This window comes from Gossypium raimondii, chromosome 11, assembly GCF_025698545.1.
Source record: "Gossypium raimondii isolate GPD5lz chromosome 11, ASM2569854v1, whole genome shotgun sequence".
NCBI classification, from domain to species: Eukaryota; Viridiplantae; Streptophyta; class Magnoliopsida; order Malvales; family Malvaceae; genus Gossypium; species Gossypium raimondii.
Genome location: NC_068575.1, coordinates 48,455,415 through 48,527,503, shown reverse-complemented (window position 1 = coordinate 48,527,503; position 72,089 = coordinate 48,455,415). Strand labels below are relative to the sequence as shown.

Here is a 72,089-nt window from a genome sequence, read left to right as displayed (position 1 = left end):
CCTAACCTGATAACGAACGACTAATGCATTCCACTTATTGAACAAGGTTCTATGGTCAGCTTGTGACCTCTGGATACGAAAGGCGTCCTTGGGTGATCTCGTAGTTCCTATGGGGTGCAAAACAATGGGATTGGTCCATGAATTTTCCTTCCTTTTGTCACATTTCACTCAAAGGATTGAAGGGAGATAATGCATCAAGTTGTTCACACGTCACATCCAAAAAATAGGGTTAGAAGAATTGGTTTTGTGGTTGATTGGATTTAAGCTTGAATACGCATGGTTGTTAGGTTTTGGGCATGTTTTGTTATCTTTGCAATTAAATCTTGATTTTTATGCTATACAATTGGAGTCCTTAAATGCTATGAAATTACTTGAAAGTTTGCATGATTAAGTCTTATATGAATAATTCCATAATTTTACTCTCGATTTTACAAAAGGGTTTTACTAAATATATTACTAAATTTACGATTTAGTCCTTAAACTTTGCTTTAAAAAATAAAATGAGTTTTACTTATTAGTTCTGGTTTTTTTTGAACTATTGTCCTTATTAAATTGTTTTCTATTGTACATATGATTTAATTACTGAATTACGAATGTTACTTATATTATATGTTAAATGACGATTTCACCCCTGATGTTGGTTTGATCAAGAGTAGTGCTGCAAAAGCATGTAATGTATGTTTAACTTGAACTATATGATTGATGAATATACATGCATATAAATTTGTGTGATGTGATTGGTGGTTGTACGGAGGCCACATAAGTAACTAATGTAACATTTTGTATTTGGGTCAGTCCATCCCAACCAGATTTGGGGGTCACATTTGGTCAAGTTTGTGAAATCGAGAGTGGTCAAGTACCGATTTATAAAGTTATCATTGTGCATTTGTTAAATAAGAAAGTTACTGGCCTAATGGTTAAGTGTTAGTGAAGCATTTGTTAAATAAGAAAATTACTAGCCTAATGGTTAAATGTTACTGAATTTGTCCTTGAAACCCAAGTTTGAATCCCTTTCCTTGCATTGGTTTTATTTTGTGCAATTTTGCTTCAAATCCTAGTAAGTGTTATACCTTGTTTTAAGAATAAATGTTGTAAAAGTTTAAAAAATTTTGGGTGTTTGGCCTAGAGATTAAGTACTGTAACTATCTTTATAAATCCAAGGTTTGAGCTCCCTTCCTCTCATTTTATTATTTTCGACAAACTAGGATAAAGCCACACCCCGAAATATATATTTACAGTTAAGAGATTGAATAAGAAAGGAGTTATGGGCTTGATGGTTAAGAGTTGGAGGATCTACCCTGGAAACCCAAGTTCAAGCCTTTCCTCCCTCTCATATTTTATTATTTTCAGCAATTTAGTTGCCACACACCAATATATATATACACACAGTTGGTTGTTTAAAATAAATAAGAAATAAGGCATAGGTTGAATGGTTAGATGTTAGTGCATCCTCCTTTCCCTTTCTAGATCCAGGAAATATGTGTAAAGGGATTTATGCTTGCTTTTGGCTGGATTTTTCTAACTATGGGGCTACTTATTATTTTTCATCTAATTTAGGGTATTGGTTACTTTCTCTTACTTTTTTAGGGTCAATTGTATTATGCTTTTCAAGATAAAAAAAATTAGTTTGTAACACCCCTAACCCATATACGTTGCCAGAATAAGGTTATGGAGCATCACAAGAATTTACAGATCAAATACAGTTATTTCATATCATTTAATATCCATATCAGAAATCAATCATTTTCAATCATTTTGTCCCTTACATGAGCCCTCGAGGCCCAAAATATGCATTGGAAACAAGCCGGGACTAAACCGGGTACTCGGAAATTTTTTTGCAAAATGTCAAAATTTTTCCTAGGTGTAGGGGACACACACCCGTGTGGCCAGACCATGTGGGCATTCAAAATAGGGGCATACGGTCGTGTCCGTACCCGTGTAACTCACTAACTTGGGTCACAAGGTCAAGCCACACGCTTGTGGGCTAAGCCGTGTGAGCAATTTGACTTGCATTAATTAGGGAAATTACATATAAAAGCCCTTTTTTAAAAAAATTTACCGAAATGGGCCCGGTATATAATTATTTACCAGAATGGCCCAATTCCCCGAAAGCGCGTCTACGTCAGCGCAATGTCAGGGGACGTGGCAGAAAAACGCGTCCCTGAGGAAGCGTTTTACCTACATAGACAGAAATCGCTCCTTCAATGGCGCGTTTTCCTGCCACGTAAGTGCTCCCTTGGGGACGTGTTTTGCCCGCGCATGAACAGTAGCAACAGCTACTATTTTTACCGTTGGTGACCCCTCGAACGGTTAAAAAAAACTATAAAAACCCCCTTCATTTTTTTTTCACAACTAAATCCTTTCTCTCAATTTCTCTCAATTTCTCTCCAATATTCTCTCAAATTCCTCTCAAATTCCTTTGAAATTTCGATTTAAAAGAGCTTTAATTTTTTAATTATTTTTAAAAAAAGTTTTAAATTTTATTTTTTTGAATTTTTTTTAAATCGTAAAAATTTGTACCAATTTAGCAATGGCCAGAGAATTGATTCGTCTTGAAGACAAGCATATATCCGTCAAACAAATGAAAATGGTAAGTGTTGAATTTAATTTTTAAATATTATTTAAGATTTTTTTTATTTATGCAATTTTAAATAATTATAATTTTATTATTTGTTATAAAAATCTGTAGATCGGATATTGCAATACTATATCCGTAATATGTATGGTCCTCCATCACCGTTGGTAGAGAATTACCTGTGGGAGGCGGGTTTTTGGCACATGGTGACGGTAGGCCGGGGATGCAAGTTGGACCCAAAACTTAATAGTGCGTTGATTGAGAGGTGGAGACCCGAGACGCACACATTCCATCTTCCATGTGGAGAGTGCACTATCACTTTGGAAGATGTCAATTTGCAATTGAGATTGCTGGTGGATGGGTATGCAGTCACCGGCTCTGTGCAATCTGGTGATTGGAGAGCAGTATGCTACGAGCTTTTGGGCGCTATTCCGGAGAATATTAACGGAGGTCAGATCGAGATGGACTGGTTACGAGACACATTCTCGGATCCGGATGATGATTCAACCGAACTTGTCACGGAACCTCGTACATCTGATATGGTTAGAGGTTATCTGATGTCGGACTTGTCACGGAACCTCGTACATCTAATATGGTTGTTGAAACTCGTTGATTTTTGAGTAGCTGGTGAATTTAGTTAGGGGTCTGCCGTGTTGGCAACATTGTACCAGGATATGTGCGGGGCAACGCGACCGAATAAAGCAAAAATCGGAGGTTGCTTGTCAGTACTGCAGTCATGGGCACAGTTTTGCTTTCCGTTTTTACGTCCTCAAGTGGACTACCCGTATACATTCTCACTCATAACGAGGTAAATTTTATATTAGATTTTACAATTATTACGTAGATTTAAAATATAATCGAATACTAAAAAAATATTTAATTAGGTGGAACCATCCGGCAAGTTATGCTCGATTACCTACCTCTCTTGAAGATATACGACTTCTATTGGACCAACGGTCGAAAGCACAAGTAAATATTAAATAAAATAGATATTTCCATCATGAGATAGTCGATTGGTATAACCTGTATTTAGTATATAACTAATATTTCCACCATGGTAATATAGTTTCAATGGACACCATATGAGGATCAGGTAATTCGGGCAGTAATTTCGGATGAGTACTTCCAAAATCCAAACGCTTGGCATGTGAAAGTCCGATTGGTCAACTTTGAGACTGTGGAGATGCACCAGTCGGACAGAGTATTACCGCAATTTGGATTCCGACAACCGATTCCCGTGGCACCTGAGGTGTTGGATGACAATCACAAAATCGACCTACGTCAATTGCATACGGATTGGACGAGATTCTGGTCATACTACATCCAAATGTGGGAAGATCGGTATGATTATATACCAACTCGGGAATCGATCATCGTTCTAGAGTTAGCGTGTGTACCGAAATACATGCCATGGTTTAGGATCCATGGCAAGCCGTATTTACTGTCAGCAGAGGAGAGGCAACGACAATTGCGTGTTCAAAGGCAACGACGTGGCCCTTTAAATCCAAGAAGAATGAACGACGACGCAAGCCCATCAACGATGCCTAGATATTCACCCGACCCATTATCAACGCCCATACAATCACCAAGCCCAGCAACAGCACCGACACAGTCACCCAACCCAATAGTTCAACTGACGATACCCACGACACAGCCTTCTTATATGATGCTAGGTGCGTATCCTAGCCCTTTTATGTATCCTAACCCTTATATGTTTCATTTTTCTAGTCCTATAGCAGGTTAGAGTCAATAGCCCAGTTCATCTTCATTTTTGATTACGCCGAGTGGACCGCCGATGTACAAGCTAGCGTTGCACGACGGATCGCACGAGGGGCCTTCGGGGAGCTCTTCTTTTTACCAAACCCGATCACCGCATGGGTTTCAAACAGCTTCGCCGCTGGTGATGCAAACACCTTCACATTCACTATTCTATCAATGTGGCTCATCGTCCCAACACCGACAACCAGATCCTCTATCAGAGGAACCAGAATCCCCGCCGGAGCAACCACAACCCCCGCTGGAAGCTAGACAAAGGAGGAATCCAACGCGTAACCGTCGACGACCTCCATGTGGCACTAAATCCGGCGGGCACGGAGATTGATTTTTATTTGTACAAATATTTTAAATATTTTGATATTATTTGATATAATAAAATAGAAATTCCTCTATATTATTTCATGTACTAAAATAGAAATTTACTTATACTTATACATTTTTAATATAACATAAAATTTTTTACGTATTGCAATATGTTGAATATTTCTATATTATTTCATTTAATAAAATAAAATGTTATTTTGAATAAAGTAATTACAATTTACTTTAATATTTTTAATAAAATAGATTTTCTTTTAAATAAGTCAATATTCTGAATATTTGTATCAATTTTCGATTTAAAAAAATATAAATAATACAAAGTTTTTTAAAATAACGTTCAACTATTGCGATTTGGGCATGATCAGCTTGTATGGCCTGGGTTCCTGCACCATCCGCACAACTTCTGTTGACTGGCTATTTCTTAGATATTCATATTGTTACGTATTCTAGTCGAGCAAGGTCGACCCTTTGGTTTGCGACGTAATTCTCTATCCGGTAACAGCTTAAAGGGAGCAAGCGATATAGACGGCCACTTACGTTCATCTAGGACCGGTGGGAATACATGTCTCCAGACGTTGTACATGTTTTCTAATTTGTACACTTCGTCGACATAGCTCATTGGATCCAGACGGAGATTCTGACAAGCTGCAATTACATGAGCGCATGGATAACGAAGTGCGTCAAACATCCCACAGTCGCAAGTCTTATTTCGCAAATGTACACGAATTGCATCCACGTTTGAACACTTAAAGGTCCAAAATAGGCGTTTGAACACTTGGCATCCACGTAGCAATTGATCGCTGTAGTACGCATGTTCCGTTTGAAGGTCTGTTATGCAACCTGGGACGTATCTCTCTAGCACTTGAAACACTACCATATTTCATTATATGAAGCGTCCCACCCACTATGCATTTTCTCCAACGCCTTCTGCTTAACAATCCAAGCCTTGCGGTAAGAGGGCGTGTACCCCATTTGGCTACGAATATTGGCAATTAATACCGATACTGAAGTCCTGGGATCTGCCTTCACCGTGGGTAGTATCAAGCTAGCTAACATAGCTGAATCCATCTTGGGATGATCTTGTGAAATACCTATAAACGGAGTACATTAAATAATGCAACATTACATAAAAATAATATTATTCAGAAACCCTAAATACTGCACTTGCAGTACATGTATGTGGACCTTTGTACTTTTTAATCTCTCACAACCCTGTCATTTTCCTCAACGAGACGTAGATTTTCCATGAACATGTACCGTCTTGCACTGCACAATTCGCCTCAAACTTATTAGCTTTGGACTTAACGACGTGGTAGTTAACGCCGTTATTGAAGCTATGTTGTTTCAAAGCACCAATAAAACTATAATTGTTGGAAAACTGATTACCAACGTCAAATTCACCAAAATCCAATACCGAACTTGTACGATCACGCAACCGGTATGGTTGATCTGGAAACTCCAACGTATCATCTGCAGATAGATCACATTATGCATGTGGGCAGGAAGTGAGTATGCCCTGAATCGTGGATCTTCTTCTTCATCTGAACCTCCTTCAACATCTTCAGGTTCTGTTGGAATAGGCTCCGGTTTAAAGAATAATGCAACTTCTGCACCATCGGTCCCGGCCTCTCGAGGTGGATCCATATCGGAGTCATCTTCTAACCAACCATCATTTGTAACGTACGAGGTCCCCTCACCGGTGCACGTCGTAGTGAGTACATCATCCCTTCTTCTGGGCATTTCATAACGTCCCCAATTGGATGTAGATTGCCAACCACTAGAAGTTGATGTCGTTCCCCAGTATGTATTTCCAGCATCAAACATCGACCTACCGAGGTGCATGTCTCATCCACCGACAGAGTGTCGTGCAGGGGTTATGTATTCCACACCGCTACCAAACGTGGGTTGTTCCGTGTTTTGTAGCCCACTAACCGAGTGTCGGGCAGGGGTCGCGTATACCTCTTGAACACCAGTCGCAAGTGCATCATTCGACCATGTAAATTGTACATATAACTCAATATAGGGTGCTCTACTAGCGAGATGAGTCTGCACCATTGCCTCCAAGCTACGAGCACCTTTTATGTCGAACGAGTCATATGTCACCGGATCAACAGAAGAACAAAATTGATACGTAATAGACAGAACTTTCATTGGCGTCGTTTCGAATATTTTACGAATAATTCTTTTACGAAGTTTTGTCAAATCTATGTTCTAGTTAAAAACCAGTCGCACTGTATTCTCTGATAAAAAAACACCATTCTCGGCTTGGCAAACCTCACCATAATAGTAAATAACAGCACTAATACGTTCACTCATTTTTAATTTCTATCCTTCTTAGCCTCTCTAAATTTTTTTTTTGCTGTAAGTTATGCAATCTGAGAAAAAATTTTGCATCATTTATAGCCTCAGCCAAACATGCGCTACTGTAGCAAAAGTGCGTCCATGTGGGAGCTTATTTCAATACTTTTGCTGACAAAGCATCCTGCTTAAAGCGTTTTTGACACTTTTTGCTCAAAAACGTCTACTCGAAATTATTTTTTCAGGAGCTACTGTAGCAAAAGCGCGTCCACATAGGAGCTTCTTTCAGTACTTCTGCTGACAAAGCATCTTGCTTAAAGTGTTTTTGACACTATTTGCTTAGAAACGTCTACTCGAAATTATTTTTTCAGGAGCTACTGTAGCAAAAGTGCGTCCACGTGGGAGCTTCTTTAATTTAACAAATAATTTAATTAAGTAACACTAAACTTCAAACCCTAATTTATTTAAGTTTTTACTTAAAAACCCTAATGCTAAACCCTAATCAAATTTTATAAAAATTTATAATTAATTTACTCAAGTAACCCTGAACCCTAATTTATTTGATTTTCCCTTAAAAACCCTTAACTCTAAACCCTTGTCTTTAAACCCTTATCGATTTTTAAATAATTTTAATTAAATTACTTAAGTAATCCTAAACCCTAATTTAATTGATTTTTTTATTAAAAACAATAAACATGAAAACTAATCCAATTTTGAAAAATTTATAATTAATTTAATTGACAAACCCTAAACCCTAATCCCTTATTTATTTAAATTTTTCTCTAAAACCCTAAACTTAAAACACCAAAACTCTAACCCTAACCCTAAACCAATAACCCAAAACCCTAATCATAGGATACACTGGAAAAACGCGTCCCTAAAGAAGTATTTTGCCTACTTGGACATAAAGCGCGCCCTTAAGGGAGCGATTTCTTTCCACGTAGGCCAAACGCTTCCTTAGGGACGCGTTTTTCTGCCTCGTCCCTTGATATCGCGCTGACGTGGACGAGCTTTTGGGGAAATAGGGTCATTTCGGTAAATAATTATTTACCGGGCCCATTTCGGTAAATTTAAAAAAAAAGGTCTTTTATATGTAATTTGCCCCATTAATTAGGTGCAGGGGTCACACGGCCAAGTCATACACCCGTGTGCTAGGCCGTGTGGATTATTTTGAGCATTATATTTCTCAATTTTTAAGATGCAGGACACACGGCGGATCACAAGCCCATGTGCTAGGTCATGTGACACACACTACCGAGACACATACCTATGTCTCTACCGTGTGGACGAAAATAGGCCATTTCCAAGGCTAGTTTTCTCACCCAAATTGTCTTCCACCTACATCAACACTTTAACACATTCACAAGGCAATACTAATCATTCAAATCAAGTTAAAACCAAGTTTAGTACATGTTATAACATCCCATTTGTCTAAGTATTCAATTTCCTAATTAACCCAATTCTCACACATGCATATCTTATCAATTATACTAACTCAATTCAATTAATTATGAACTTATATAATCTCCATCATTTAACCAATTCAAAGGCTCATCAAACATATTAAGACCATTTATAAACACATCAAAATATGTCATTCACAAGTCATTCCAATGGCTAATTACAACCAAACATTTACATTGCCATCATTGGTCATATTTAACCTATACATGCCATTATAACCTAAAATTAGTTTGCTATATATACCGATGAGTTTGAGGGATAGTGTGATGTAGCTCCGACCAGCTTCCAACCTTTACGAGCCTCTGAATACTATAAAACAAAGGAAATAAAACAGAGTAACCATTTAATGCTTAGTAAGTTTGTATAATGAAAAATTAACTTACCATTCATTTTTATTAAAATAAACATACAAAATGCATTTAAGTAATTTGACTAATAGCCTAAACATACAATTTCATCAAACATGTTAGTCATTTATTTCACATGAATATCAAAAATTATGTTTGAGCTCATCAGTATCAAATTTCCATATATTTCGTGTATATACAAGTAACGATTCATTTTGAATTCATTGATTTTCTTATATCAGGATATTACCCGTTGAATCATTTAAAATATCGATGGATACCCGACTAGTACACACGAAGTGTACAAATATGTAATTTATCAATTCATCTTTGGGAATGCTCATACGAGCACATAAACAGGAAGCTTTTGTGAGCCATGTAATGGGAAGCTCCGGGAAGCCATTAACGAGAAGCTCATACGAGCCAATATCAGGAAGGTTCAAGCGAGCTAATATTGGGAAGCTCCGGAGAGCCATTAATCGAGAAGCTCATGAAAGAGCCTTTAATTGGGAAGCTCCGAAGAGCCATATATCGAGATGCTCATAAGACTTGTGGTGTGTCCACAACACATGTAGGATCACAACCAAATCGGGATGCTCAGAAGAGCTATTAACGGGAAGCTCGCAAGAACCATATAACGAGAAGCTCATGAGAGCTAATAACGAGACGGTCTTTCGAGCTATGGTGTGTCCGCAACACATGCAGGATCACAACCAATTCGGGAACCCTGTATCCATCAAATTTCATTTATCCAAACGGGGTTTAATACTTGTCGGACATAATCAAATATATGATTAATTTCATATATATGATAATTACTCAATTCACATATATAATATTCAATTCAAACATATAAATATACACAATTTAGTTATGCGAACTTACCTCAACAAGTGTTCGTGTATTTGTAATCTATTAATCTGATACTTTCTCTTTTCCTCGTTCTAACTTCGTATTTGGTCTAACGGGATCTATATGAATGAATTTAGCATCAATTTAATACGATTCATACTCAATTCAATCCAATTCACATCTTAGGTAAAATTACCATTTTGCCCCTTATACTTTTAATTAATTACAATTTCGTTTCTAGGCTCAAAAAATAAAATTCATACAATTTAATTCTTATTCCAAGCCTAGCCAATTTTTACATATAACATTTGCAGCCCATGTATTTCATAAAATTCATAATTTTTCCATAAATTTTACATCTTTACAATTTAGTCCCTAAGTCACAATTTCGTCAAAATTCACTTTACAAAAGTTGTTTATCTATCAAAAAATTTTCATTTTCTACCATAAAACTTCATAATTCATGCATATTCATCCATGGAAAAGCCCAAATACTTTGATAACTTTACAAATTAATCCCCGAGATAGCTAGATTAAGATATTACAATCTCGGAAACATAAAAATTATCAAAAATGGGACAAGGATACATACCTAATTGAGCAAAATAAAATTGCTAGAACTCAAAACCCATAGCTAGGGTTTCCATGGATTTTTATTTGGGAAAGATGATAATATATGATATTTTTCTTTATTTTAATCATTTATCATCATTTATTATTTCTCTTTCCAATTTAGTTCTTTTCTTTATTTAATTTTCCATGGATGAATCATCATACTTATCTACTAACTCCTCATGATGTTCTATTTTCCATATAAGGACCTCAAATTTTGAATTCTATAGCTATTTGATACCTATAGCTACTAGAATTCAACTTTTGTATTTTATGCAATTTGGTCATTTTATCAATTAAACATGTAAGCGGTAAAATTTTCTTAACGAAATTTTTGTACAATATTCCTATCATACGGTAGACCATAAAATAATATTAAAATAAATTTTCTTCCGGACTCGGATTTGTAGTTCCGAAACCACTGCTCCGACTTCATTGAAAACTGGTTGTTACATAGTTCTTGATTTTTCTTGTAGTGCAATATATCTTAAAAGACCACAAACGGAGCCACCTAGCAACCATTAAAATTACAACTCTTTCATCATTAGTGACTAGAGAAGACTACCAAAGATGTATTGGCGCTGGCGGTAGTTAGGGTTATAAAAAAGAAGTGAGAAAAGTAAAAAGAAGAAAGAGGAGAGAAAAAGTAATATAACAAGAAGGAAAATTAAAAGAATTTTTAAAAAATTAAGTTTGCTCGATAGAAAAAAAATACAGGAATTAAACCAAATTTTTTTATCTAAATTCATGACATTAACATGCCATATCATCTTGTTGCCTGCCGCCTTACAAGACTTAGCAGCCAAGTGGCTATAATATATAAATTGATAATATTAGTCATCATATAATATTTTTATAGTTTAGTTACTAAAACATAAATTTAATCTAAAAAATTTTATCATACCTCCTTGAAGGATATGAGCCACGTTTCTTAAACCTATTTACAAAATTAAAATCTTTCTGAATTTTTCAAATAATTCTTTTACTAACAAAAAATGGCTCAAAGGAACCTAAGACTCACTAGAACTAACAATAGACATGCTATTTAATTAGGTGCGGGGTCACACGGCCAAGTCATACACCCGTGTGCTAGGCCGTGTGGATTATTTTGAGCATTATATTTCTCAATTTTTAAGATGCAGGGACACACGGCCAGATCACAAGCCCATGTGCTAGGCTGTGTGACACACACGGCTGAGACACATACCTATGTCTCTACCCGTGTGGACGAAAATAGGCCATTTCCAAGGCTAGTTTTCTCACCCAAATTGTCTTCCACCTACATCAACACTTTAACACATTCACAAGGCAATACTAATCATTCAAATCAAGTTAAAACCAAGTTTAGTACATGTTATAACATCCCATTTGTCTAAGTATTCAATTTCCCTAATTAACCCAATTCTCACACATGCATATCTTATCAATTATACTAACTCAATTCAATTAATTATGAACTTATATAATCTCCATCATTTAACCAATTCAAAGGCTCATCAAACATATTAAGACCATTTATAAACACATCAAAATATGTCATTCACAAGTCATTCCAATGGCTAATTACAACCAAACATTTACATTGCCATCATTGGTCATATTTAACCTATACATGCCATTATAACCTAAAATTAGTTTGCTATATATACCGATGAGTTTGAGGATAGTGTGATGTAGCTCAACCCCACTTCCAACCTTTACGAGCCTCTGAATACTATAAAACAAAGGAAATAAAACAGAGTAACCATTTAATGCTTAGTAAGTTTGTATAATGAAAAATTAACTTACCATTCATTTTTATTAAAATAAACATACAAAATGCATTTAAGTAATTTGACTAATAGCCTAAACATACAATTTCATCAAACATGTTAGTCATTTATTTCACATGAATATCAAAAATTATGTTTGAGCTCATCAAGATCAAATTTCCATATATTTCGTGTATATACAAGTAACGATTCATTTTGAATTCATTGATTTTCTTATATCGGGATATTACCGTTGAATCATTTAAAATATCGATGGATACCCGACTAGTACACACGAAGTGTACAAATATGTAATTTATCAATTCATCTTTGGGAATGCTCATACGAGCACATAAGCAGAAGCTTTGTGAGCCATGTAATGGGAAGCTCAGGAAGCCATTAACGAGAAGCTCATACGAGCCAATATCAGGAAGGTTCAAGCGAGCTAATATTGGGAAGCTCCGGAGAGCCATTAATCGAGAAGCTCATGAAAGAGCCTTTAATTGGGAAGCTCCGAAGAGCCATATATCGAGATGCTCATAAGACTTGTGGTGTGTCCACAACACATGTAGGATCACAACCAAATCGGGATGCTCAGAAGAGCTATTAACGGGAAGCTCGCAAGAACCATATAACGAGAAGCTCATGAGAGCTAATAACGAGACGGTCTTTCGAGCTATGGTGTGTCCGCAACACATGCGAGATCACAACCAATTCGGAACCCTCAGATCCATCAAATTTCATTTATCCAAGCGGGTTTAATACTTGTCGGACATAATCAAATATATGATTAATTTCATATATATGATAATTACTCAATTCACATATATAATATTCAATTCAAACATATAAATATACACAATTTAGTTATGCGAACTTACCTCAACAAGTGTTCGTGTATTTGTAATCTATTAATCGATACTTTCTCTTTTCCTCGTTCTAACCCATTATTTGGTCTAACGGGATCTATATGAATGAATTTAGCATCAATTTAATACGATTCATACTCAATTCAATCCAATTCACATCTTAGGTAAAATTACCATTTTGCCCTTATACTTTTAATTAATTACAATTTCGTTTCTAGGCTCAAAAATAAAATTCATACAATTTAATTCTTATTCCAAGCCTAGCCAATTTTTACATATAACATTTGCAGCCCATGTATTTCATAAAATTCATAATTTTTCCATAAATTTTACATCTTTACAATTTAGTCCCTAAGTCACAATTTAGTCAAAATTCACTTTACAAAAGTTGTTTATCTATCAAAAATTTTCATTTTCTACCATAAAACTTCATAATTCATGCATATTCATCCATGGAAAAGCCCAAATACTTTGATAACTTTACAAATTAATCCCAGAGATAGCTAGATTAAGATATTACAATCTCTAAACATAAAAATTATCAAAATGGGACAAGGATACATACCTAATTGAGCAAAATAAAATTGCTAGAACTCAAAACCCATAGCTAGGGTTTCCATGGATTTTATTTGGGAAAGATGATAATATATGATATTTTCTTTATTTTAATCATTTATCATCATTTATTATTTCTCTTTCCAATTTAGTTCTTTTCTTTATTTAATTTTCCATGGATGAATCATCATACTTATCTACTAACTCCTCATGATGTTCTATTTTCCATATAAGGACCTCAAATTTTGAATTCTATAGCTATTTGATACCTATAGCTACTAGAATTCAACTTTTATATTTTATGCAATTTGGTCATTTTATCAATTAAACATGTAAGCGGTAAAATTTTCTTAACGAAATTTTTGTACAATATTCCTATCATACGGTAGACCATAAAATAATATTAAAATAAATTTTCTTCGGACTCGGATTTGTAGTTCAAACCACTGCTCCGACTTCATTGAAAACCGGTTGTTACATAGTTCTTGATTTTTCTTGTAGTGCAATATATCTTAAAAGACCACAAACGGAGCCACCTAGCAACCATTAAAATTACAACTCTTTCATCATTAGTGACTAGAGAAGACTACCAAAGATGTATTGGCGCTGGCGGTAGTTAGGGTTATAAAAAGAAGTGAGAAAAGTAAAAAGAAGAAAGAGGAGAGAAAAGTAATATAACAAGAAGGAAAATTAAAAGAATTTTTAAAAATTAAGTTTGCTCGATAGAAAAAAATACGTGAATTAAACCAAATTTTTTATCTAAATTCATGACATTAACATGCCATATCATCTTGTTGCTGCTTACCTTACAAGACTTAGCGACCAAGTGGCTATAATATATAAATTGATAATATTAGTCATCATATAATATTTTTATAGTTTAGTTACTAAAACATAAATTTAATCTAAAAAATTTTATCATACCTCCTTGAAGGATATGAGCCACGTTTCTTAAACCTATTTACAAAATTAAAATCTTTCTGAATTTTTCAAATAATTCTTTTACTAACAAAAAAATGGCTCAAAGGAACCTAAGACTCACTAGAACTAACAATAGACATGCTATGCAAAACAAGACTGTCCATTGCATACCCGGTGATCCATTGAGCTTTGGAATCTCCAAGAACTCCTCCTATAGCTGTAATTTTCAATGACAGATCCATTGAAGAATCATAATTAGGGCTAGTTTTTCATTGTTTTTGAAAAGTGCTTTTGAAAAGTTTGGTTTAAAATTTGAGTGTTTAGCATTGCTGTCAAAAAGTACTTTTGAGAAATAAAATATCAATTTTAGACATGTTATTATCAAATAACAAATATGCATTTAAATAATATTTAAATTAGTTAATATTATTATATTTTAGTAAGAATATAAAAAATTATTATAACTTGTTAATATTTTAATATATGAAATATAAATTTTAAATATTTTAAGTAATAAATATTAATTATTTATAAAATTTAATTAGAATATATAAATTATATTTTAAATATTTAAATATAACCATTAAATATTTATAATTAATATTTTAAAAATATTTTTTATTTTTAATTAATAATTTTAACAAATTTGTAATTAAACACCAAGAAAAAAAAAGAAAATACTATGTTATTGGAATGGTAAAAAAGTAATTAAGCACCAAAAGTGCTTTTGGGAGAGGAAAAGCTAAAACTTTTAGCTTCTCCTTTTCAGCTCCTTTTTAGAAGTGCTTTTCAAAAAAACTTATAAAAAGTTAAAAATTTCAGCCAAAAGCAGCTTGTTCTTCACAACTTTTCTTTCAAAAGTGCTTTTGGAGTCAAAAATGTTTTTTTTTAAGTAATGAAGAACTGACCCTTAATTTTGATCCAATTCTCCTTGGGCGGCTGCCAAGCACCGCGGAGATCTTAATACAAACTCAAAGAACGACAACCGTTACTTGATGCCATGGACTTCGCCCAAGACAGACTCCTTGCTATTGATATGGTTGCCCTAAAAACTGAAGCCATTCTTGTTTTTCCATAGGAACTAAATAATTATAGAAAATAAAGACAGCCACTTGGTTCCCTCATAATCGATATTCCCTTTATTTTTCAAATTCCAAACAAGCCATTGTCGCAAATTCATACTGAAAAAAAAAAATACATGAAACAGTTGTGGGTATAACTGCACTCCAAATACACTTCACAATGTAACATGCACGCAACACATGAATACTCGACTCCGAATCAACACCACAACGTGTACAGTGTCCATCGTCGGATATATGTCTCCTAACTCGTTTCTCTTTAGTCAATAAGCAACCCTGGCTAACAATCCAGAGAAAGTGTTTAACTCTCTAAGGAGCATAACTTTTCCAAACCAAGTCCCAAGTTGAACTCGCTTCTCCCCAATGATCACCAGCTGTGGCATCATAGGTATCGGCTATAGAAAAAGCCCCATGTCGCACCATATCATCATTTTCCACTCCATCCGAAGGTGGGATTATTTCCGTAATTCTCTTGTTAATAATTTCAGGTAGTATCATACAAAGTCGTTGAACTGACCAACCTCCTGAGGCGTCAACCATGTGTCTCACACGCAAGTCCTCCCTCAAAGAATCATCACTAATAAGCTAGTTTCGTAACGGACCAATACATCTAGCCCGATGATCATTCCAGAAATTCACTAGTTTACCATTACCAATAGACCATCTGATACCTTGTAGAACGTCAAGCCACACCTTAGATAAGGCTCGTCAAATTTAAGAGCAGGAGCTATGACTAATTGACATCGAACACGAACCATGCACATTATATTTATTTCGAAGCACTTGAACCCAAAATGCATCATGTTGGAGATCAGAGAAAACCCAACTTTAAGAAGCAAGATTCTATTTTGATGGTGAAGATTTCTCAGACCCAACCCACTAGAGTTAGTCTACAACACTTCTCCCAACTAACTGACGCTGGCCTCCTAGATTTAACAATAATTGGCTGAAATAATTACAAGTTTATATTTAAAATTTCTGTATAATCAGAAGAAATATGGAATGACCAAAGGTACAATTTTGTTGTTATGAACAACCAATTTATCATTCGTTAATCAAGCTATTCCATTATGGTCAAATGTTGAGCGGCCAAAGCCCAACTTCAAAGTACTCAAATTCCAATTGAAACCTAGGATTCTAAGGCCTCGATAAAAGTATAACAGCTCATTGTCCAGCAAGCCCACTTTAGTGGGTGAAGTTTGAGTAATGTCTAAATGTATGGATCTTTAGTTCTTAGTTCGTACCCAGAATTTCTTTACAGTTATATTCTATTACTGTCTTAATCCATTTCAGGGAATCAAACTTGCTGTTATGATTCTCAATTAAAGCGTTGCACACACACATATATATATATTTCGTTTTTCATCAAACCATCAGGCTAAATTACCAAAAAACGCTGTTTTTTTCAAAATTTATCGAAATGGGCCGATTTCTTGATTATTTACCGGAATAGGCCATTTTCTGGGAAATCGCGTCCACGTCGGTAGCGATGTCGAGTGCGATGTCGGGACATCTCGTCCACGTCGCCAGGTCGCTACCGACGTGGGCGTGATGTCTCTCTCAAGCGTGAACAAGATATTAACAGTCAAAAAATAAAAAACTATAAAACCCCCCTACCCCCATTTTTTTCACAAACAAATCCTATCTAAATTTCCTTCCAAAATTCTCTCAATTTCCTTCCAAAATTCTCTCAAACTCTCAAATTCCTTCCAAAATCCTCTCAATTTCCTTCCAAAAATCTCTAAAATCCATATTAAATTTCTTTTTCTATTCAATTTCATTTTTTAAGATAATTTTAAATAATTTTATATTTTTTTAAAATAATTTTTAATTTTTTAATATTTTTAACAATGACCGGATCATTGATTCGTCTTAATAGGAATCACATATCGGTGGAGCAAATGAAAATGGTAAGTATTAAATTTAAATTTTAAATATTATTTAAGATATTTTTATTTATGTATTTTTAGATAATTATTAATTTATTATTTGTTATAAAGTCTAAAGATCGGGTATTGGAATGCAATATCCGGAATATGCATGCTCCTCCATCACCGTTAGTAGAGGACTACCTGCGGGAAGCGGGTTTTTGGCACATGGCGACGGTAGGTAGGGATGCAAGTTGGGCCGAACGATCAGTCGTTGATCGAGAGGTGAAAACCGAGACACACATTTCATCTTCCATGTGGAGAGTGCACTATCACTCTAGAAGATGTCCATCTGCAATTGGGATTGCCGGTGGGCGGGCACCCGATCACGGGTGCGCCCAATCTAGCAATTGGGAGGCGGTGTGCTCTGAGCTTTTGGCTGTTAGGATAAAATGGATGGAGGTAAGGTGGAGATGGGCTGGTTACGTGCCACCTTCCCCGATCCGAATGCAAATTCAACCGAAATTGAAAGAATTCGATATGCTCGATCATAAATTCTTCAAATAATTTGAGGTTATCTGATGCCCGACACCTCACGGAGCTGTGTACATCTAAGGTGGCTGCTAAAACTCGTTGATTTTAGAGGAGCCAGTGAATTTAGTTGGGGGTCTGCCGTCTTGGCAACATTATATCGGGAGATGTGCGGGGCGACGCGACCGAGGAAAGCAAACATCGGAGGTTGCCTGTCACTACTGCAATCGTGGGCACGGTTTCGCTTTCCATTTCTACGTTCTCGAGTGAACCACCCATATACATTCCCACTCGTAACGAGGGAAATTTTATATTACATTTTGAAATTGTTATGTAGATTTTGTAAGAATAAAAGTATGCTAAAAATTTATTTAATTAGTAGGAACCATCCGGCAAGTTATCGTGGATTACCGTCTGAACTTGAAGATATACGGCTTCTATTGGAGCAACGGTCTGAAGCAAAAGTAAGTATTATTGCAAATAGATATTTCCATACATTCGCTAGTGGATTGATATTTAGTATTTAGTATTATGTATATAAGTTATATTTCTATCATGTTTATGTAGTTTCAATGGACACCATACGAGGATCCGACAATCCGGGCAGTAATCCCGGAAGAGTTTTTACAAAATCCGAATGCTTGGCATGCGAAAGTGGTGTTCATCAACTATGCAACCGTAGAGCCCCACCAGACAGACAGAGTCCTACGACAGTTTGGATGTAGACAACCGATTCCTGCGGGCCCTGAGGTGTTTGACGATCACCACAAAATCGACATTCGGCTATTAGGTACGGATTGGCCTAGATACTGGTCAGAGTACACGGAAATGTGGGAAAATCGGCATGAACATCTACCTACTCGGGAACAAATTATCGTTCCAGAGTTAGCGTGCGTTCCAGAATACATGCCATGGTTTAGGATCCATAGGAAGCCGTATTTACTTACGCCAGAGGAGAGGCAGCGGCAAATACGTGTCGGAAGGGAAATGCGCGGGCCTCTAAATCCAAGGCTACAAGACTACGAAGGCAGCCCCTCAACGAGGCCCAGACATTCACCCGGCTCATCATCAGCGGCCATGCAATCACCGTCCCCAACGAGAGCACCGACGCAGTCACCTGACGCAGCAATTCAATAGATGATACCCACGCAATCGCCTTTCCCTATGATGCCAGGTGTGTTTCCTAGCCCTTATATGTACCATAACCCGTACATGTATCCTTTTCCGAATCCTATGGCAGGTTAGAGCCAAATGCCCGGATCAGCTCAATTTCCTGTAATGCCAAGCGGACTACCGATAACTAGGCCAGCGGCGCAGAAGGGGTCGCAAGGAGGGCCGTTGGAGAGCTCTCCTTTTTACCAATCGCCAGCAACGCATGGCTTTCAAACTCCGTCGCCGTTCATGATGCAAACACCTCCACATACACTATTCTTTGAAGGTGGATCATCGTCCCAAGTCCGACAACCAGATGCCGAACCGGAAGAACAATAATCAATACCGGAGGAAGAACAACCGCCGTCGGAAGCTAGAGAAAGGAGAAATCAAGCGCGTAACCGTCGACGGCCGCCATGTAGAATTGAATCCCCCGGTCATAGACATTGATTACCGTATTAAAATTTATTATTTGATATAATGAAATAGAAGTTTATTCGATGTAATACACATAGAAATTTTTCCGAGTTATTTTGATATTATTTGATACCCTAACCTAATTTATTTAAAAACCCTAACCCTAACCTAATTTAATTAAAAACCCTAACCCCTAACCGTAATAAAAAACCCTAAACCCTAATTTAATTTAATTAAAAACCCTAACCCAATTTAATTTATTTAAAACCCTAACCTAACCTAATTTAATTAAAACTCTAATCCTAACCTAATTTAATTAAAACCCTAACCTAACCTAATTTAATTAAAAACCCTAACCTAACCTAATTTAATTTAATTAAAACCCTAACCCTAACCTAATTTAATTAAAAACCTAACCTAACCTAATTTAATTTAATTAAAAATCCTAACCTAACCTATTTTAATTAAAAACCCTAACCCTAATTAAAAACCCTAACCCAATTTAATTTATTTAAAACCCTAACCTAACCTAATTTAATTAAAACCCTAACCCTACCTAATTTAATTAAAAACCCTAACCTAACCTAATTTCATTTAATTAAAACCCTAACCCTAACTCATTTTAATTAAAAACCTAACCTAACCTAATTTAATTTAATTAAAAACCTAACCTAATTTAATTTAATTAAAAACCTAACCTAACCTATTTTAATTAAAAACCTAACCCTAACCTAATTTAATTTAATTAAAACCTAACCTAACCTATTTAAATTAAAACCCTAACCTAACCTAATTTAATTTAATTAAAAGCCCTAACCTAACCTAATTTAATTAAAAACCCTAACCTTAACCTAATTTAATTAAAACCCTAAACCCTAACCTATTTTAAGTAAAACCCTAAACCCTAACCTAATTTAATTAAAACCCTAACCTAATTTAATTTAATTAAAACCCCAACCCAATTTAATTTATTTAAAACCCTAACCTAACCTAATTTAATTAAAACCCTAACCTAACCTAATTTAATTTAATTAAAACCCTAACCTAACCTAATTTAATTAAATTAAAAACCTAACCTAACCTATTTTAATTAAAAACCCTAACCTAACCTAATTTAATTTAATTTAAAACCCTAACCTAACCTAATTTAATTTAATTAAAAACCCTAACCTAACCTATTTTAATTAAAAACCCTAACCTAACCTAATTTAATTTAATTAAAACCCTAACCTAACCTAATTTAATTTAATTAAAACCCTAACCCTAACCTAATTTAATTAAAAACCCTAAACCTAACCTATTTTAATTAAAACCCTAACCCTAACCTAATTTAATTTAATTAAAACCCTAATAACCCTAACCTATTTTAATTAAAAACCCTAACCCTAACTAATTTAATTAAAACCCTAAACCCTAACCTATTTTAATTAAAACCCTAACCTAATTTATGTAAAAACCATAACATAATTTTACCTAATTTGATAATCTTACTAACCATTAACACATTTTTGGGGCTTAATAATTTTACATAATTTGATAATTTTACTAACCATTAACAAAAGTTTTTGGGCTTAATAATTTTACATAGTTTTACATAATGTTAGATTTGGTAAAATGTTTTGACTGGTACTAACAATTAAGAAATTAAAGTAATTTGATAATTTTACTAACAATTAATACAATTATCAATTAATAATTGAATAAAATATAATTTTTTGTAAAATTACATTCAACTATTGCGATTAGGGCATGATCGACTTGTATGGCCTTGGTTCCTACACCATTCGCACAACTTCTGTTGACTGGCTGTTTCTCGGATATCCATATTGTTCCGTATTCTAGTGGAGCAAGGTCGACCCTTCGGCTTGTGACGCAACTCTCTATCCGGTAACAGCTTAAAAGGAGTAAGAGATACGGACGGCCACTTACGTTCATCTGGGACCGGTGGGAAAACGTGTCTCCATACGTTGTACATGTTTTCTAATTTGTACACTTTGTCCACATAACTCAATGAATCGAGCGAAGTTTCGACAAGTCGTAATAACATGAGCGCATGGATAACGAAGTGCATCAAACTTCCCACAGTCACAAGTCCTGTTTCGCAAGTGTACACGATATTGCCCGCCAACAACACCTTGGTGCAGTCTGTCAAACTCCGTCACGCGAAACCATAAATTGTCTCGATCGTGACACACTGCGTTCATGATGTTTGCCCTCGCCTTTGCCTTGTTAATTTCTTGAACTACCTTACTGCACCATACATGACCACCCTGCATCTGGCCTGCATAAGTTGCTGCTCGCTTTGGAAATAGTACCGCTAAACGAAAATATGTCTCTCGCACAACCGATGTTATCGGTAGATGGCGCATTCCTTTAAGAACAGAATTTATGCATTCTGCCAGGTTCGATGTCATATGACCATATCGTAGGCCTCCGTCGTATGCTTGTGCCCATTGTTCGAAACGTATGTTGCAAAGGTAATCCGCCTCTTCTCCGTTTTGGGATCGTAAAATTGCCAACATCTCGTGAAAACGATCTTTATTCATTTCATACCCTACCAATATAAGAACATAGCGAACATTTTATTCCACTTCTACCAATAAAACTAATTCAAATTGACAAACGAAATAACACAATTATAGAGTAAATACCCATGTTGGTCACTTGTCATCGTTCGCTCTTAGATAGATATTGCCTGTAGTAGTTCGAAGCAATGTGTCTTAGGTAATATCTATGGTGTGTGCTCTGCCACAAGCTTCCCTCTCGATCAAATGCAGCTAGTATATCGGCGCCCCGATCTGAAATAACACAGATATCAGGTTGGGGGCACACATGCCTCCTTAACCTAGAGAGAAAGAAATCCCAATCATCAGATGACTCCCCCAGTGTTATTGCAGATGCAATTGGAAGAATTCTCCCACCGCCGTCTTGTGCCACTACAACCAATAGTCGATGAGTATACCTACCGAACATGAAGGTACCATCAATTTGTACCAACGGCTTGCAGTATGGAAATGCGTCTCGGTATTGATTAAAGGTCCAAAATAGGCGTTTGAAGACTTGGCATCCACGTAGCAATCAGCCGTTGTAGTACGCATGTTCCTTTTCAAGGTCTGTGATGGCACCTGGGACGTATCTCTCTAGCACCTAACACCACTGCCATATTTCATTATATGAGGCGTCCCACCCACTATGCATCTTCTCCAATGCCTTTTGCTTAGCTATCCAAGCCTTGCGGTAAGAGAGCGTGTACCCCATTTGGCTACGGATATTGGCAATTATCACCGGCACTGAAGTCCTAGGATCTGCTTTTATCGTGGGCATTATCAAGCTAGCCAACATAGCTGAATCCATTTTGGGATGATCTTGTGAAACACCTACAGAGGGAGTACATTAAATAATGTAACATTGGAAAATAAAATTATTATTCAGACACATTCAACACTGTACCTGCAGCACATGTATGTGGACCTTTGTACTTTTTTATCTCCAACAACCCTGTCCTTTTCCTTAACGAGGTGACGATTTTCCATGAACATGTGCCGTCTTGCACCGCACACTTCGCCTCAAACTTATCAAATTTTGATTTAACGACGTGGTAATTAACGCCGTTTTTGATGCTATACTGTTTCAAAGCACCAATAAAACTATCCTTATTGGTAAACTGATTACCAACTTCAAGTTCACCGAAATCTACCCCCGAACTTGTACGATCGCGCAACCGGTGTGGTAGATCTGGAAACTCTTACGCATCATCTGCTGACAGATCGACATTATGCATGTGGGCTGGAGGTGAGTATGCTCTGAATCGTGAATTTTCTTCATCATCTGAACTCCTTTCACCATCTTCACCTTCTGTTGGAATAGGCTCCGGTTCAGAAAATAATCTCACCTCTGCACCATTCGGCCCGGGCTCTCGAGGTGGCTCCACATCGAAGTCATCTTTAAACCCACAATCATCTACAGCGTACGACGTCCCCTCACCGGTTGATGTCATTGGTAGTACGTCATCCCTGCTTCTGGGCATTTGATAACGACCCCAACTGGATGTAGATTGCCATCCACTAGAACTTGATGCAGTTCCCCAGTACGTATTCCCAGCGTCAAATGTCGAGCCACCGACGTACATGTCCCATCTACCGACAGAGTGTCTTGCGGGGGATGTGCATTCGACACCACTACCGAGCATGGGCTGTTCCATATATTATAACCCGCTAACCGAGTGTCGGCCAGGGGTCGTGTATACATCTCGAACACCAGACGGAAGTACATCAGTTGGCGACGTAAATTGTACATATAACTCAATATAAGTTGCCCCGCTAGCAATATGAGTCTGCACCATTGCCTCCAAGCTACGAGCACCTTTTATGTCGAACGAGTCATATGTCACCGGATCAACACAAGAACAAAATCAATACGTGATTTACAGAACTTTCATTGGCGTCATTCCGAAGATTTTACGCCTAATTCTTTTACGAAGTTCTGTCAAATCGATGTTCTGGTTAAATGACAGTCGCACCGTATTCTCCGACAAAAAAACAACACCATTCTCGGTATGGCAAACCTCACCATCGTAGTAAATAACAGCACTAATACGTTCACTCATTTTGAAGCTCTAACTTTCTTAGCCTCTCTAAAATGTTTCTGCTATGACTTATGCACTCTAAGAACATTTTCTGCCTAATTTATAGCCTCAGCCCAAACTTGCTACTGTAGTAAAATCGCATCCACGAGGGCGCAATTTTATACTATTTGCTCAGAAACGTTTAAAAATTATTTCTTACATGACCAACTGTAGCGAAATCGCGTCCACGAGGGCTCGATTTCACAATTTCTTCTCAAATATCATCCTGGTAGAAGCGATTTAATACTATTTCCTCAGAAACGTCAAAAAAAATTATTTCTTACATGACCAACTGTAGCGAAACCCTAAAAAGCCTGCACCCTAAACCCTAAAAGCCAGAAAACCCAAACGTGAAATCAACGTCAAAATCGCGTCCCCGGGAACACGCTACGTGGCAGGACATCAGCGTCCCACGTCGGTAGACCTGCCGACGTGGACGCGATGTCCCGACACGTACTCTCGACATTCTTGTTGACGTGGACGCGATTTCCTGGAAAATGGCCCATTCCGGTAAATAATCAAGAAATCGGCCCATTTCGGTAAATTTAAAAAAAAAGGGCTTTTTTTGGTAAATTACCCAAACCATCATATGTTGTGAAATCGAAGGTTTGTTAATCTATTATTTATAATTTACTGAAACTTGAAGCCCTATTAAAATAAAAAAGAATAATTTTACCCACTTTCATACTTATTTATTTAATTAATATTTTAGTAATTTTATTGTTAAATTTATTAATATAATTATATTTTTCGAATATGTAAATAAAATACTATAAGCTTAAATTGTTGTATAATAGACGATAAAAGAATATAAACAAATTCTATAAGGATAACTTAGTAAAATAATTTTCAAATAATCTTACATTTCATATATCAAACAATAGAATCTTATATTATAGTCAAATAAATCAAATAAGGTAATGACAAAATTTTATTACATGTGTATTTGTGTAGAAATCATGTATTTAGAATTTAGGTGTGCATTTAAAAATAACATATAGTAAATAATGAAACACAAGATTTGAACTAATAATAATAACAAATATGCAACATCTACAAAATTAAAATGAAAAATTAATTCAAATTGGGAGTAAAAGGAAATTTAAATAAGTAAATACATCATATTAAGAATATAAAATACAATGTAATTGTTTATCATTTTATTCCCATTTTACTTGAGTTTATATTGAGTTGATTAAACAATTTGTGTAAAAATTGAAATTTATACATGCGGGTGATGTGGGTTCGATCCTATGATTTGCAACTCTTTTTATTTTTTAAATAAGAAAAAGATAAAAATACCCTTGTAATAATATAACTTATTTGAATATATAAGGTTAGGATAGTAATTTCATTGATTGATTTGATGTCGAATTTACTCATGACGCCAACTCAGTCACACACTTAAATAGTACTATAGGTCACACTTTCCATATCAATGATGTAATATACATTCAACATAAATATCATGCAATAAAACTAAAAATAGCTCAATCTAGCACCGGCGCCAACAATTTGACTGCCCTCTCGTCACCCTCGCAAACGACGAGAGGAAATTAACAAATAAAGACAACAATCAAATAAAATACTAAGTGCGATGTCTGCAAGTGTGATAGGTCAGTTATAATATAATTGTATAATAAGGTACGGAGTACTCCAAGAATCGAACCCAAGAGAGTCGGTGATTGAGCAGATTATAGCTAAAAGCATGCAAAATAAAGAGTCTAACTAACTAATCGCTAAACACTATACTACCACAAGCCATGAAATCAAGAATAATTACACTAATTTATCAACTAATTAACACAATGACTAAATTGTAAGATATCAAAGTTACTAAATTGACCAATGAATAACAAACAGTGGTTGATTGATTTCAATGTGGTTCTCTAATCTTCGAATTAGGGATCTAAATTGCTTAAACTCCTAAAGTGGTTTTGTTTTACCTCTCGGTCTCAACTTTACCAAATTAGAAAAATTATTCCAATTTATTTCTCGATCTCATCGACTAACCCGGGGTTAAGGAATTGGTGCTCAACAAGATTACCTCTCTGTCTCACTTGCCTAAATATTCCCTTAAGAGCGTCAATCCTAAGTTTTTAGGTTTATTCAATTTAGTCTGATTTATTTGTAACTTAGAGTTTAGTTATCCACATCTCTATCAACCAACCCACATCCAAAACTAAGCTTACCCACATCTCCATCAACCAACCCTTTTAGAGTTTAGTTATCCATGTTAAAATCTAAGCTAACAAACATGTAAGAAAAGAAAATGGCAGGCATTGACATAAAGTTTGAGAAAAAGATGAAAGTTTGAATTTTTAATCTATAAAACTTAAAAGAAAAGTGTAGATGAACATTTAACAGTAAAATGAAGTACAAGAAACATAAAAGTTTGAGTTTTTAACAGATTAAACTAAAAGAAACTAAAATAACATTAAGCTAAAGGCTGACATGTCATCACAAGCAAAGGAAATGGACTAAAAATGCAAATAAAACTTAGCTACAATGTTAACTAACTTAACTAACTTAAAAAACAACAAGAACAATAAGAAGAGTTGCGAAAAATAACTCTACAGCTAAGGAATATGAAAAATAAAAAAAAAACCTTAGAAATGAAGAAGAAAACCTAAGAGAACTAAAGAGAAAACTAAGCTAGACTAAGTCTAATGTGTGTGTCCCTCTCTTCTTAACCAAAATTGGTTGTTTTAGTATAAATTTCTAACCCATTTTTTGATCAAAATGCCCTTAAACGGGCCTTCATTGGTTGGTATTTCGATTGGACAAAGACTATCCTTAGCATCATTTTTTGTCCCCTCACGATAGTGATATTGTGATACCTAGGTTTGGATATCGCGATATCGTCGACAATCTTGAGATGGAGTGCTCCTTGACAAGTGGGTACCGTAATACCTAAGGAGGATACCGATACCCAGGTTTGGATATCGCGATATCGTCGACAATCTTGAGATGGGGTGCTCCTTGACAAGTGGGTACCGAAATACCTAAGGAGGATACCGCAATACCATAGTAGGTTACCTTAATCTCAAGCCTACTTGGGGTATCGTGATTCCCATGCTTCAATGTCGTAATACCCCTCTCTTCGGTGATCGAGTACCTACAACACTCAATCATACGTCAGGGCCCCAATGACACAATTGACTAATTTAGATCTCAAAAATGAGTAAAAAAAAGTATTTTCACCTATTAAATTGGAAATCTAAAATCTACACTAAACTATAGAAAATATGTTAATTTGCCTGAAAATAAGCTCCTTAAGTATAATGGGGAAGCCTAATTTGCAATATCAAATTACAGCAGATCAAACTCCTCCACACTTAAGTCTTTGCTTGTCCTCAAGCAAACACACTAAACATATGACAGACGACCCTTGGACTAAATCAGACAATTAGGTTACATAGTAGTAAAATATCAAATTTCCATGATAACTACCTCACCTGCAACTTAAGAGTGATATCTAGCTAACTCAACCATCCTCAACGCAAACACAATTAGTTCAATAAGTTAAAGTACTAACAAATATATAAGCTGTAACAGCCCATTTTTAATGAAATTGAAACAGTGGTTTCGGGACAACAAATATGAAGTCAGAAAATTTAGTTTAATATTATTTTATGATCTATAATATGATAGAAATATCGTATAAAAATTTTGTTAAGAAATTTTACCATTTACATGCCTAATTTGATAAAAATGACTAAATTGCATTAAGTGCAAAGGTTGTGTTCTAATAGCTAAAGGTATTAAATAGCTATAGAATTTTAAATTGGTCTATAGTATGTTATTACCGGTACTTTCTCTCTTATTGATACTGATGTAACTGCTTTAATTGTTCCCAGATCGACTCATTTATATGTTTGCACAAATTTAGTGTCTAGTAAAAATTTAGCTGTTGATTCCACTGAATTCGTGGTTAAAGTATCGAACCCTCTAGGTCAGTATGTGTTAGTTGATAAGGTTTGCAATAACTGTCCGTTAATGATTCAGGGTTACTATTTTTTGGCTGATTTGATGCTATTACCGTTCGATGAATTTGATTTGATATTAGGCATGGATTGACTAACTCTGCATGATGTTGTGGTAAATTATAGACAAAAGTATATCATATTGAAATGTCAAAATGGTGAGATACTTCATATTGAATTAGATAAATTGAAGGGGTTGCCTATTCTGATATCAACTATGTCAGCACAGAAATATGTGAGAAAAGGTTGTAGTGCTTACCTTACTTATGTATTGGATACTAAAGTGTCTGAGTTGAAGCTTGAATCAGTGCCAGTGGTTTGCGAGTATCCCGACGTGTTTCCAGAGGAGTTACCTGGATTACCATCTATCAGAGATGCCGAATTTGCTATAGAACTTGTACTGGGAACAACATCGATATCAATAGCACCATATAAAATAGCTCCTACTGAGTTAAAAGAGTTAAAAGCAAAGTTGCAAGAGTTGACTGATAGAGGTTTTGCTCGACCTTTTTTTTCACCTTGGGGTGCACCGGTTCTGTTTGTTAAGAAAAAGGTCGAATCAATGAGATTATGCATTTACTACTGTCAGCTCAACAAAGTTACAATCAAGAATAAATATCCACTACCTTGTATTGACGATTTGTTTAACCAGTTGAAAGGTGCCACAGTGTTCTTAAATATTGATCTTCGTTCTGGATATTATCAGTTACGAGTGAAAGATTCGGATGTGCCGAAAACAGCATTCAGAACCAAGTACAGACATTATAAATTTCTTGTGATGCCGTTTGGTTTAACTAACGCACCTGCAATGTTTATGGATTTGATGAATAAAATTTTCAGACCATATATAGATAGATTTGTTGTGGTATTTATTGATGATATTCTGATATATTCCCAAGATGAGACTGAACATGTCGAGCATCTGAAAATTGTTCTGTAAACCTTGCAAGATAGACAGTTATTTGCTAAATTTAGGAAATGTGAATTTTGGCTTTGGAAAGTTGGTTTTCTAGGACATATAGTATCGACTGAAGGCATCAGAGTTGATCCGAATAAAATTTTAGCGATTGTTAACTAGAAACCACCAAGAAACGTATCTAAATTCAGAAGTTTTCTGGGATTAGTTGGTTATTATCGGAGATTTGTAAAAAGTTTTTCAATGATAGCTACACCGATGACACGAATATTACAGAAAGATGTGAAGTTTGAATGGTTTGATAAATGTCAGCAAAGTTTTAACTAGTCGAAAGCCCTGTTGACCGAAGCACCAGTTCTAGTTCAGCCTGAATTGGGTAAGGAATTTGTGATTTTTAGTGATGCGACATTGAACGGTTTAGGTTGTGTTTTGATGCAATAAGGTAAAGTGATAGCTTATGTTTCCAGACAATTAAAGCCACATGAAAAGAACTATTCGACACATGACTTAGAGTTGGCAGCTATTGTATTTACATTGAAAATTTGGCGACACCATTTGTTTGGCGAAAAATGTCATACATTTACCTATCACAAGAGTTTAAAGTATCTGATATCGCAAAAAAGATTTGAATTTGAGATAGCGTAGATGGCTCGAACTATTGAAAGATTATGAGTTAGTTATTGACTATCATCCGAGAAAAGCAAACGTAGTTGCTAATGCTTTGAGTAGAAAATCCTAGTTTGTTCTGCGAGTGATGAATACCTGACTACCACTATCTAATGATGGCTCGATTTTAGCCGAGTTAAAAGCAAAACCAACGTTTTTACAACAGATATGCCAAGCTAAAAAATATGATAGTGTGATGTTAGCTAAACGGGTATAGTGTGAGTCAACTTCTGATTCAAAATTTCAGATAGGACCCGATGATTGTTTGTTATTCAGAGGTAGAGTTTGTGTACCGAAGAATCCAGAGCTTATACAGAAAATTTTGCACGAAGCTCATAGTGGTAGCTTGCCTGTTCATCTAGGGAGTAATAAAATGTGCAATGATTTGAAACAGATGTACTGGTGGTTGGGAATGAAATGTGATATTTCTAATTTTGTATCTAGATGTTTGATATGTCAACAAGTTAAAGTTGAACATCAGGTACCTTGAGGAATGTTACAGCTAGTAATGATACCAGAATGGAAATAGGATAGAGTTACTATGGATTTTGTATCGGGGTTACCCCTATCTCCGAAAAAGAAAGATGTTATTTGGGTTATCCTCGATCGTTTGACGAAGTCTGCACATTTTATTCTGGTACGTACAGATTTCTCACTTGACAGATTAGCTGAGTTATATGTTTCAGAGATTGTCAGGTTGCACGGAGTGCTAGTCTCTATTATTTCGGATAGAAATCCACAGTTCACATCGCATTTACATTTTAGCACCGCCTTTGACCCTTGGACTGATGGTCAGTCTGAGCGTGTGATTCAGATTCTTGAAGATATGTTTCGATGTTATGTTTTAGAGTTTGAAAGCAATTGGGAGAAATATTTTTTGTTAGTTGAATTCGTTTATAATAATAGTTTTCTGTCGAGCATAAAGATGGCACCGTATAAGGCTCTGTATGGCCGCAAATGCCGAACTCTGTTATATTAGATTGAGCTCAGTGAGAAAAAAATACACGGTGTTGATTTGATTCATGAGACTAAAGAAAAAGTGAGAGTAGTCCGAGATAGCTTAAAAGCAGCTTCAGATCATCAGAAATCTTATGCGAATCTTAAACATAAAGATATAGAGTTTCAAGTCAGTGATAGAGTATTTTTGAAAGTATTGCCCTAGAAGAAAATTTTTCAATTTGATCGTAAAGGAAAATGGAGTCCGCGATTTACCGGGCCGTATGAGATTACTGAGAGAATCAGACCTGTTGCATACCGATTAGCTTTACCGTCATAACTTGAAAGAATCCACAATGTCTTCCACGTGTCTATGTTACAAAGGTATCGATCTAACCCTTCACATATTATTTCTCTAGCGGATGTTGAAATTCATCCTGATATGACATACAATGAAGAACTTATCAGAATTCTAACACGAGAGGTGAAAGAGTTAAGAAATAAAAACATAGCTTTAGTGAAAGTTCTCTAGCAGCAACACGAAATAGAAGAAGCTACTTGGGAACCTGAGGAAGCTATAAGAAAGCAATATTCGAACCTCTTTTCTGGTAAGATTTTCGAGGACGAAAATCTCTTTAGGAGGGAGAGTTGTAACAACCCGTTTTCAGTGAAATCGAAACAATGGTTTTGGGACAACAAATCTGAAGTCAAAAAATTTAGTTTAATATTATTTTATGGTTTACAGTATGATAGAAATATCGTATAAAAATTTCGTTAAGAAATTTTACTGTTTACATGCCTAATTTGATAAAAAAAAGGACTAAATTGCATTAAGTGCAAAGGTTGTGTTCTAATAACTAAAGGTACTAAATAGCTATAAAATTTTAAATTGGAGGTCCTTATATAGTAAATAGGTCATTAAAGTGCTTAGTGGATAAGTATGAATAGTCATAATTGGAAATTGAATGAAATATTAAGGCTAATCTTGGAAATTAGTGATTAAAGTTATAATAAATAAAATAAAATAATCTATTCTCATCATCTTCCACCAAAAAAAAAAGAAGAAGTAAACCTAGCCATGGAAGCTTGAATTTGGGAAAGCTTATTTTGCTCAATTAGGTATGTATTTTTGTCCCCTTTTTTATGATTTTTATGTTTCTAAGATCATAGTAGCTTAATCTAGCTAGCTCGGGGATTAATTTGCAAAATTGTTAAAGTATTAGGTTTTTTTGTTGATTAATATGCTTGAATTTTGAAGTTTGATAATAGAAAATGAATGGTTGTTATTAGATAAACAACTTTTGTAAAGAGAATTTCGATGAACTTATAAATTAGGGATTAAATTGAAAAAGATGATAAATTTATGGTAAAATTTATGAATTTTGTGAAATATATGGGTTGCAATTAATATGTATAAAATCGGCTAGGATTGAGTAAGGATTAAATTGTATGAATTTCATTTTTCGAGCCTAGGGACTAAATTACAAAGAAATTAAAAGTATAGGGAAAAATGATAAATTTCGCCAAAATTCCATGTTGGATTAAATTGAATAAGAATTATATTGAAATGAGTTAAATTCATTCGTTTAGATCCTATCAGACCTCATACAGAGTTAAATCGAGGCAAAAAGAAAATATCTGATTAGTCGCCTTCGTATCTACGTACACTTGTCGAGGTAAGTTCGTGGAATTAAATTGTACATTTTTGTGTTTTAAATTGAATTATTCGTTTATGAATTGTATAAATTGCCATGAATAAATATCGGTTGTATATTTGAGAATTATCGAGCCCCGTTTGAACCTTAGGAAATCCGTAGGATATAAATAACATGTCATTAGGGTCACCGATTTCAGCTCTTACGGATCTTCTCATTATTTAGCTCGTGTGAGCTTCCCTTTATCCAACTCAGAGGAGCTTACTGTTTACGGCTCGTATTAGCATACATGCACATGAATTGACGGGTTACAGTTAAGTACACTTCGTGTGTACTACCCGTGTATCCAACAATATTCTAAATGGTTCAACGGGCACAGTTCTGTTATGAGATTATATGAGTTAGATATAAATTATTACTGGTATTTACATGAAATACATGAAATATGATTATTTGATGAATTCAGCCATGTGTGTTAGATCTTATATGTAATTTTCATGGCTAATATGTTGGTGATCATGTGTTTAGGCTTTTGGCTAAATTGGTTATGATTAGACCTGTCTATGGGCCGGGCCGGGCAGGGTTCGGGTCGACCCCGGAAAAATTTTTTGGCCCGCCTCCTAGGCCCGGGCACGGCCCGACCCAAAATATGGGCCTGAAATTTTGCCTAGGCCCGGCCCGGGAAAAATATCATAAGCCCGAGCCCGCCCGGCCCGGCCCATTTTTAAAATAAACATTAAAAAATTATTTTAAAAATAAAAAAATATTTTAAAAGTATTTTAAAATTAAAAAATAAAAATAAAAATAAAAAAAATATATTTATTATATTCGGGCCGGGCCCGGGCCAAAAAAGTGGTGTCCGAGGCCCGGCCCATTTTTTAAACGGGCCTCGTTTTTTTGCCCAAGCCCATATTTCGGGCCTATATTTTTACCCAAACCCTCCCATATTTCGGGCGGGCCGTCTAGTTGTGATATGATTTGTTTACTTACCTATTTTATGGATATATGGTAAGTTAAATTCTATGTTATACGAACTTATTAAGCTTAAATGCTTACTCTGTGTTATTTTCCATGTTTTATAGTAATTCGGAAGCTCGTACGAGTTGGAAGTTGGTCGAAGCTATTTCACACTATCCATCAGTCCTTTTGGTACTTTTAGTAAATTAATTCCGATTATAATGACATGTATAGGTTAATTTGGCCAATGTTGGCATATAATTATTTTATTGAGATTAGCCACTTATATAGCTTGTGTTTGGTATATTTTGATGTGTATATAAGTGACCTTATCATGTTTGATGTGTGATTGATATGGTAGAATGAAAGAAAGTAAAATGTGGTTGGAATATGCATATAGAATTTGGTCATTTAGGTAAGTTGAGATACTTGGTTGACATGTCTTTAAGTTGTCATTTGAGGTGCCTAAGGGCATATTGGTTGTATGTGGTGATATTTCATGTTTAAGACTTAATTTTGGCTTGTTTTGAATGCCTTGTTATGGCTTTTTGATGTGCAAAAATGTTGGGTTAGGTTGGTGTCAAATTGGGTGAGAAATGTGGCTTGGAAAATGACATATTTTCATCTACACGGGTGTGTGTCTCAACCGTGTGTGACACACAGCCAGGTGACACGGCCGTGTGTCCCTTGTATCTTTTAAATTGTGCAAGGCAGTATGCTCACACGGGCTAGCACACGAGCGTGTGGCTTGGCCGTGTGGCCCAAGTCAGGGAGTTACATAGGCACAGACACGGGCTAGGACATGGCTGTGTGTCCCTATTTCGAATGTCTACATGGGCTAAAACACGGGAGTGTCTCTTGGCCGTGTGAGTCATATGGCCTGACCACACGGCCGTGTGACCCTTGCAGCTTTGAAAAATTTTAATGTTCTTTGAAAAATTCTTTGAGTACCCGATTTAGTCCCAACTTATTTTTTATGCGTATTTTGGGCCTCGAAGGCTCGCATAAGGGACAATATGTTTAATTTCGATTGGTTTCTGACATGAATGTTATATGATATGAAATGTCTATTTATTTGATCTGTAACTCCGGTAATGCTCTGTAACCTTGTTCCGCCGATGGATATGGGTTAGGGGTGTTACAAAGGCAATTAAAATGAATGTATGTACAAGTGTTATCCATCAAAATGAATTATGTGGATAGATTATACATATGTAAAATGAATTGGTCATGTTCATCCAGATATATGCAAGCAAATCGAATCATTGTGTTAGTGAAGTTCCAGAGTTTTAAAGGTCTTTTAGGCTTTTAACATTCTAAGGCATAGGACAGATCGGAGTTCAAATAAAAGGTAGTTCAAAACGGTTTCAAGCACTAAAAACTGTTAAGCACATAACATTGTTTCTCATTCGCCCCCAATTTATTCATAAGCTCACCTCCTTATTTCTATTTCTCTCGCTTACCTTATTTCTCCAAAAATCTAGAATATACTACTATAACACTTCTAACTCGTCTTCGTCGTCGGATTAGGGTTATAGAGTATTACAATACATATTACATCACTTTTGATCATTCAATCAATCATTTATCAAATAAATGTCAAATATTCAAAACAAAACATTATTCATAGCATAAGTACAAATACGGGTCTTAAATTGAGCTTAAATGACCCTAAAAATAGTTTAAAAATAATCAGAGATCATTTTGAAATAAATTAGAAAAGTTTAGAAAATTTGAAAAATATTTAAACAAGGGTCACACGGCCGTGTGACATAGCCCAGACCGTGTGAGCATTCAAAGTATGGGACACACGGTCGTGTCCCAGCCCATGTGTATGCCTATGTGGGTATTCGAAATAGGGCCACACGGTTGTGTCACAGGCTGTGTACCAGACCGTGTGTATATGTAACACCCCTAACCCGTGTCCATCGCCGAATTGGGGTTACGAGGCATTACCAGACTTAACGCCTATTTCAAGTTTTTTTTAAAACATACGCATAAGCATACATATTTTCCATTTCCAAAATTTGCATAATCATATACACGTTTTAGTCATTTCCAAAGGACTTCATTTCATTACAATTATAAACAGAATTTACATGTTCAGTTAAATATATGAACCATTCATTACATAGTATACTAATATTATATTATAAACTAAAAGTTATACTTGTCATTTTATATCATTTCAATTCGGATATAAAACCTAATTTCATAGTTCCATACTTATCGAATACACCACATGCTTTTACTTAAATAGCAAACCAAATATAAGTAGTAATCAACCTTTGCAAGCATATTACAATTTATAAATCTTAACCTATACTTATTTATTAAATCCAAGCATATCATGCATATCATTTATCGCCCAACCAATGTGAATTAGCTTAATTTTGTATGTTTAAATACATATGTCAAACACGCTTGTACCTTATAAATTATGCGAATATCATATATGAAACATCACCAAAATATATGTATACTATACCATATACTTACTATCCATATACAATTAAGCGACGATCAAAATATATTTAAACGTAAATTAACCAAAACCGAACTTATAAACTACAAAATGAATTCACATTATGCAAATAATGCATACTAGGCATAATAAATTTTCTCTACTAAATTCAATTGATGTGGCCAAGCTATTACTATTCATTGATTATATTATATGTCCAAATTAAGTCTAACATCAAACCAACCCAATTGACTATTGAAAATCAATACACATACAATATACATTATACTTGTTTAAATACATATGATCGAATTATCCATTAATAATCTTATTGCCGAATCACATAGATAAATATCATCTTTTTTATTCAACATATGTCTCAAAATTTTAATACCTGGTTTAAACCATTTATGTCACATACTTGTAACTTTAATATCTCATTCGAATGCAAGCTCAATCATGTTCCAACGTAATCAAATTCAAGCATAACAATTAGACACATCAAGCATTCATTCAAAATCACATGAATTCATCTTGAACAAAATGATCATGAACAACCATTTTTAAACCAAACCGAACATATATAACCAAGATATACCCAAATACATTATCAATACAAACCGAATCAATTTAAGTTATAATCATCCAACTCAATTAATTACCAAATCAATACTTACCACCATATTATATATATACATATATATATATCATCTATTCACCATATTATCAATGAAACATAACTACCGTATACTACATATAAATACACCATAGCTGAAATGATATAATCAAACACATTAAACACTTAATCAAGAGCCCATAAAATCGAACTAATCACTAATGATCAAATACAAACCATTTTCGTATGGCTATGTATATTCAAGTCCCAAAATCAAATATTTCATCTAGGCTATACATGCCATAAGCTCAAAATTTAACTTAGTAATATACCGAATAAAACAGTCGATAGTGTGATAGGCTTTGCTGACGATCCTCGAGCACGTAACGACCTCCAAGAATCTATAAAACAAAGACAAGTAAAAAAAAATACAAAGTAAGCTAACTTAGCTTAGTAAATCATTAGCAAAACACATATATATGTTTGAATCATTTAATTCCTTAGATAATTTTTTATTTAAAACCGAATATGCATTATACAAACATTACCAAAGCATTCATTAATTTCAAGACATTTCAATCTTAGCTACTTAACATTACATAATATTTCAAACTTATACGTATCATTAGCATAAGGTTGAATATACTTACCATATACATATAAACACAATAATATATTCTTATTATATATAATCGACCAATGTACTTACCTAATCTTCAAATAAGATATGAAATATCACATACCTTGTTATATTACTTCACAATCCCATTTGATCACATTAACATAGAAATTTCTAGGCACATATCTTGACATGATACACCGGCACGTAGCCTGCTAAGCCTGAAGCCTGATTCAGTTCACCAGCATAAAGCCTGCTAGACATAAAGTCTGAAATAATTCACCGGCATTAATCCTGCTAGGCATCGAGCCTGAATATCACAAATACGAAGTTGATCTTTCACAAAATTCTTTATAAGAAAAATCAACTATTCTTTATGATTCGTATAAATCTTCTCAATAATCAAATCTCAGCAAAAATCGAATTATATTCAAATATTCGTAGCAAACATACATTCGAATAATATATGTATAATTCATACTATTAAATTCGGCTCTTATAACTCGAAATATACATTCGATTATTATCTATATATATAATTTATACTATTAGTTTCAACTTATAGCACTCAGGCATACATTAGCTAACATACATATAATTCATATAAATAATTTCAACCTACCAAATTCAATACATACATTCAACTAACTTATATGAAATTCATAAAATTTTATTCAGCTTATAAAATACATATATATATATATATATTAAATTAATAACATTCATTAGCTATTAGACTTACCTCGAACGGTGAAAATCGAAATAGGGCAATTAATCGACGATTTTGGTTTTTCCTCGATCCAGCTCCGATTTCTTTTGTTCTTGATCTAAATATATTCAAAATAAACTAGTTTAAATATAATTCCATTCAATTTAATCCAAAAAGACATAAATGGGAAAATTATTATTTTACCCCTAACATTTTACACTTTTTGCAATTTAGTCCCTAGTGCATAAAACACAAAATACAAAAAATTTGCACACACCATGGTAGGGCCGAATGTTCCTTGTCTTCATACAAGTCCACACATTTCATTTATTTCACATTTTAGTCCCTCAAAAATTTATTTTCACAATTTAGCTCTAATTACTCAAATTCACCAAAAATTCAAAGACAAAACATGTTAATCTAACACATATATTTCATATTTCATCAACTAACATCACAAAAATCAAACATTCATCAATGGCACATTTCAAAATCATCCACAATTCACAAAATTAATACATGGGTTTTGAAGTATTCGAAGCAACGATATCAAAAACGTAAAAATTATCAAAAATCGAACAAAGAACTAACCTTAAATTTAAGCACAACAATGGCCGAACCTAGCTAGCTTTCTTCTTTTTTTCTTTTGTTCAAATTCAGCTAAGAAGATGATAAAAATGACTTTATTTTTTTGTGTTTTATTTAACATATATTATCATTTATTTTAGTTTACTAAAATAACCTTTAATAATTAATAAACAAAACATATATAATAAGGTTATATTAGTCCTTTGCCACCCACTATCTATGTTTTGGTCTAATTGCATCAGAAATCCCCCATTTTAAAAAGACAACAACAATTAGGTACTTTTAGATTTAACCCCTAAATTTTCATTTTACGCAATTAAGCCATTTTTTTAATCGGTCACTTAAACAACAAAATTAAAACATGAAAATTTCACTCAATCAAATTCACACATAGTAAACACATAAAATAATATTAAAGTATTTTTCCGACTCAAATTTGTGGTCTTAAAACTACTATGTCCGATTAGGGTCAAAATCTGACTATTACAGTATATTCGAAATATGGTCACAAGACTGTGTCGTAGGCTATGTAAAATCTGCACCTAAAATAATATTGACACACGGCTATTTGGGGTTACCGTGTGTGGCACATGACCATGTGACAGCCTATATCCCAGGCCGTGTGCATCATAAGTTGCCCCTAAAACAAGCCAAATCAAGCACCAATTTTTGCACACCATGACACACCATTCTCACATGCATTCATATGACTAAAACACATTCAAACACGCTTTAAAACTTACCAAATAAACCATCCTATAAACCTAACCAATATTTCATCAAAAGGCATCAGAATTCATATATCAAAATCAATCCAACCAACATCTCAAGTTCATTCATTAAACACAAATCAAACATATTAAAGCCATTTCAAACATACATATCATTCAACCATGATTTACCTACCATCACATGGGCATGCATAAGTGTTCCACAACCCACCTATTTACATTATTATTTACAAACCATTAATTAGAAAAAACATACATAAGCTTGGAACCACTCAAACATACCAAATTGTTAAGTTAACAATCAAGCCCTATTACATGCCATTTATAACCTTAAACCAAAGTAACCAAAAACTACCAAAATGATGATTGGATAGTGTGATCATACTTCGACATGATTCCAACCGATCAAGCTTTCTAATGATCTATAAGACAGAGAAAAATAACTATGTAAGCAACTTGTGCTTAGTAACCTCGTATAAAGGAAACTTAAACTTAACGAACATAAAACGATTAAACTATTCAACATGGCTCATTAGTTCATGTAGATATTTTTCTTTCCTGTCCACAACACTTCACATAGTTAGTAGATATATTTAAGAATATATCAACCTATGAAACATGACACATATCATGAAAATGATTTCAATATATAAACCATCTATCACATATTCCATTTGTTACCTTTTCAATCCAATTACACATATTACATTTTTCATTCCATATTCTCAATAACATAGCTCATTTCATATACGTACATTTTCATTTTAAAACTTAATTACCCGTTGAACCAAATTGAATAACATTGGATACTCGGGAAATGCTCGCACAAAATGTGCATTTACATGTAACTATAACCGTATCTATAATGTTCACATGAGTTGTGAAATGAGCTTGCTCACACGAGCTGTGGGTTGGGATGTTAGCTACACGATGCTGCTCACACGAGCTATGGAGAATATGCAACAAATGTAGGACCTCAGCCATCAGTAGGACATCCATGACCAGCACCCGAAACCGTATAATCCCTAATGACATGCCATTTGTATCCTAAGTATTCACAAGGTTCAAATGGGAACAATGTACATATTCAAATCCTTTAATTTCATTACATTATACCAATTCAAACATACTTACATGAAATGTACATTTTTCAATTGTAACATTCAATTTAACTAACATTATGATTTAATCCAAAATACCAAAATATCGAATAACTATTAATCTAATTTATACATAGTATAATATTTATCAAAACTACATTAAAAACATCAATTAACAAATTTAAATCCTTATACGAACTTATCTCGACAAAAACAGTCGTAAAAATGAAGTCGACGACTAATCTGATTCTTTAGCTTTTCCTCGATTTAGATCTATTTAGTTTGTTTCTTGATTTAATTTATAATTTTCATTCAATTAAACCATTAAAATAAATTAATATAATTAATTCAACTTATAACCCTTACCAATTGGAATTTAAAAATTACCCCAATATTTTACCTTTTATACAATTTAGTCCCTAAACTCGAAACTTGTAATTTAACCAATTTTAATTAAATTTTATGTTAGGCGCTTTTCCTTAGTCTTATAACAACCCATATTTTTCTCATTTCACACAATTTATATTGAATTTTACTATTTCAATAATTTAATCCCTAAATATTAAAATCATTCAAAAATCACTTAACAAAATACATATATTTAGACTTTTAACAGTTTTACAAATTAACCCCAGGCTAACTAAATTAAGCTAAAACGATTACAAAAGCATAAAAAATTATTAAAAACGGGTGCAAATAAACTTACATGCTTGAAAATTAGCTTAGCCGAACCTTGGTGGTTAATAACCATGGATTTTTCGATGGGGAGAAACCAAATGAACAAGATGATGTCTTTCATTTTATGTTTTTATTTATTTAATTATTTAATTTACCATTATAATCTTGTAATTTAACTAATTTCTCAACTTTACAACTTTAAACTGTCTACTAATAATAAACAAGGTATATTTACCTTTTAAAACCCTTAATTCATAGTTCCTTAGTCATTTAGTACAATTAAACTAATAGCGATTGACTTTTGTAGCTTTTACAATTTAATCTTTTCAATTAATTAACTATCTAAACGTTAAAATTTCTAAACCAAACTTCAATATACTTATATAATCGCTTCGTAAATATTTAATAAAAATATTTATTACTCAATTTATAGGAACGAGGTCCCAAAACCTCATTTTCCAAAACCACTTGACTTTAGGGACAAGCCTCTTGAACTTAATTGTTCATTCAAATAACATAAATTATTAAATCAAAATTTATTATAATACTATATTTGACTCGTAATATTAAATAATAATTTTTCAAGAATTCATACGTCGGATTTGTGGCCTTGAAGCCACTATTTTCGACACCACTAAAAAACGGGTTGTTACAACTACGCAATATTGACACATACAGAACTAGCAAATGTTAATGCACTATGACTTGGAAGATTTTCTTTCCAAGCTTACCTTTGATTTAAAGCTCTTTTCTACTTTTTGAATTCCTCCACTTACAATGCTTTTAACTCTCACATTACTTTTATGCACTCAACATTTCTCTCTCTCTTTTTTTATAACTCTACTTAGCAATGTTCTATATGTACTATATTGCATAGTCTCTTCTTTTTCCTTTTTATCCCACATGAAGTCACTGTAACACCTCTGCCTAACCCTCAATGTCCATGGCTCGATGTACATTATATAGTGCATTTTAGCATTAGAAACAATGAATGATTGAGTTCTCAACTCATTTAGGCTCAAGGCTTCAAGATTTAAGGCTTATCAAGAAAAGGGTACTTAAGGCTCAAAGTACGGAAACTAATGGTATATAGCAAAAGGTAAGGCTTTTAGGCTCCAGGCTAAGTAAACAATGCCTAAGGTATTTTTCGAAATATTCACAAAACACAACTTCTATCATGCATACATTTATTCAAATGAACAATTAAAAATTCAATTGATTTATTTATAAGTATCCACACACTTCATTCATCATATGACAGATTTTGTACATTTTCATTAACGGTTATTGACATCTTCCTTAAATATCTCAAAATCATCATCATGCTTAAAAGATCTTGACATCTTCCTTAAAATCTCAAGAAAAGGTCCAGTTGAAAAGATCTTGACATCTTCCTAGAGGTGATCATGGGTTGAGTTACCCGGCCCGGCCTGACAGCCTGTTCGTAAAATGGGAGGGTTCGGGTAAAAATATAGGCCCAAAATATGGGTTTGGGCAAAAAAAGAGGCTTGTTTAGAAAACAGGCCGGGCCTCGGGTAAAACTTTTTTGGCTAGGGTCGGGCCGAGTTCGGGCTTAGCAATTTTCTTTCGGGTCGGGCTTGGACAAATTTTTTGAACCATATTTCGGGCTGGGCCAGGCCCGGGCCTAGAAACGGGCCTAAAATTTTTTCTGGGCCTGGCCCGAACCCAGTCTGGCCCGGCCCATGATCACCTCTACATCTTCTTTAGAGATATCAAAATCATCATCATCCAACAATATTCTCTCAAGCCCCATTTTCTGCTCCGTATTTTCAAGAAGTTTACCTTGAACGACTCCATATAAGGATTTTTATCCTCTATTATAGCATCTCCAAGATCCAAACTATCTGAATCCTTATTTCAAGCCTTCTTCGTTGCCCACTCAAGTTCAGATGAAATCAGAGACCTAAGCCATTCAAGTTGTTGTGTAGAGTAGAGGTGAGTGTTTGATCGAATTGAGTTGACAAGTCCTATTTTATCATTTTAACTCGATTTTAAATTTTTTCAAATTGAGGCAAATGAAATGAAATTTAAGTCAAGTCGAATCGAGTGAAATTGTTTGAGTTAAATTAAAAAATTAAACATGTCAAATTAAAATATTGTTACAGTATAACTAATTCCATGTTAGAACACTTAAATTTGAAAACATATATATTTGAAAACTTTTTCAAAGCAAAATAAAAAAAAACTTTAATATCATAAACTTAAATCACAAGTTAACTTTTAAAATTATTATTTCAGAAAATTTTTAAAATTTTAACTTTTTACTCATTCTTAAAATAAATATTTTTAATTTTTAATTTTGTTAAAAGAGATTAATTTACTAATTTTGATAAATTTGAACTAATTTTGCTTTAGGGGCAAAAGAAATTTAATTGAAGGTGATTAAATAAGGGCGTTTTAGGAATATCCAATTAGAGAAAAAAAGCTCATGATAAGACGTAAACTGTACCAGAAACTGTTCTTGCCAGAAACTGTTCATGTAGCCAGCCCAGTTTCTGCCATTTTTGTACATTTTATTTCAAGCACACGCTTCTTACATTTCCAGCAACTCACTCCTTCTTCTCCAACATTTTCCCAGCTTTTCTCCCTTTCCAAACAAGATTTTAGGGATTTGATTTTCCACTGAAATTTCAAGTCCCTCCCTCACCATCTGTCCTTTTCGTCTCTCATTTCGAAGTTCATACCCTCCTCACGTACGTGTTAATTTAAGGTTATTGTAACTTTCTTTTTTTCTTTTTTGTCGAGTTTCGTTCTTTTGGGTTGTTTATGTGGTTTTGTTTGTCGTGAAGAAAACTAAAGGAAAATGAGTACGGGATTTTAGGTTCTTGGAACTCTAGAAAGCAAATGGAAAACTCTATGGTTTTCTAATTTAACATTTGATTTGCTATATGTTATCACTATTTTAAGGCGAATACTGTGAGAATCTGCTTGAGTTTCACTTGATAGTTTTGTTATTTACTTCTTGCTCATGGACCTATAAAGAAAGTGCATTTGTATTCAAAAGTAACTATTTCTTTTAGTTATTAAAAAAAAAAACTGATCTTTTTTTCTTTTCTGAAATAAAAAATAGGTGATTTTATTTGGTATGAGATGAACTTCTTTTATTTTCACTACTTTCTCATTTTCAATCAACCAAAACAACCAGCAGTATGCTTCAACACTCGAGTTTTATCGGATGTCCCCCATGGGACTTAACGCTCAAGTTTTAGATATGACTTGTTTATTTATTTATTTACATGTATTTCGCTGCAGGTTTCGCCCCTTCTTATTTTTCAGATAAGCAAATGTCATCCTCTGACGAAGAAGGTGAGTTTGCTCCAGAAATTCACGTCTCAGAATATGTTTTTGTTGATCAAAACGGTGAGCCAATTTCATTTTCTGTCTTGCCTCTCCAATGGAATGAAAATGAGGTCATTGGCAACAGTAAAGCCCAGGTTTTCTTAGAGGGAGTTGCTGACGATGGTCGTCTGAAGATTTACCAGCAAGTTGTCGCATGGAGGTTTGATCTATCCTATGCGCTGCCCGAAATTTTGGTGTTCTCCAAGAACAAGAAATGGATGACACTCCAGAAGCCTAGGAAGAGTTTCGTAAGTACCATTAGGACAATCCTAATCACAATTCATTGGATGCATTTCCTGAAAAAGAACACAGAGACACCAGCAAAATCTGTATGGAACCACTTGCAAAACGTCTTCAGGTTGCTCCTCTCCAAGTCACTCTGTTGTACTCTTTGTTGCGAGAATTTTAATATTTTCTCTATTAGTTCATTGTTAAAGGGCGTGCATTTTTCTTTTCATATCACTTAATTTTTTTTTTTTTTGTCATGCAGCTTATATGAGTTTGAGCCCTCTGAGCATGACCTTTTGCATCACAAGCTGTTAATTAGTGAAGCTATGAAAAGGGATAAAGACTTAGCCAAGTCTAAGGTTTGTGATACTATGGACTTTTTTATGCGTTTCGTGTCATGACAATAATCTCTTATTCGGTTTGGGTACATAATAACATTACCAAAGTGATTATACTGTAGCTAACCTGTTAAAATCCATATATGCATGTGACATTCATGTGGATGGGGTATCTCATAAGCACCTCTTGAGTCATCAATCTGAGGATGTAGCTTAAGATATGCTAGTTCTCGGACTCAAATCTTCGGTGTTGGCCAAAAAGAAAGAAGTCATTAATTTGGAGTTAAAAAATCTTGTCAATGATATGGTGCAGTTTTTTCCTGTCTGATGTTTCCTTTTCTTTTTCTTTTATTTGATATTTGTCTCTAATAGTTATAACTTTTGGAACACACATGTTAATGTTTGTCTTGTTCATCATGACCTAATTATCTTTTTTGTGTCAAAAGTTTAGAAGTTTCACTTTGTTAGAACATATGGATCTTGGGAACATATTTAGTTTTAGTTTTGTGAAACCTATTTTAGCTGAGTGAAGGGATCTGTCTTTACTGGTAAGTTTGCCTTCTGTAGAAGTGTTGTTCAATGTGCAATACCATTACTCAACCAAGAGAAACAAGCTTTAGGATTCAGTGCAACTAGGACAGATAAAGCTTGTTTGCTTACTTCTTGCACTTTCTTGTTAGATAGTTCCCTTTTGTGAGGTTTAGCGGGAACTACTACGCATATAACCTCCTAATGTTTGTTCCCTTCCTAAATGAAACTTGCATACCAAGCTTTTGAAGTAGAACTTCTTAGCTATTCTCAAATCTTTTTTTTTTCCCTTTAAATCAATTTAGCTAGTTACTTCTAACATGATTGTACACTGTGAGTCATATTAGAGCTGCAGTATCTGCAGCCTTTACAAGCATATATATGAACATATGCATGCATGTATATACATACGCCAACTTAATTTGTCCAAGTCACATGCTCTAATAAGTAAGCACATGGACAATGTGATAGATGAAAACTGATTAACAATTTATCTGGAACAGAATGTACTTAACTTTGTGGAGGTACCTCGGACAAATATAGCACCTCATCAGGTCTGCAAATATGTTTTTCCTAGATTTGGCTTATTCCCATTACGTGCTTTTACCTTTTAAAGTCTTTTATTTTTCATTTTCCTCAAATGTACCGTAGAATTTGGCCATGATTTAACAGGATATACCCAAGAAGAATAACTTTATAAATGATGGAGATGTAGACGATGAAGATTACAATGATGATGACATAGGTGAAGAAGTTGATGGTGTGAGGAAGTCCATTTTCGATCCTGTTTGTGCAATTTGTGATGATGGTGGCAACGTTCTACCGTATGCCCTAACTTTTTGGTTCTGGAACTTTTTTTGTGGACTTTTTTTAAAAATTAATTTTACCTTAACTTAGCCTTTTCTTTTGGGTGGTGTGTGGCAATATCATGCATAGGTTTGGTGTTCCTTTAGAAACCAATAATTTTTACTTCACTTGGAATTCTGGAAGGCTTTCTAAAATGTAATACACTTATTTTATAAGATTTTGGGATAGTAGCAAGATTTGAACCAATGGTTCAACCCTTTTGACATAAAATAGCATTGAAAGTAAGGAGAAAATTGGAAAATAAGAAAGAAAGACAAGATTTTACTGTATTTGATCATCAACTTTGACAATATTTTAAGTCAAGACTTTTAAGTCGTGAAGATAAAAGGTTTGTCGAAATGTTATGCATATTTCATGAAATCATGGAGTATTCTTTTGGTTCAAAGAGTAATGGACTTCTAGTGAATTATTCAGGATTTAATTTTTTTTCCTAAAAATTTTCCTTCCATTGTAGTTCTGCGTTTATTTATTGAGGAAATTCCTTTCAGTTGCATTTGAACTTTTAATTGAATATTAAAAGTTGCTTCTTCCAAACTAAGGGATAATGGCTCCAAAGTGGAAAATGTCACTTGGACACATTCAGGCAAGGTGTATTTGATTAGGTGTATGCCTGGTGCGATTAAGATTTAAGCATGCTTTTTGTTAAAACTGTAGACCGAAAAATTGTCTACCTGATTGAGGTGCCTTCAATAGTAAAATAGAGACAACCGAACTCTCTATTTTTCAATGTTTGACTATTCCACAACAAACATGACCTGTAAAGAAAATCATGAATTTGGCCAATAGGAATAAAAGGGAAAATTTTGCAGGTCTTTGGGATAAACTATACCACCGTTTAGAGATTATTGAAATATGTCCTTGGAATATTTGAAATTGGCTGTTTATTTGGCTTCCATATTTGATGCGGCCATTATTGTTAGTGCATGAATTATACTTTGAGCAATTTCTTTTCTTTCTGAAAACGTCATTACTTTTATGTTGTTAATAATGTTAGCAATGGTTAATTTTCCCATGTTCACATGTCAGTTTGGTTGTCTAGGTTTAGGATGTAAAAGAGATGTATTAATGGAAGATTTAAAAAACCCTTAACTTAGGTTTTAGGATTCAAATATATCATGTATGCATTGGCACTTTTGGCATGCTCCTGTGGTTTTGAGGTCTGGCTTCTCTACGTCATCTTTGCTTGCCTACAAATTAATTTGATTATTTACTTGGTTCTCTTTGTTTATTGGAATTGATATAGCTGTGAAGGAAGGTGCTTGAGGTCTTTTCACCCAACAAAAGCTGCCGGGATTGATTCTTTCTGTGAATCTCTTGGCTTTGTCAATGATGCTCAAATTGATGTATGGGCATCTTTATTTCCTTAAACATGTGATTTTTCAGTTCATTTGCTCCACTTTCTAGTGACTTGCATATTGTCATGATTTTTTACCTGTAGGCTATTCCATCTTTTTTGTGTAAAAATTGTCTATATAAGCAGCATCAATGTTACGCATGTGGTGAATTAGGCTCTTCTAACAATACTTCTGATCAAGAGGTAAGTGTTTTTTGAGCTTTAAAGGAACCAAAAGATTGTCCCATCATTAATTTATAAGTCCTTCCCTTGGATTCTAGGATCTTTTTGTTGTTTTCCACCATTAACTACTTAGTATTTTTATACACAACATTTATGTTGTATTTAAACATTGCAAGTGTATTGTTAGACATCATTAATTTAGTATTTTTGTTAGACATCAGTGTTGATAATTTAAATTTGTACTATCATCAATCAGAACTTCTTTTCCCCCCTAGGTTTTTCCTTGTGTTTCTGCAACTTGTGGGCATTTCTATCATCCAAAATGTGTGGCAAAATTGCTCCAAACTGACAATGAAGCTGAGGCAAAAAAACTTAGAGATAAAATTGCTGCAGGGGATTCATTTACTTGTCCTGCCCACAAATGCTTTGCTTGTAAGCAAAGTGAAGATGCACAGGTTCATGATTTGCAATTTGCTCTATGTAGGCGTTGCCCTAAGGCGTACCACAGGAAATGTTTACCCAAGTACATTCACTCTAAGTTACTATTTTCAGTTTTCTAGAACCTTTTCTCTGAGACTAGGGGTGAGCAAATGGTTAAATCAGATGGTTCGATCAGTTTTTAACAGTTAACTGACTTAACAGGACCATCTTCCTACTATAACTGAACCAACTGACCTTCTCGGTCTTAACCATCCTAACTGGACCGACTTGAACATCGGTTGGTTATGTCAGTTAAGCGACTTATATTATATATATTATTATATATTATAAATATATTAAAAATTATTAAAAATAATGTATAATATATTTTAAATTATTAAAAAATAATATATACTAAGAGCTAATTTACCATTGAAGTTGAGAAGTGTTTTTGAAAAATGCCGTGAAAAAGTGCTTTAAAAAAGCTTGATAATGTTTACTATTGTTGTCAAAAAGTGCTTTTCAGTCTGTTAAGCTGGTTCGGTTATGAATTTTGATAACTGATTATCGATAAAAAAACCATCCTAATCAAGACCTTAACAGAATTAACCGAGGGAACTGAATTAACCAAAACCGACTGAACCGAATTAGTTGGTTAAGTAATTAAGTCAGTCGGTTTTAACCGACTTATGCTCTCCCCTATCCATGACTTAATGCCTAGGAAAGGTTGATTTCATCTGATGCTTTTGCTTTGTTTTCAGGAGTATTTGCTTCCAACATGACAAGTATACAAAGAGTTTCCGAAGGGCATGGGAGGATCTCTTGCCCTATAATCGGATTCTAATATACTGCATGTAGGTTTTACTTAATTCTTTTAGTTTGCCCATTTGGATAAGCTTTTTCTTTTTACTCGTGCATTATTTATGAATGGTGATATTGTTGCTAAATGTGCTTACCAGGGAGCATAAGATTGTCAAAGAGCTTGAAACTCCAAGCAGAAACCATTTAATTTTTCCTGATCTTGGAGTCAAAGAAAAGAAACGCAAATTGGAGCTATCTTATAGAGGAAAGAATTTGGCCTCAAAGCAAAGTGATGTTTCTGAAGTTTTCGCGACAAGTAGAAATGTTTTGAAGAAGCCAAAGCTGGTTCAAAAGGCCTATCGTGATACTCATGCTGGTGGATCTAGTGAAAGAACTAAGAAGCCTTGTTCTAGACAAGAATTTTCTCCTTTGAAGGATCCAAATACATGCGTCACTAGTAGAAAGTTCTTGAAGCAAAATGCTAGACCAGACTTTGATAGGTCACTTTCCAAAGAGAAAACCAAGCTAACCCAGACAAAAGGTAACTTAAAAGTGAACTTGCAATCAAATCAAACTGGCTTTAAATCCAAGAATACCAATCAGAATATGCAAGCGGAGAAAGGGGAAAGCATTAGGCCTTTAATTGATGCACAAATAGAGAAAGGGTAATTTACTGACTTTTTATAATTTTAGTAATACTTCATTGGAAAATTTCAATGTTGAAGTGCTTTTTGGTTTTGGATTTGCATTTTTTTTAATAACAGCATTTCAGTTCTCATCAAAGAGGTTGATTCTTCATTCAATGCTGAGGAATTTATGAAGAATCAGCAGCAAATCTCTGGTACCAGTGCATATAGCTTCCAGAGTGCAGGTGACAAGAGTATTACATTGGGTAGGGTGGAAGCATCAGTTAAGGTATATCTTCTTGCTCAAATATGATTGATAAATAGTCTGAAATAGCTAGATTCTTTTTCTTGACATTATAGAAATTTCTTACTTGTTTTAGGCTGTTAGAGCTGCATTACAGAAGTTAGAAGCAGGAGCTTCGCTTGAGGATGCAAAAAATGTTTGTGGTCCAGAGGTGATCAAGCAAATATTCAAGTGGAAGGTTTCAAGCCATTTTTCCTTTAATTGTAACTATTTGTTCTCAGAGCTATGCTCTCGTATTAAGCTTTGATGCTGGAAGGTTCTGAGTGCATGTTTTCATGTTAATGATTTTTTAGGTGCTTGTTTCTTAAACCGTAAAATCTTCAACTCAACTTCAATTGGTCAAGTTGAGTTTTGGTTTTATTACTTTTTAACCACCTTGGCCTTAAGACTTTGTTCCTTTCTCATGTGATGCATCTTTGGTCACTTGGAGAGAAAGTACCATTTTCCAAGCAAAATGGTAAAAAGAAAAGCTCTCTGATGTTGAAAGCCATAGGCTTTTTACTATACCTGTGTAATAACCAATTTCACACATAATATAAATGAGTTTACTCACATCCCTAATTGGTTAGCTTAAAATCCTTCAAATAATATATCAGCAGGACTTCTCTAAATCCTTGTGTCAGAGAGCCTTTTAATTATTGGTATTATATTCTTTTTGAGTAATTATTTGCATTTGAAAAGTTCTAATCACTTGTAGGAAGTGGCATTATGGTGGCTAGCTGCTTATCTCTTTTTGCCAATCTATATAATGTGTATGATGTAAAAATGTTTGAGCATAAAATGTATAAATATTGTGGACAACAATATTTTAAACTCACTACTAAAAGTTTGTTTGACAATTTAAATGCTTATATGTTACATTCTAATTCTATAGGAGAATCTTACTGTCTATCTTGGACCTTTTTTCCATGGAATGAGGTATACATCTTTTGGTCGCCATTTCACAAAAGTGGAGAAGCTTATAGAGGTATTAATGCTTGCTTTTCTATCTAAGCAAATAAATTAGAGTTAGAGTTGACTTCTTTCTAAGAACCGAACTTGTTAGAACATCTTTTGCCCACTAATTAAAGTTTCAGTCATTTTCAAACCACTGGCCGGAAGAAAACAGCACAACTGTAAACTTATAAGTAGTCTTAAGTTTTCCTGAAGATTTATATTTTATTGATGAATAGATGTGGTGTTAACTATTAAGTTGATGTTCTTGGGGAATAATCCCGAATAAAACATGATAGGAGAGCAAGTGTTTTATTTTTTTCTTTATTGTTATTTCATTATTTTTCAGTTATCTTATTGCTGGTTATTCTAGAACTTTGTCCTTTGCAACTGAAGGAGAAAAGTAAAACATTCCACAAAAAATGGTTGCAGTTCTATGCTACTATCAACAGTGTGGAGAGTTAGTTTACCATTAGGCTCTATCTAAGTTTTCACTGACATTTACCATGTAAATATGTTGTGGTTTGGTTCTGTTCTTGCTTCATGAATATGTCGATGCTTGGTTGAGATACATAGCGGAGCTAATAGCACTTGTTTATGCTGCAGATTGTCAATAGGCTCCATTGGTATGTACAAGATGGTGATACTGTAAGACTATTCTTCTCCAATTTGCCTTAGTTCACTAAATTTCCATTCATTATTGCATGTACTGTATGACTTTCTGGTGAAGAGCATAATATAATGGATGATTTTCAAGTGAATAAACATAACATAATGGGCACATTTATTTTGTTTCTAAAAGCTTGAACGAAATTCTACCGTGATCTTACATCTTGTATTTGCAACTGTGAATGCTTCTTTTTTCTTTTTTAGATTCTTCAACATGTATCACTTGAAATAGAATGATCACATTTTTTTTATTGTGCTTCATGTTTTCATTCTCAAAGTTTACAAAAGGTTTGGATTATCTATACTGGGAGGGCGTTCTGTAGTATGAGATCAGACAAGGACATTAATTCATAATGAAGTGATGTGTTAGCATCATGCATCTTAATATGTGAAACTGGGAATGCAACGATTTTGATTTGATCTTCTGATTCGCACTTGCTATTACTTAGAATTTGGCTGCTCATCTAGAGATGAAAGACCATAGTATTAGGTAAGAGATGCCACTGACTTGAAATTTTAAAATGTTCAATAGTCTTATTCTGGAATATATTTGGTGGTCATGGAAATGGCATAAGAATCCTGATCCCATTTTAGTGTTTTTTTTGTACTCCCAGATTATGACTTGAAATTTGATTCTTGCTAACTATTCGATTTGATTTTTATATTTATTATGGTTCTATTAATATGGTCATCTTATTTACACAATGAACACTTCTTGAGCAGATAGTCGACTTTTGCTGTGGTTCCAATGATTTCAGTGGTTTATTAAAAGAGAAGCTAGAGAAAGTTGGGAAGTCGTGCTTATTTAAAAATTATGATCTCTTTCAGCCAAAGGTATGGTTAGTCTTTCCTGCATCTAAGATCCTTTTGACCGATGATGCTTTTTGGTTTGTGCCTTTCTCTATTTTTTATGAGTTCTAAAGCCTCAGTTGCAACTTCAAGATCTTGATGAATTGTTTCTATCTAAAATCGTTGTTCCCATCCTATAAAATTATTCATGTGGCAGAAAGAAACGTAAATTGTCTTGTCATTTGATCCACAAACTAAGTTTTGAAAATCATTTTGATAGAAGGCAAACCAAAATCCTTTTTCTTGAACTCCAATTTTTGTCAATCGTATTATAAAAAAGTACCCATCAGATTTTGTTTTGTTAAAAATAGTGTATTGACAATTAATAAATACCCGGTGTTTCCTTTGTGTTGGGTTGATGTTTCATAAGAAGGCATGAGCCAGACCTCACAGTTCCTCTATTTGAACTGAGATCTTTAATCTGAATAAGGTGTTACTCTTATCATCTAAACCAAAGAATATGAGCCAAAAAAAAAAAACCCACCCTGCAACATTTCCAAACTGCTGTAGTAAGTAATACTAGTTGTAATTTATGTGCTTGAAGGAGTTGAACATGGCCTTATTTCTAGCATATATATTTTCAACTACTATACGAGTAAATTGGGCACTATGCCATCATTATGAGCCATCTTGGGGTTGAGTTGCTACCATCATTTTTAACTCTAAACTGAAAGGAGTTCTGGGTAGTGGTCTTGTAATTAAACTATTCCTAGCACCGTTAAAAGCTCGAGTCGACTTGAAATTAGAGGCTCAAAGTTTGGATCAAGCTTGACTTGAGGTAAAGGTCAAACTCCTCAGACTTGCTTGTTTAGGCTCATTTACCTAGTAAAAAGATAAGCCTGAATTCAAATTTAAGCTTGATTATTTTGCTGAGCTTGAATTGAATTTTTTCAATACTGATTAAAATAAAAAACTTGGTTAGGCTCGTGAGCTACTTGCATAGAGCATTATGATGCTCTAATTTGGCTTTCTCGATCGCTTGAGCTCGGCTTATAATAACCAAGCCTAATCCATGTAGCTTGTGAGCAAAAATGTCAAGTTTACATCCCTAGTTATGAGGATTCAGATGATGCAGAACTCCTGATGTGATCTGAGTGTAAAGGATTCAGATGATGCAGAACAAACAGTAAATAGGGTTAAATTTTAACTATGGTTGCATTTCAACTGTGTAAATGTTGCATGCTCTGAGTTCGCTTCCAGTTTCTGCAAGAATGATGACTAAAACTTGTGCTTAGTTGAGCATTTCCTGTGGCCACCCGTGGAGCTCTTATAATGGAGCCTGTTTTGGTTGTTGAACATATGTTCTGAAGCTTAGGCACCATTCTTAAATGCCAAAACTTTTTTTTACTGTGTTGTTATATAATCATCACTGACTTGTATTGTTTTACTTTCACTAACATTTGAAATAGTTATAAGCATACCTGGCTGTTGCAGTTCAATTTTTTTGGTTTGCTCTTTCTGTATTGCTTCTCTAGTCTTTTGCCAGTGTATGCCATTCTAAAGGTTTCCCAATCCTGTTTTTTGGCAGAATGATTTTAGTTTTGAAAAGAGAGATTGGATGAGTGTGAAGCCAAACGAATTAACAGATGGTTCTAGACTGGTAAGACACTTCAAAAAAGGATTAAACAAATTGACAAAGATGTCGCATGTGTTTCCTCTTTTGCCCTTTGATATTCTTGTTTTAACATTTTAATTAGATTATGGGACTGAACCCCCCTTTTGGGGTCAAGGCATCTCGTGCTAACAAGTTCATCAACAAGGCTCTTACATTCAGACCAAAGCTTATCATACTTATTGTTCCAAGGGAAACCAGAAGGTAAAGGCTTCCCCTTGTAACCCTATTCTTATTGTTAAAAATTTTAATCAGAAGGTAATATTGCTCTCTTTCTCTATGTTGCCTTCTCATTTTAACAGACTTGACGAGAAAGATGCTTATGATTTGATTTGGGAGGATGACAGAGTTCTATCTGGCAAGGTATGTAAAGATTTTAGTTACTTTTCTCTCACTGATTTTATATATAAATGAACGTTTTACATTGCTCACATGTTCTTTATTCTTGTTTATTTCCCCAGTCATTTTACCTCCCAGGTTCAGTTGATGTAGAGGACAAGCACTTGGAGCAATGGAATGTAAAGGCACCTCCACTTTATCTTTGGAGTCGCCATGATTGGACAGCCAGGCACAAGGCAATAGCACGAGAGCAACATCATGCATACGACTGGCTAGAAGAGTTGCCTGGAAATGGAGAAAATGCCAAAGAAGTTGAATTTAATTATCTTATGCAGGACAAACATGATTGTTATGGAGATTTCTCGAAAGATGTTTATGCTTGTGGAGGTATTTCCAGCATATTGGATGGTGTTCCCGAAATGAATGATGGATTTGAATCCGAAGGCAGCAGAGGGACTGTCCATGGAAAGGACATGGAAGGCCAGTTTCCTGGAAGCAATAGTATTTGGAAGAACAATGACTTCCCAAAGCAGATACATGACAAAGTAATTGAGATGCAACCTGAAGGACATGGCCATATGGATGCATCTCCAAAGGCAGCATCAGATAATGGAATAGCTTTGGAAACTGACGACATGTGCATTGATATGGAAATATCATCTCCAGACAACAGAGCCAGATATTATGAGGTTCCTGGAACCCAAGGCGGAGATGGGGTCTTCCAGAACCGTGGACAAGATCCTCTTAATTTGGGGTTCAAAACAGAGTATAGGTTTAGGGATATCCAAAACCCTGTCTCAGCTCCTCGTTAAGAAAGCAAAAAACCCAGTGAGTATCAGAAGTGGAAATTACATCAGTGAATGTGATTGATGGTTCCTGAGTTGTTCAGTGGACTCAAACGGATCTTCCCTCTTAAACTGGAACTAAAACCACATAGCAATAGTAATAGGAATAGGAATAAGAATAGGATATCTTTCTTAGCCTTTGAAGAACTAATTCCACTGCTCTTATTAGATGATGATGATGATGATGATGAATTATAGTGCACTGACCCCATGATATGACACTGTTCCTTGCATTCGTATCTTTCAAGTACTAATTTCACTGCCCTCGTTATGATGTGATGCATTGCAGTGCATGACTCCTTAATTTTTCCAATGTTCTTTCGTATAAATCAACGTTCATCTCAAATAAGGCAATTAGATTTTATTTATGGCAATTCAGATTATAAATTTTAAAACAAAAAAAAAACAATTTAAGGAAAATTTTTATATATATTTGGTTCCCAAGGTAGCCTACACCTTTTTGACGTATGTTCATGGTTTTTATGGTTTTATTTGTGTACGTCTTCTCTTTAGATGTACTCTTGAGAAGAAAATTTATTTTAATGAACCCAATTTTTTAATAAGCGAAGTGTTTAAACATTTTAAATAAATCATTTAAAATGTTATTTATAATATAATTTCATATTTAATGTAATAATTTGAAAATATTATTCATGATTTTGTTAAAAGAAAAGGAAAGGTCATAGGTAAAAAAAAGTTTATATAGTACTTATTATTATTTGAAATAAAGGAACTTTCATTACTAAGATTTAAAACGAATAAATTGCATGATAAACAGCGTTCATCAATATTGGCATTGACAAAACTGTACATAAGAAAAGGTAGTTCGAAATACACAATAAAGTGATTAACGCTAGAATGTAAATTAAAATTCCGTAAAAGCCTTGGGTTGATTGATGGGTCAAGTCACCTGATTAGGTCTAAAAGCTCACTCAAAATTTGAGTAGATTTGAACAAAAATATTAGGCCCAAAAAATGATCTTAAGTAAAAAAATAGGCCCAATTAAAATATGGATCGGGCTCGAATATTCAAGGCTTGAACCCGGCTCGACCTTGCCTGTTTTTAAGTTTATAATATTTTATATTATGTTATTTTTATATATTATGTAATTTAAAACACATTAAAAATATAAACATGTACTAAATATATAATACTACTATAATATAAACATTAAAATAATGTTAAGATGACTATATAAAAACTTTCAATAAAAAAATATAAATATATATTTTTAAAAGTAATATGGATGGACCTAAAATGAGATTGGGTTAGTCTTTTGCAAATATGGGCGGGTTTGGATAAAATTTTAAGTTCATATTTTAGGTCAGGCCGAGCTTAGACAAATATAAAGTATGTTAATATCATGCTTAGGTCTGGCACATGAGCACCTCTAGTTGCTACCCATCCTTGCGAGAGCATTAGTACAACAATTACCTTTCCGAACAATGTGAACGAGATGGCTATGCTGGAAGGTTGCCAATAAATTCCTACAATCCATAATCAAGGAGCGAAGAGATAAGTTACTACAAGTATCTATGTGCAATAGAGATGTAACAAACCGTTTTTCAGTGGTGTCGAAAATAGTGGTTTTGGGACCACGACTCCAACGTATCATTCTGTAAATATTATTTATTTAATATTTACGAGGTCATTAAGGCCGTATTAAAATTTGGTTATAAAATTTTATCATTTATAGTTAGTTAATTTAGTAAAAATGATTAAATCGTAAAAGCTGCAAAAGTAGAATCCCATTAATTAAAGGTGTTAAATGTCAATTAAAGGGGTAAGGTAAGGTATCCAAATGGTAATTATACCATTTAAGAGTTTAATGGACGGTTTTGAAACTTAGTTAAATTTAAGTGAAATTCATTAAGGGAAAAATGGTAAATTGAAAAATAAATGGAATTAAAGAAAATTAAAAGAGAACAGAACAAAGGTTTCATCTTTTTCATTGAATTAGAAGAAAGAAAACCCTAAAGGAGAGCTTGAATATTCGGCTAGCTTAACCCTCTCGATAGGTATGTGAAATTTTGTTCGTTTTTAGTAATATTTATGTTTTTGAACTCGTATTAGCTTGATTTAGCTAACCCGAGGGTTAATTTGTAAAACTATCAAACGTTGTGGATTGTGTCATTAATGAGTTAAGTTGTTTTCTTGAAGCTTTTGAAAGATTTCTAAGCTTAGAGGTTAGATTAGACTATTTTGTAAAGTAGTTTTTGATGATTTTAATGTTTAAGGACTAGATTGCTAAAACGATGAAATTGTTTGTACTTGAAAGGAAATAAATGCAAGTAGAGGCTGGTATGAGGCCACGGAAGAATCGGCTAGGTTTTAGTGTAAAACAAAATGGGCAATTTGCATGTTTAGGGCTTAGGGATTAAATTGAATAAAGGTGAAAAGTTTAGGGCAATTTTGTAAAATATCAAAAAGGACTAAATTGTATAGAATGATTGATTTTGGCTGTTGATTTCGTTAATTGAATGAAACTATTGTTTTAGATCACGAGCGTGTTGATGATCGTGGAAAAGAAAAAATCGCAGAGTAATTTCTATGCTTTTGAGATAATTGCAACCCAGTCCTGTAAGTTCATTTTTTTTAAAGTATGTTCTAATTTATTTTATTAAATTTTCCTTACTAGTGATTTGAATTATTTATGTGTCTCTAAACGATGGATTTAACGATGTTCGATAGTGAAATTGAACGTATTGAATGTACTAATACGGGCCTCGTGCCTAGCAGGCTATAAGGCGGTGTAATGTTTCGGCCTTGAGCCTAGCAGGCTTTAAGCGGTGTAATGTTTCGGCCTTGTGCCTAGCAGGCTTTGTGCTGGTGAACGATTCATTCTGAATATCGATGAATAGAGAATTCGCTAAATGACAACTTGGAAAAGGATCGAAATCACTGTACTGTTCATTATTCACTTGCTGTGAACTGTGTCCGACAAGATCTGGGATGTTCTAAATGAGTGTTTGTTCTGTTATGTTTAATTTGGTAAGATTATCATTTGATTTACGAACTTACTAAGTTTCAAGTAAACTTACTTCTGTTTGTCCTTTGTTTTGTAGATTTCGTTTTGCAGTTGGAGAGATTGGATCAAGCTCAAAGAAACACACTATCTTAAGGACTCTTTGGTAGATTTTGGATAACTTGGTTATATGGCATGTAATAGGGCTATTGAGTATATTTGTAATTGTATATGTGTAATGGTTGTGTGTTTTGATTACCATAAATATGTGGTTTAAGTTAAGTACATTTTGAGTGGCATGAGTTGTATTGTGTTGTGGCATATACAAGAGTGTGAATGAGTAAGGAAATTGGTGTGGTTTGTTCATGAATGAGTAGGGTACTTTGGTTGGGAAAGCAAGACTATGAATGTGTTTTGTGGCTTGTATGTTCAAATTAAGAAATGAATTGTTTAGGTGTTTGAGTTGTGGTGTCATTGATGGCACATTGGTTTGGCACATAGACTATTTGTTTTGGCATGTTTTGCACATATTTGATTGCATTTTGAAAGTTTCTATGCATGTGCTTTGATAAGTCTAGGTATATAAACATTTAGGTATGAAAAAGGGCAAGATTTTAGGTCAATTAAGGTTGCACACGGTCTGGACACAGGTTGTCACATAACTGTGTGTCTCACACGAGCTGAGACACGGGCGTGTGGCCTAAGTCAATGAGTTACACGGTCTGGCACACCGTTAGGTACATGGGCGTGCGGAATGGCCACACGGGAGAGCCACATGGTCGTGTGACCCCTGTAGGTAAAATTTTCCAATTTTATCCTTAATATTTTGATTTGTATTGATTTGGTCCCTATTTGTTCATAAGTCTATTTTAGGGCCTTGAATGACTGATTTAAAGCCCGTTCAAATATGTTTTAATTCGAAACGTGTCATATTTTAGTAGGGAATCTAATTGATAAATGAATTACCTTGTGAATATTCTGATATGTACATTTACTCTCTGTAACTCTATTCTGGCGACGGAAATCGGGATATGGGTGTTACAAAGGAAATAACAGATAAAGTATCAAGTTCCATAATAATATGATCAACATGAAGTTGTTGAGCTAATTGTGACCCATCACGAAGGGCCCAAAGTTCAGCAATCATGTTAGAGGAGGAGCCAAGAAAACGATGACAGCTTGCTACCCAAGAGCCTTTTGAATCCCGGATAATCGCTCCCGCTCCGGCTAAACCCGGATTGCCAATGGACGATCCGTCACAATTTACTTTAACCCATCCTTTATCAGGCGGATACCATTTGATACTTATGAAGTTTGGGAGTTTATAGTATTTGATGCGACTTGAAGTTGCAAAGAACTCAGTTGCACTTGCAGTTGAGAGATGAGTCAACGAGCTAAGATTATAGGCTTTTCCAAATTTGTTTGCATTCCTAGCAAGCCAAAGATTTCGAAGGAAGTAAATGAAAACCAAATACCATAGCGAAAGCTTCGAATAAAGGCATTTTGAGGTGAAGTTTGCATGCAGCCAAATAGAAAAGGGATCATGAAATGTGTAGAAATAGTTTAGTTGTTGTAAATATGGTTAGTTGTTTAGAAAGTTAGTTTAGTTTAGTAAACTTTGTATATAAACAAAGCTATAAATTTATTCAGTATGGCATGAGAAATGAATCATTTCAGTTCTCGTTTCTTGATTGTTTTCATATTAGTTTCCTTTGTGCATCTTCCGGCTGCCATCGATATACTTCCGGTCACCATCAATATGGCATCAACACGGTGGTGGGCACAACAATCAACTGTTAGCAGATTCAATATTGGGATTTTCTTCTTTGTTTTCAGTTTCGACATTTTTCATTTGCTTTCTACTTCAGTTTTTTGGGGGTTTTCTTCTCTTATTCTTTCATTCCAGTTTTCTCTGGTTCTTTTAGATCTCTTTGTTGTTGTTTTCGACTTTTTCTCTTGTTTCTTTGGAAACTTTTCTGGGTTCTATTTTGCAATGACAGTTGCAGATCTTACGATTGATTTCAATAATCCAATTTATCTTCATCATTCAGACACACCAGGTGTTCAATTGGTTTCTAATCCCTTGACCGGTCATGAGAATTATGCTGTTTGGAGTCGTTCCATGCGAATTGCGTTGTTAGCCAAGAACAAGCTTGGCTTTATTGATGAATCTTGCATAAGAGAATCTGTATCACCGACCTTGCAGTCACAATGGGATCGTTGTAATGCAATAGTTCTATCATGGATTTTGAATAGTGTTAGCCCAGATTTATCGGCTGGGATTGTATTTGCCACTAATGCGGCTCAGGTATGGAAAGATTTGAAGGAACGTTATGAAAAAGTTGATGGAACTAGAGTTTTTTTCCTTCATCAACAAATCAATTCTCATGTTCAAGGTACCGATTCTATTTCAGTATTCTTTACACGGTTGAAATTACTTTAGGATGAGTATGATGCGCTTGTATCGGTTTCTTCGTGTGGTTGTGAGATGTCTCAAAAATATTTGGAGCATGTTCAACAACAAAAATTATTTCAGTTTTTAATGGGTCTCAATGATTCTTACGTTGCCATTCGTAGTTAAATCTTGATTATGCAACCTCTTCCCTCGGTAAATCTTGCATATTCTATGTTAGTTCAAGAAGAATCTCAGGGACTGCATACTTTCGTTGTTTCTCTTAATGATCCTACAACTTTGTATTTGTCTAATGTGCAAACTCGAAAGAAATGGTTCAATGGGGTTTGTGACTATTGCAAAGTGAAAGGGCGTAAACGAGAGTCTTGCTACAAGCTAATTGGCTTTCCTCCAAATTTTAAGTTTTCCAAGTGTAAATCAACTGGTTCGATTGCTAATCAAGTTGGGTCAACTGAGTTGCCTTCTGGTTCTTCTTCCACATCTATATTTGCTTCTCTTCATTTGGCGCCACTATTCACTTCAGAGCAATATCAACAGATATTGACTTTGTTAAACAATGATTCTAAGGTAATAGTTTCGGGTGAAGGAGCTGCACATATGGCAGGTATGGTTACTAAACTATCTTCCTTCCAGTGGATTTTAGATACTAGGGCTACAAATCATATGATATCTGATGGCCAATGCCTGGAGTTTATTGCTTTATGTGCTTCAAATTCATCTTTTGTGCAATTACCTACTTGAAAATCGGTTCCAATTACTCATACTGGTTCATACACTCTATTTCCTTTTGCTAAACTTACCAATGTTTTTCATGTACCAAATTTTAATTTCAATTTGCTTTATATTTCCAAATTAACACGTGATTTACATTGCTTTGTTTCTTTTTACCCTCAATTTTGTTTACACTAGGACCTGTGTAGTGGACAAGTGAAGGCGATTGGTAAGAACAACAAGGTCTCTACAGCCTTGTGTCACCATCCTCTCCTCATCAGTCAACTTGTTTTACTCCACCTTTTATTGCTTCTCTAGCTAAACAAAATTCGTCATTCCTTTGGCATGCTCGTCTTGGGCATGTTTCTCTTTCTAAACTCAATAAATTAGATTGTTTACCATGTAAAAATTTGAATACTACTTCTACTTCTCATTGTCATGTATGTCCTTTGGCTAAACAAACAAGACTTCTGTTTTCTGCTAGTCATTGAAGAGCTAATGCACCCTTCGATTTAGTACATCTTGATTTATGGGGTCTGTATAAAATTCCAACACATTCAGGGCATCGTTTTTTTCACCATTGTAGATGATTTTTCAAGAATGACATAGGTTTTTCTACTCAAATTAAGAAGTGATACTGTTGTTTTTTTAAAACAATTCATTGCTCTTGTTCGTACTCAATTTTCTGTCTACTAAAAATTTTCGCTGTGACAATGGAACCAAATTTTTTTTAATTCCGAGAGTATTTCTTTGTTTAATTCCTTGGGAATCATTCATCAAAACTCTTGTGTTCGAACACCACAACAAAATGGTGTTGTTGAACACAAGCATAGACATTTGTTGGAAATAGCTCGAGCCATTAAATTTCAATCCAATATTCCAGCTCGGTTTGGGGAGAATGTATTTTGACAACATGCTATCTAGTAAATCGGTTACCTACTTATGTGTTAAATTGAAAAACACCATTTGAAATGATATATCATAAATCTCCTTCTTTGTCTCATTTAAGGGTTTTTTTGTTGTCTTGCCTATGCTAAAAATCTCACATCTTCATATAAGTTTTCTACATCTGTTTTGCCTTCGATTTTAATGAGATATTCAACTGTCCAAAAGGGTTATATTTTATACAATATTGCTACTTAAGTCTTGTTTGTTAGCCGGGATGTATCCTTTTGTGAAACCATTTTTTCTTTAAATTTTAGTCAGGACAGTTCTTCGTTACTTTAGAAAAGTGCTGTGAAAAAGTACTTTTGAAAAATTTGAGTGTTTGATATTGCTGTAAAAAAATGCTTTTGAAGAATAAAATGTTCATTTTAAACATGATATTATAAAGTAACAAATATGTATTTAAATAATATTTAAATTAATTAATATTATGATATTTTAACAAAAATATAAAAAATAATTTATTATAACTTATTGTTAATATTTTAATATATAATATTAATTTTAAATATTTCTAAGTAATTAATTTTAAATATTTATTAAATTTAATTAGAATATATAAACTATATTTAAATATTTAAATATAAAAATTAAATATTTGTAATTAGATATTGTCACAATTGTATTATTATAAAATTATTTTTATTTTTAATTAATACTTTTAACACATTTGTATTATTTTATTTTAAAATATATTTGAATATATAACTCATATTAGATATTAACATAACATAGAAAATATAAACCTAACAAATTAAAATATTACATATATTTAGATTAAAGTTTTAAAAGGGATAATATTTATACACATTTATTTACCATTTGTTTAACATAAACATTTATTTACCATTTGTTTAACATACACATATTAGATTCACATTTATTTAACAAAAACCTAACTCTGATCCTAAATATTTCCATACACATTTATTTACAATTTGAAAAAAATTGAAAGAGAAAGGGTGCTAAACCATTAGTGTCTGTTTTGCTACAGTCAAGTGTTTCACAGTGTGAATACTGATGCTTTTCTTGCACTGATAATATATTTTTTTTAATTCAAGAAGACTTTTGCTTTTTCATTTTTGATAAAGATCCACACCCGTTCTAAGTTGGACAATGTGTAAACAATAAGCATTGCAAAAAATCTTTTCACCTAAATAAGAATGGTGAAAAAATAACTCAAATATGTCATAAAACCTTAAACATGCAACTGTCCCACATAAACAAAGAGAATTTTGAAGTTCTCAGATTACAATATGCCATCCTAGTTAGATAAACCTGCAACAATCTTTATTTGTATTCTTTTAGAGAAATTAAGATAATTCATTTCCTTCATTTTGAATAATACGGTAATCAAGAGCATGCAAGCATTAAAAGAAATAAGAATATAACCAATAATTAAACAAGCCATCGTGCTAAAGTTGATACCTAGTGTAGCCTCTAGAACAATAAATACAATTGAACCTATAATCCAACTTAAACTCAATGACAAAAACATTAAGGAATATGTAGAAGATTTCATTAAATAATACTTATTACCAAAGTGATTACTCATTTGCAGTATCCTCGTCCATTTCATTTTGCTCATACAGTTTTAAAATTGAAAGAACATTCTATTATAACAATGTCCAGCTTATAACATAAAGAGAACACCAAATTTTGAGCATCAGAGTGTGCCTACTGCAACTCTACCTTAACAGGCTCAGCTGCTTGCAGTTCTGCTTCCATCTTAGCTATTTTATCCATAAGGCTCCTCATTTGTTGTTCTCTTTCAGATGTTATAGCTCCTATCTGAGCATGCAAGATCTGCAACTCATGCTGTGCAGTAGCAAGTTCCTATCTCAATGTCCCATGGGTAGCAGCAGTTCTCTGGTTTTCTGTACCAAGTCTCTGCATTTCCACATGCTGTGCAGCAAGCTTTTGTTCCATGATTTCTGGAGGTGGCAACATATCAAAATGTGCAAAAGGACCTGGACGGGGAGGAATTCATGGACCAAATGGGTCAGAATGTACCATGCCAGGTCCAGGGAGAGGACGCCTCAGAGGAGGGTTATAAATAATCACATGCCATAAAGAGAACATCAAAACTTATAACATATAGTGAAAGGATTCTTATCTACAACTAAAGTGGTTATAACATCAAATCTTATTCTCCACAAGCTATAAACTCTAGACGATAAGGTATGTTCCTCTGGAACAAATTGAAGCCAAATACCCATTACAAAAGGTCTGGGATTTGCTTCCAAGAACAGAAAAAGAGTGGTCTATTGAGTCTATCTTTGAGTTTAGAGTCAGACAATTAGTTAGGGATTATGTTGTCTTGAGTTTACTATAAATTCATGGAAATTCCATTGTCATATTTCTACTTTCTTCTCTCGACTACTACTATGATGCTTCAGGGGATAATTCACAGCACAAGGGTAAAACCATGAGTTTATTTCCTTGTCATTCCAATGCTTCAGAAAATTCTAGCAATCTTCCTCCGATATCCGACCCTCTTTGGATTCCTATCCTTGTCCCTAAGTTCCTACTGTAAACCTTAAAAAGCTGTATTCTATAAGCAGGAAGGCTTCTACAAATCTACCCTACATCAGAAACTGCTTTCCCGCTATAAGTGATGGTAAGTAAGAATAATACAATCGATGATAACTTCAACCAAAATGAAACACGGGCATGGTATCTTTCATTATGTTTGAAACGCAAAGCATAACTTCCTAAGTCCAAAGAAAGCTATTAAAATTCTACTGGTTTGAATGACATTCTCCATTTTAAAACCACTGCACATATATATAGACACAAACAAACACGTTTAGATAAGCAACTACAAAGAGCTATCTGTCTAATGGAAATATCACTTAACTGAATTAATGAATTAATCATACTTTTTCATACTAAAATTTTTAAAAGAAATCCAAAAATACAACAATTTTTCGTGCATAAGAAAGAAAGTACGTTTCATTCATTCAAAAATAACAATAATTGTTAAATATTCGGAGGTTCATTGCAAAATCCAACCGTCGAATGTGATTTTATGATCATTTATATAATTAATTTTCGGTATCGAAATATCAACAATAGATTGGAGAGCTTGAATTCGAGTAATTAGTAATGTTTCTTATCGTAAAGCTAAACCCTAGAAACAATTAAAAAGAACATCATCAGAACTTTTAAATACAAAAGATACAGAAAATTCAGCAACAATATGGAATTTGGATACGAATTTTGATTTAGTCTATATTTCTTCTATTCTTATCGACTAAAATAGTTTGGAAAAGTTACAAAGCGAGCAAAAGAGGCACAAAACAAAAGAGGTAGAGCAAAGCAGCAGTAGAGGCACAAAGCAGTAAAGCAAAAGAGGCACAAAAGCTAGAATTAAAAAGTAAATAAAAACAAAGTATAATTAATAATTAAAGAGAAGAAGAAGAAAACGAACTCATCTGCGGAAGAGGAACAAAGAACAGGAGAGAGCTTTCACAGCGAAAATGTGAAAAAAATGGGTATAGAACTTTCACAACAGAGGAAAGAACGTTTTTATAAGGGGGAGAAAACAGGTTAATTTGGTCATTTATCAGCCAAAAGTACTTTAATTATATGGTGAAATTTTTAGCTTCTCCATCTGGAGAAAATAACGTTTTAGATGGTGAATTTTTAAAAAAAATAGAGGCCGTTCTTCGTTTCTTTTAAGAGAAAAGAACTTTTTAAATAGAAAATTCTATTTAAAACGCAAAGAAGAACGGGGCTAAATCTTTTTTCCATCCAATTTTTTATTCACGTTTTCTTTGGATTCTTCTAACAATCAACTTTTTTCACATACAACATCACCTACATCACCTAATGGCCAGCCTAATTTCAGCTTTAATTAGCCCATTGTCCCATCCACATCTATCTCTAGTTGACATACTTTTGACCTTTTGACCAACCATGTATCTACTCCTTTAACTGACACTTCTTTTTTACCCACCGTATCACATGATTTTACATATTTATCTTCTACCAGTTCCCCACGTTTATCTTCTGTTACTATTTTTGAACCGGTCTGCCGTACTACACGCCCTTCCAAGCCTCCTACAGGGATGCAAGATTATGTTTGTTGCTCTCAATCGTCTTGTCTTCATGTCAGAACGGTCAGTACCCTCTTTCATCTTCTTTTGTTTATCATCATTTCCTTCTCATACTCAATTTGTTGTTACCTTTATTACTCATCTAACTGAACCTAAAAATTATATTGATGCCCTTCGAGATGAGATATGGGTTGAGGCTATGAAGCAAGAGATTCAGGCATTGGAATCAAATGTCACTTGGGATGTAGTTCCTTTACGCTTTGGTAAAACACCTATTGGTTGAAAATGTGTTTTCAAGGTAAAATATAATTTCGATGACACAGTGGAGCGCTTTAAAGCTCGACTTATTGATCAAGGGTTTACTAACAAGAGGGTGTTGATTTTCATAAAACTTTTTCTCTGGTTGCCAAACAAGTCACGGTTCGTACTGTTATTGCTCTTGTTGCGCAACATGACCGGCCATTGTTTCAAATGGACGTTTATAATGCATTTTTGCAAGGGGATTTGTATGAAGAAGTCTACATGTTGCTTCCTCCTAGTTTTCACACTCAGGGGGAGACTTAGGTTTGTCGACTGCGAAAATCCATGGAACATGAAGTTCACTGAAGCCCTTCTACTTAATGGTTATTCACAAAGTAAACATGATTATTCTCTATTTACTGAGAAGGTTGAAGATCGGGTTGTCATGATGCTTATATATGTGGATGATTTGTTAATAATTGGGAATGATAAAGATCTGTTAGGATCGTCCCGATTAAGCAACAAACAAGTAAAAATAGCAGAAGAAATTGAGAAGATGAACACACAAATTTAACATGGTAAAACCCCTCCAAAGAGGATAAAAAACCACGGGCAAAGATAATTTTACTATAATGGCAAAAGAATGAAGAGTACAAAAGATGGAGATAAAAACTAAACCCGAAAACCCGAAAAATAAAGAACCCGAAAACATAAACACAAAATTCTCTGAATGTGTTATGAGTTCTAATCTAATGGGTGTGTCTAATTTTTAAGATTGTAAAAGAGCCTATTTATAGGCTAAATTAGTAAGTCAAATAAACTATACTAATAAATGCTAAATATATTATACTAATAAATACTAAATCTTCTAGAAAGAAAATATATTTTTGTTTAACTTGACTTGCAAGCAATCTCTTAGAATTTGGGTCACACAATTCTAACAATCTCCACCTTGACACGAATTCTTTCAATGCTATCTTTGCCAAAACCCGCCACGGGCCTATCTTGAACTATGCAGGGAATTAACTGAGTCGAATCTATGCTTAGAAGCTGGAAGACTTCTAGCCTTTGACTTGTGCACTGCCAAATCAAAACTAACTCGGGTCTGATTTTCACGAATACAGTGCCCTAACTTTTCAAAACCTGCATCCAAAAGAGAACCTCTCTTCAACGAAACGGTCATACCTTTTTCCCTCCTATGACCAAGTTGCCTCCGCTTCAAATGAGTTGACTTTGACTCCGTAACGGACGAGGGACGTCCGATTTCACCGGTCACTGTAGAACCTTCCAGAATATAAAGACTGCTGGTTCTTTTACCTTTTAACAAAACAAGAGCTCCACGAGATACTTTAATGTCGCTCGACTCGATGTTGATTCTGCATCCTTTCAAGTCTAAAACACTCAAGGAGATGAAATTCTTTTGTAAATCAGGTACATACCTGACATCTGAGAGTATCCTAATCGTCCCATCGTGTATCCTAATTTTAACAGTACCAATACCGATTATTTTACTAGATGAATCGTTTCCCATGTACACAACTCCACCTTCAACTGAACTGTATGTGGAGAACCATTCTCTATTGGGACACATGTGGAAAGAACATCCTGAATCTAGGATCCACTCAGACGTAAGCTTGGAATTATCGCTCGTTGACACTAACAAGAAATCATCATCGCCTTCATTGACCAAATTAGCACCAGCTACATCTTCCTCGTTACTCTCAGCAGCTCTTTTATTTCGCAGTTTATAACAATCTGCTTTGACGTGACCTAACTTTTTACAATAGTGACACCTTTTGTCTCGTTTCTTTGATGCTACCAAAACGGAAGCTTGCCTATCTGCTTTGCTATTCAAACCAAACTCATTGTCGAGTTTGTCTCTACTCAACAAATAACCCTTCACATCTTGAACGAGAGTTTGTCTCGCCATAAATCGTGGTCTCCACGAAAGACTTGTATGAAGAGGGTAAAGAGCACAATAATAGCATAGCTTGATCTTCATCGTCAATATGAACCTCAACGTTCTTTAAATCATTTAAAAGAGTAATGAATTGACTGATGTGATCTTTAAGAAGCTCACCTTCGTTCATGCGAAACGTAAATAGACGTTGTTTCAACACTAAACGGTTAGCCAGAGACTTAGTCGCATAAAGAGTTTCTAACCTTTTCCACAAGGCGAATGAGGTCTTCTCCATCAATACCTCTTGCAATACTGTATTCGCGAGGCACAACTGGATTGCAGACAAGGCCTTTTCATCAAGCTCTTCCCATTCTGTTTGATTTAGATTCTCAGGCTTTTTCCCTGTAACAACCTTTTTCAAGCCATTTTGAACTAGAATTGCCATCATCCGAACTTGCCACAGATTGAAATTTGTCTCACCATCGAACTTCTCAATTTCAAACCTTGTTGCTGCCATCTCTGAATGGGCTGATCTATGAAAGTTAAACTAGCTATGATACCACTTGTTAGGATCGTCCCGATTAAGCAACAAACAAGTAAAAATAGCATAAGAAATTGAGAAGATGAACACACAAATTTAACGTGGAAAAACCCCTCCAAAGAGGATAAAAAACCACGGGCAAAGATAATTTTACTATAATGGCAAAAGAATGAAGAGTACAAAAGATGGAGATAAAAACTAAACCCGAAAACCCGAAAAACAAAGAACCCTAAAACGTAAACACAAAATTCTCTGAATGTGTTATGAGTTCTAATCTAATGGGTGTGTCTAATTTCTAAGATTGTAAAAGAGCCTATTTATAGGCTAAATTAGTAAGTCAAATAAACTATACTAATGAATACTTAATATATTATACTAATAAAAACTAAATCTTCTAGAAAGAAAATATATTTTTGTTTAACTTGACTTGCAAGCAATCTCTTAGAATTTGGGTCACACAATTCTAACAAGATCTTATTTGTGAGCTGAAACAAGTGTTGCATCAGAGTTTCAAAATGAAGGATTTAGGGGATCTTAAGTATTTTCTGGGCATTGAGGTTTTCAAATCCAAAACAGGGATTGTTTTGAATCAGCGAAAGTATGCTCTTGAATTAATTTGAGCTATGGGGCTCACTGGAGGAAAAGTGGTTGTTACTCCTTTGGAACAGAATCTAAAGTTGACATCGGTAAAGTATGATAAAGCAATGCAAGTCAATCAAGATGATGAAATTGTAACAGATATACAGTTGTATCGACGGCTCATTGAAAGGTTACTGTATTTGACTCAAAAATAGGCTTTTTTATTTAAATAACCCTAATAATTTAATTAAGTACTAAAATGACCTACATTTTTAATTAAACACCGAAATGACCTAAAATCTACAATAAAAGTTGGTGGAGCCAAATTATATGGTGCCACCAACTTGCCACATCAGCAGGGAGCATTAAAAAATTAATTTTTTGGTGGAGCCATGTAAAATGGCATCACTTGTATAAATGCCATAGAAATACTGTAAGTTTTGGAAAAATGGAGAACTTCAAAACAATTTTCCATTTTCTGGTGGAGCCAACTTAAATGACTCCTTCTTTTACTTTTTTTTTCTACTTTTTTATTAACTTTTGTCTTTTTCTTTAAATTTTTTTAAGTTTTATATTTTTCTTATTTTATTTTGTTTATTTATTTATTTTATTTTTGTTATTAATTTTAAAAATTTGAAATGTATATTTGAAATGTTTTATAATATATATTTTTTAAAATTTTAAAATTAATAACAAAAAATAAATAAACAAAAGAAAATAAGAAAAAGAAAAAACTTAAAAAAAGAAAAAAATTAAAGAAAAAGACAAAAGTTAATAAAAAAGTAAAAAAAAAAAGTAAAAGAAGGGTGTGCGCCATTTAAGTTGGCTCCACCAGAAAATGAAAAATTGTTTTGAAGTCACCAATTTTTTCAAAACTTGCAGTATCTCTATGGTATTTATACAGGTGGCGTCATTTTACATGGCTTCACCAAAAAATTAATTTTTTAATACTCCTTGCTGACGTGGCAAGTTGGTGGCGCCATATAATTTGGCTCCACCAATTTTTACTATAAATTTCAGGTTATTTTGGTGTTTAAATAAAAATGTGAGTCATTTTGATACTTAATTAAATTATTTGGATTATTTAAATAAAAAAAAGCCCCAGATAGCTTTTGCAGTTGAACATCTGAGTCAGTTCATGCAACGACTAAAAAGATCGCATTATGAGGCGGCACTTCGAATTGTACTATACGTAAAAAAGGATCTAGGTCGAGGTTTATTTTCTCCAACGAAAGGGCCTTCACGATTAGTAGCATATTGTGATTCAGTTATCCTCTTGTCCAATGTCAAGAAAGTCGGTAACAGGATACCATATCAAGATCGTTAGCTGATGCAGAGTATATAAGTATGACCTTGACGGTTTCAGAAATTGTTTGGTTAAGTGGATTACTAGATGAAATTGGTTTTAAAAGCAAGGAATCAACCATATTGTTTTGTGATAACAAGGCAGCAATTCAAATAGCAAACAATCATTTATTTCATGAGAACAAAGCATATAGAGATTGATTGCCATTTTTGAGGGAAAAGATACAAAAGGGATTGCTTCAAGCTGAGCATGTATCAACAAAAGAGCAACTTGCAGATGTTTTAACAAAAGGACTTGCTATTCAATAACATTTGGTAGACAAGTTGGGGATGAGAGACTTGTTTCATCCACCAACTTGAGGGAAGTGTAGAATTAGTTTAATTGTTGTAAATATGGTTAGTTGGTTAGAAAGTTAGTTTAGTTTAGTAAACTTTGTATATAAACAGCTTTGTAAATTTATTAAGTATGACATGAGAAATGAATCATTTTAGTTCTCATTTCTTGATTGTTTTCATATCAATTTCCTTTGTGCATCTTTCGACTGCCATTGATATACTTCCGGTCACCATCAATAAAATGATTTGTGCAAATGAGGAGGAATACCCAAGGCTATCCAAAGTGATTTAATGGAGCTGCAAGATCTTAGAATGTGAGTAAGATCATTGGAACTAGAATAACAAAAATAGGCTCGTTCTTGATATTTTTGAGGCCCTAGGCAAAACAATAAAATGAAGTTACTTAAAAATTGAAGAAAATTGTTTGTAGGTCTCTTAAAAATTGGTAAAAAAATTTTGGGCCAGTTTAAAAAAAATTTTAGGCCCCTTAAAAGTTGGTAATATTTTTTTTAATTTTAAATGTTAAAAGAAAATTTTGGACTTCTTAAAAATTGAAAAATAATATTTTGAACTCCTTTTAACCTTGAGCTTAGGCGGCCGCATGTTGGGCCTGCACAAAAAGGACAAGCATCGACAATGTCCATTCCCTTTTGTTGAGAAAGGTGGTACTCGAAAGAATGCAGTGAAAAAGCTCCCAAATGAAGAACTTCAACTTGGGCAGTAATTGCAATTTTCAAAACCAGTTCCAATTTGAGATACCTATTGGTAAAGGCTCATTTACAATGTTACAGGCTATATTGTAAGCATAACTAAGAGAGAAAGAACTGGAGGGGGTACCATTCCATCTAAGAGTATCCAGTAAGTCAGGAAATAAAGAAAGTGGGGTGGCTTTTAACATACAATCTATCGAAACAAGTAGTTTGAAGGAAATGGAACTCGGGTCCAGGAGAAAAGATCTGACATCTAATTTTTCTTCATTAAAATTAAGAGGTCCCTCAATGAGTGACCTTAAATGACCGAGACCCGTCTAATTGTTCGACCAACACATGGTATTTAAACCGGAAGAAATCAACCAACGAAAACATATCGGTAAAAGGCTTTGAATATCATTGAGACATGCCAAGTGGAAGAAGAGCGAGAAGAAGTATGAGGAGTAAGATATTTAGCATGAAGAACGGAAGCTCAAATTTGAACTTGAATGGTGAATAAGCCGCCAACACA

General features: G+C 34.2%; 2 protein-coding genes and 1 long non-coding RNA gene across 11 annotated transcripts; 2 read left to right on the top strand and 1 right to left on the bottom strand.

Moving 5' to 3' along the window:
* Positions 1-43,114: 43,114 nt before the first annotated feature.
* LOC105803436 (protein ENHANCED DOWNY MILDEW 2) lies at positions 43,115-55,150 on the top strand. 8 transcript variants are annotated; one of them, XM_052624143.1, is made up of 20 exons: positions 43,117-43,367; positions 43,910-43,963; positions 44,068-44,354; positions 44,487-44,583; positions 45,594-45,644; positions 45,763-45,914; positions 47,201-47,300; positions 47,396-47,494; positions 47,749-48,011; positions 48,655-48,747; positions 48,853-49,359; positions 49,459-49,609; positions 49,701-49,802; positions 50,499-50,591; positions 51,164-51,205; positions 51,950-52,060; positions 53,604-53,675; positions 53,773-53,891; positions 53,990-54,050; positions 54,149-55,150. In XM_052624143.1, the coding sequence occupies exons 3-20, from the start codon at positions 44,215-44,217 to the stop codon at positions 54,836-54,838; spliced, it is 2,943 nt and encodes a 980-aa protein (XP_052480103.1). In that variant the 5' UTR covers positions 43,117-43,367; positions 43,910-43,963; positions 44,068-44,214; the 3' UTR covers positions 54,839-55,150. The 8 variants fall into 8 exon arrangements, with proteins under 8 accessions (XP_012491083.1, XP_052480100.1, XP_052480098.1 ...); XM_012635629.2 differs by having other exon boundaries at positions 43,115-43,350; positions 43,910-44,354; XM_052624140.1 differs by having other exon boundaries at positions 43,115-43,367; positions 43,910-44,354; positions 49,701-49,775.
* Positions 55,151-58,951: 3,801 nt separating this feature from the next.
* LOC105803438 (uncharacterized) lies at positions 58,952-61,444 on the top strand. 2 transcript variants are annotated; one of them, XM_012635636.2, is made up of 2 exons: positions 58,952-60,854; positions 61,160-61,444. In XM_012635636.2, the coding sequence occupies exons 1-2, from the start codon at positions 60,428-60,430 to the stop codon at positions 61,168-61,170; spliced, it is 438 nt and encodes a 145-aa protein (XP_012491090.1). In that variant the 5' UTR covers positions 58,952-60,427; the 3' UTR covers positions 61,171-61,444. Both variants share the same exon structure in this region; 1 of them encodes a protein (XP_012491090.1).
* Positions 61,445-63,403: 1,959 nt separating this feature from the next.
* On the bottom strand, positions 63,404-65,691 carry LOC128034923 (uncharacterized). The gene is made up of 2 exons (XR_008191219.1): positions 65,340-65,691; positions 63,404-63,876 (listed from the first exon to the last, which is right to left on the bottom strand). It is a non-coding gene; the product is annotated as an uncharacterized LOC128034923 (long non-coding RNA).
* Positions 65,692-72,089: the final 6,398 nt, after the last annotated feature.

Excerpts from the sequence above, each read along its gene's own strand:
- LOC105803436 (XM_012635629.2), top strand. The coding sequence starts at position 43,942 with ATGTCATCCTCTGACGAAGAAGGTGAGTTTGCTCCAGAAATTCACGTC. Across the intron at positions 47,301-47,395 it reads TCAATGATGCTCAAATTGAT|GCTATTCCATCTTTTTTGTG; the intron begins GTATGGGCATCT and ends TTTTACCTGTAG. Across the intron at positions 49,610-49,700 it reads GGGTGGAAGCATCAGTTAAG|GCTGTTAGAGCTGCATTACA; the intron begins GTATATCTTCTT and ends TACTTGTTTTAG.
- LOC105803438 (XM_012635636.2), top strand. The coding sequence starts at position 60,428 with ATGCAACCTCTTCCCTCGGTAAATCTTGCATATTCTATGTTAGTTCAA.